Source organism: Ceratotherium simum, chromosome 5, assembly GCF_057802395.1.
Source record: "Ceratotherium simum simum isolate JZ-2026a chromosome 5, ASM5780239v1, whole genome shotgun sequence".
NCBI classification, from domain to species: Eukaryota; Metazoa; Chordata; class Mammalia; order Perissodactyla; family Rhinocerotidae; genus Ceratotherium; species Ceratotherium simum.
The window spans coordinates 14,141,668-14,213,756 of NC_141904.1; the positions used below are offsets into that span (position 1 = coordinate 14,141,668).

General features: G+C 44.9%; 1 long non-coding RNA gene across 1 annotated transcript; it reads right to left on the bottom strand.

Moving 5' to 3' along the window:
- Positions 1–9,137: 9,137 nt before the first annotated feature.
- On the bottom strand, positions 9,138–21,450 carry LOC147916970 (uncharacterized). Its single transcript, XR_015552349.1, has 4 exons — positions 21,300–21,450; positions 20,419–20,591; positions 11,418–11,524; positions 9,138–9,414 (listed from the first exon to the last, which is right to left on the bottom strand). It is a non-coding gene; the product is annotated as an uncharacterized LOC147916970 (long non-coding RNA).
- Between the last annotated feature and the right edge of the window lie 50,639 nt (positions 21,451–72,089).

A 72,089-nucleotide genomic window follows, 5' to 3' on the forward strand; every position in this document is an offset into this window, starting at 1 on the left:
AAATTCCTAGAAATACACAACCTACCAAGACTGAATCATGAAAAAATAGAAAATCTAAACACACTGATTACTAGCAAGGAGATTGAATGAGTAATAAAAAACCTCCCAACAAACAGAGTTCAGGACCAGATGGCTTCCCTGGTGAATGCTACCAAACATTTAAAGAACAATTAATAGCAATCCTTCTCAAACTCTTCCCAAAAAACGGAAGAGGAGGGACTATTTCCATTTCATTTTACGAAGCCAGCATTACCTTAATACCAAAACCAGACAAGGACGCTACAAGAAAAGAAAATTACAGGCCAATATCCCCGAAGAACATAAATGCAAAAATCCTCAACAAAATATTAGCAGCAACAGACTTCAACAATACATTAAAAAGATCATATACTGTGATCAAGTGGGATTTATCCCAGGGATACAAAGATAGTTCAACACCCACAGCCAATCAATGTGATACACTACACCGACAAAATGAAAGATGAAAATCACAGGATCATCTCAATAGATGCAGAAAAGCATTTGACAAAATTCAACATCCATTCGTGATAAAAAAACTCTCAGCAAACTGGGTATAGACGGAAATACCTCAACATAATAAGAGCCACATATGACAAGCCCACAGCTAATATCACACTCAATGGTGAAAAGCTGAAAGCTTTTCCTTTAAGATCAGGAACAAGGCAAAGATTCCCCCTCTAACCACTTTTATTCAACATTTTCTGGAAGTCCTAACCAGAGTAATTAGGCAAAAAAAGAAATAAAGGCATCCAAATTGGAAAGGAAGAAGTAAAACTGTCTCTATTTGCAGATGACATGATATTATATATAGACAATCCTAAAGACTCCACAAAAAAACTGTTAGAACTAATAAACGAGTTCATTAAAGCTGCAGGATACAAAATCAATATAAAAAAATCAGTTGTATTTTTATGTACTAACAATGAACTATTAGAAAGAGAAATTAAGAAAACAATCCCATTTACAACTGCATCAAAAAGAATAAAATACCTAGGAATAAATTTAACCAAGGAAGTGAAAGATCTGTATACTGAAAATTATAGAACGGTGGTGAAAGAAACTGAAGAAGACACAAATAAATGGAAAGAGATTCCACGTTGAAGGATTAGAAGAATTAATATTGTTAAAATGTCCTTACTACCCAGAGCAATCTACAGATTCAATGCAATCCCCATCAAAATTCCAATGGCATTTTTCATAGAAACAGAACAAACAATGCTATGATTTGTATGGAATCACCAAAGACCCCAAATAGTTAAAGCAATTTTGAGAAAGAAAAAGGAAGCTGGAGGCATCACATTTCCTGATTTCAAACCATATTACAAAGCTGTAGTAAACAAACCAGTATGGTATTGGCATAAAAACAGACACATAGATCAATGGAACAGAATAGAGAGTCCAGAAATAAACCCATGCATATATGGTCAATTACTTTATGATAAAGGTGCCAAGAATATACAATGGGGAAAGGATAGTCTCTTCAATAAATGGTGTTGGGAAAACTGGACAGCAACATGCAAAAAAATGAAACTGGACCAGTATCTTACATCATACACAAAAATCAACTCAAAATGGATTAAAGACTTGAACATAAGACCTGAAACAATAAAACTTCTAAAAGAAAACAGGAAGTAAGCTCCTTGACATTGATCTTGTTGATGATTTTTTTGGATTTAACACCAAAAGCAAAGGAAATAAATGCAAAAATAAACAAGTGAGACTACATCAAACTAAAAAGCTTCTGCATAGCAAAGAATACAATCAATAAGATGAAAAGGCAACCTACCAAATGGGAGAAAATATTTGCAAATCATATATCTGACAAGGGATTAATATCCAAAATATATAAAGAACTCACACAACTCAATAACAAAAAAACAAACAATCTGATTTAAAAATGGGCAGAGGGACTAAATAGACATTTTTCCAAAAAACACATACAAATGGCCAACAGGTACATGAAAAGGTGCTCAACATCACTATCATCAGAGAAATACAAATCAAAACCACAATGAGATATCACCTCATACCTGTTAGAATGGCTATTATCAAAAAGACAAGAGATAAGTGTTGGTGAGAATGTGGAGAAAAGGGAACACTTGGGCACTGTTGGTGGGAAGGTAAATTGGTGCAGCCACTATGGAAAACAGTACGGAGGTTCCCCCCAAAATTACCAATAGAACTACCATATGATCTAGCAATCCCACTTCTGGGTGTATATTTGAAGGAAACAAAACCACTATCTCAAAGAGATGTCTGCACCCCATGTTCATTCAGCATTATTTACAATAGCCAAGACATGGAAACAACTTAAGTGTCCATCGACAGATGAATGGATAAAGAAAATATGGTACATACTTACAAATATACAATGGAATATTATTCATCCATAAAAAGAAGGAAATTCTGCCATTTGCAACAACGTGGATGGACCTTGAGGGCACTATGCTAAGTGAAGTAAGTCAGATAGAAAAATACAAATACTTATGATCTCATTTATATGTGGAATCTAAAAAAACACCCAAACTCATAGAAAAAGAGAACAGAGGCAGTTAGTTGCCAGAGGCAGGGGGTGGAGGTGCGGAAAATGGGTGAAGGGGGTCAAAGGGTACAAACTTCCACTTATAAGATTAATAAGTCCTGGGTATGTAAGGTATAGCATGGTGATCATAGTTAACAACACTGTATTGTATATTTGAAAGTTGTTAAGAGAGCAAATTTTACAAGTTCTCATCACAAGAAAAAAAATTTTATAACTATTTCAAGTGATGGATGTTAACTAAACTATTGTGGTGATCATTTTGCAATATATACATATATCAAATCATTATGTTGTACTCTAAACTAGTACAGTGTTACATGTCAGTTATACCTTAATAAAACTGAGGAAAAAACAGGTTACACAATAATCCCACTGTTATGAAAGGAAAAAATGTATACATTAATTACATTGAATATAAGATATCATCAGTGATCAAATGCACCATTTCATTTACCAGAAACAAACAAAAATAAATGTTCCTAACTACGCCATAATGAGCCAGATTGTAGGATATATCATGATTTCAGAGATGTTAATATAAAATATGTATCCTAGAATTGATATAATACTATATTGTGTCATAATCCTTTCATTGTAAAATAAACTCTCCTCCCATAACCCCCCATAAAATTATGGGCTTTTAGTTCACATCCTGACTCGGCCCCTTACCTTGGCCTGAGGGGGTCATTACCCCTCTATAGCATCCTCAACTCTAAATGGGAATGATGACCACACCTCCCCCAGGACTGTCGGGAGGGATAACTGCCCTCACTCAGCACCCTGCACAGACAAGTGCTCAGGAGAGGACGGGCATCGCTGTCACTATTACCATTGTCCTCTTCATCCCACTGACAGAGCCAAGCTGGATGGACTCATCCCCAGGAAAATGTAGCCTCTCACACCACCCCCAGCTGGGCCCCTGGGTACTCTCCATCAGCAGGGCCACCCCATGACAGGGTAAGTACCATGGTGGGCAGAGGTAGCCCCAAACTTCAGTAAATGGAAGACTCTAGGGGCTCCTGGGAGAAGTGAGATCCCTCCATGTCACCAGGGCTCACCACTGCCCAGCTGCCATGGAGGAGAACTTGCTCTGGTAGCTCCCTGCCACCTCACACTCCCTTCCGTCTCCAAAATTCCTTTCCATCCCCCAATCTCCTTCCATGCCCCAAACCTCCTTCTACCCCCCCAAATTCCTCTCTACACCCATTCCTTCTTCTAACCCCCGCTCCCAGTTCCATCCACTCCAACTCCCTTTCATTCCCCAAACTCCATTCTATCTCCTGCAAAGACAAACCCACTGGCCTAAAGTAGCCAATTTCACGTCCACACAGAAATACAGCTTTCTAGTCCAGCCTAGAAAACAGCTACAAACAAGAGCAAGGGCCATGAGACAAACCATCACTTACCAAGGGGTGTTCTGGCTCAGGCTCTCTACATGGAGGACAGGGCCCAGAAACAGCAGCCAGGGCTCCTGACATCAAGCCAGCCCGGCTGCAGGCTGTGAGCCCAGGAGCGCCTGCTTCCCAGGCCGACGCGGCAGGAGCTGTCCTGGGGACACATTTCCAGGTTGGTCAGAAGCAGCTTCCTGGGGCCTCAGGACCAGAGGCCGTGGGCCTCCAAGGTGGCAGGAGGGGGTGCTAGGCAGGCAGCAGGGGGATGTCCCACCAGGCTGCTACCCACAGTGGGTGCACAGCTGAGCCACCTCTGGGGGCGCAGGATCACCCAAGCCAGGGCCTGGCCCAGACAAGAGGAAAGAAGGAGCTGGATTCTCACCCAAACCAACTGGAGCTGTCACACTTGGGAAAGAGAAACCCAGAAGCGGGCAGCACAGAGCAGAAGGTTCAGACACGTCAGCAGCAGGAATTTCCACAGCAGCTGACACTTGCCACTCACACTTGATCGCACATCCGCTCTGGGGGTGGGTAGCGCCTTGGAGCCCTGTAATCGGATGCAGAATCGGAGGCTCCGAGACACTCAGTGATCTGTCCATCACACACAGGTGGGGGGATGGGACACTGGAGCCCATGGTCACGCTGGCCTTCGGGTCTGGAATTTTCCCACTGAAAAGCCAGTTGGTGCACCCCAGCAAGGAGGTGGGCATTTACTAAGTTGAATCATGAGATTGACATTTTTGCCAGTCAAAAATTATAAAATATCCAGCAATTTCTTATGTCTCAGCCAATATTTAAGGTGAGGCACACACTCTGGGGAGAGCCTCTGCTTCCCCCCAAATCTCTCCGTGCCCTGGTACCTATCTTCTACCAGTAGCAGTTCACGGCTTTGGTATCTCCTCTTTTACAAAGTACAGGCCCCTACAAGGAGTAAAGGAAAGGCAAGAAGGGTCATTCACACCCTAGTGTAAATTGGTTCATCAGGCCAGTCAGGGGAACAGCTCTGAGAACAGACTACTGAGGGAATGGAAGTTGTTAAGGGGAGAGCGGAAGTGGTGATTTGGAAGGGAAGGAGAAGGCAGGAGTGACCGTGAAGAGAGGGTCCAAGAAGGCCGTTAAGTCTGGCTGTTTCACCATGATCCTCACATGCCCTAGCGATAAAGATCTGCTGAGTGCCTCTGACAAGCCACCTAGCCTTTCTGAGCCTCTCTGAGTTCCCCCTCCGCTGTGGGGACAATCACCTGCCCACTTAGCTCCTGCAGGACAGGGTTCAGTGTGGCCTCGGGAAGCCTGAACCCCAACGGTCCTCCCTGCTGGAACCCGGTCCGTGGGACAGTTGGGACCTTCTGCCCCAAGGAGAGGCAGTGGGCAGCCCAGGCCTCTGAAGCTTCCTGAGTGTCTCTCTGCTCACCTCCAGGGGCCTTCCTAACCTTCAATAATCACAGCTCCCCTAACTGTGCACTTACTGTGTGCAGGCTCTGGCACGGAGGTCATTCTCCCCAGTTTGCAGGTGAGGAGCCAGGGCACAGAGAGAGGAAGTAGCCTGCCCGGGGTCGTGCAGCCTGGGAAGAGTCAAGCTGTATTCTAACCCTCACGTGGCTGTTCCAAAGCTCCTGCTTCTACTCTTTGGTCCCTGCCAAGGCAAGGGGTGGTGGCTTGTGTCTCTGCAGGTGAGAAGAAGGAGACTGGGGATGCCGTCAGGCCTCTGGGTGTGCCAGGCTCGGACCACCTGGGGGAGGCTCCCTGGGCACTCACAGAATGGAGAGTAGGCTTGAATTCTCACAGACCATACTCTCAGAGAGTGCTGGAGACGTGAACAAGGCGGGCCACGTGATGGAGGGGCAAGGGCCCTGGCACACACCTTCAGGCCCATAGTCCTGGGACAGGGCTTCCAAGAAATGAGAGGACGAGTCCAGATCTTGAATTATCACAGACCTGGGTTCGAATTCTGACTCTGCAGCTGCAGGAATTGGGGGAAGTGGCTTAGCCTCTCTGGCCTCCAGCTTCTCCATCAAAAGCCCTCCTTTGCCAGGCTCCTGTGAGGAAAAGTAATGACATGCGCAGACAACGGGTAGCATAGTGTCTGGCTCCTAGCAGACGCTAAGTGACAGTAATCATGTTTATCAGAGTTTCAGGGCAGGTACGATTTGGCTGGGCCAAGAAGAGAAGCAAGGGCATGGGGGCCTCCTGATGGGGCAGGGGAGGCAGGGCAGGGGAGTCCCCTCTGTGAGAAAGAACTTTGGCTGGGCATCATGCTAAGGTCTCCCCTGCCCAAGAATTCTCTGAAATCTATGCCATCTCCCAAACACACCAAAAAGTCAATAATTATCCTCATTTTATAGATGGAGAAATATATTGAGAGGTAAAGTAACTTGCTAAGGATTACACAGCTGGGAAGCAATAGAACTGGGTTTTAAAATTAGGTCCTCCAATGTCAAATTTAAGTCCTTCTGCACACACCACACTGCCCTGGGTGCTCCAAAGTTGAATTCAGAGACACCTTCCAGCCACCTCAATTTAGCCACATCTCTTCTTTTCAGAAGTTTATAGCCATTGAAAATTTTTTAATTGTGAAATATACATACAAAAGAGTGTATTAACATAAGTATATAACAAAAGTAATAATAATAAAATGTATATATACTTAAAAGTAATCAAAAGTGCCTTTGATGTTCTGCAGTTTCACCAAAATTTATGTGGTTGTCAATTTCTATTTATCTTGTTTGAAATTTGCTGTGCTTCTTAGATCTGAGTTTTGCTGTCTTTTAACAATTCTTAGAAAACGTCAGCCCTTATTTCTTTGAAGACTGCCTCTTCCCCATCATTTCGACAATCATCTTCTGGAACTCCAAGTAAATAATATGTTAGACCTTCACACCCTATCCTTCATGTCTCTTAACCTTGCTTTCTTGTTGTCCATATCTTTGTCTGGACTGTGTACTAGATAGTTTCTTAAGAATTCATATCAGTTCGTTAATCTTCTCTTCAGCTGTGTCTAATCTATTGTAAATTCATCCACTGAATTTTTCATTTCAATTATTGTATATTTTTTCCTAGAAGTTCTCTCTGGTTCTTTTACAAATCTGCATTTTTTACAAAGTGTCCTATGCTGTGCTCATATTTTCAAACCTTCCTTTTATTTCTTAAAACACATTAGGCATAGGTACTTTCCATGTCTGATCATTTTAATATCTGAAGTCTCTGCAGGTTTGATTCTGCAGTCTGTTGTTTCTGCTGATTCGCATTCACAGTGCCTTGTTTCCTGGCGTAATTTTATGATTTTTGACTTGAAATGAAATTTTGCTTGGAACTTTATATCTATGAAAAATCTTTGAGCCTGGGCTGAACTTGGCTTCCTGCAGAGATAATCTGTCTTTGTTTCTGCCTGTCACCTGCAGGAAGCAACAACTCTGGACTATTTTTAATTAGATTCTCTGCTTAAGGATTTCAGACTAACTTGAATTTGGACCACATACCCACGTGAGAGTCAGCTTTTGGTTAAGTATTCTCAGAAGAGGTATTGTTTTCCCATCCACACGGGACTAAGTTGTCCTGGCTCTCTCTTCTATGCATCGGGGTTCATTTCTTGGTTACTTCTATATTGAAGGTGTAGCCCTTGGCACCCCTGCCTTATGCAGGGGTCTTTTATTAAACTGCCCACTTGGGCAGGCCTCGAGATTTACCTGCTTTCTCCCATTCCCAGCCCAACATCGACATGGAGGCTTAAGGTCACCAGGATTTGGCAGATCCTGGAAGAAAAGCCAGCACTGTACTCTGTCCCACGGTGTCCACACTCTCCATTCAGTTTTGGTCTCTGTGATTCCCTATTTTCTTGTCAACTCAGTAGTACATTATGATTTTTTAAATATTTTATGTGATATATCACTGTTTTCATTTGGAAAGTTGCTCACAGTATTTAAGGCACCATTGCTCCAGAAATGGTAGTCTTCCCACAGATATTTTGGGCAAAAATATAAAGCACTTTCTTTCTCAAAGCTGGACGTAAGCAAATTTAGGCTGCTGGCAATTATTTTCCTAAAATACCACTCTCACTTTTCTTCCCACTTTTGAGTAATTCTCCCCCATCCTTAAATGTACTTAATTCTCATTGTTGCTCTCTCCCTCCCCTTGCTAGAAAGAAATGAAAAAACTAATTCATGTTCAAGTATTAATGACTAAAAACAGCTTACTCCCATCCCTGCTGTATTACACATCATACTTAGTATGTTACATATAAGGAAGATCCTTAAATTTTCTCTTCCTTAAAGATTTACATTTTTAAAGGATTCTGGAGAGGACAGAGTTTGACTGAAGAAGTGACTCTGATTTTAAATTCCAGGATACTCTGTCAGTCAGGGACTCCCCTCCCATTGCCCACAGGCCTGACTGCATAGGCACCACTCCCTTGTGAGAGCCCTCTCTATACTCTAGAGCCCAGGATGTATAAGGCGGGCCAAGGAGTTAATAAGTTCAGCTGTTAGCTGACCAGCCACACCCACAGGTTCCTGGGGGCATCCAAACCCCTCACCAGCAGACCTGCCATGGATCTGTGCACATTAGCACACTAGACCTGGCCAAACCTGCCAGCATGGTGGATGCTGAGCTCACATCAAATGGGTCTTTACAAGCTCACACAGTTTATTCTCCTCCCCCTGCTCTCACCAGCATTTTCCATCCTCTTGCTCCAAAGGTAGGTGACCCTACCTTTGGAGAGGTAGGGTCACTGATGGATGCAGGAATAAAAATGGATTCTAGTGTTCTGAGCACAGAGAGCCTCTAACCCTGGCCTCGGAGTAATGCTTAAAGCACAAGTACATGTGAGATCCTGGGACAGTGAGTGCACAAGGCCTTCCACAGACTCTGGCCTAGACAGTGATGAGAGCCCCAGACACCCTCTGCCCATCCTTGTGGGGTGCTGCTTCTCTTCTATCCTGGTGACCTATTCCAGGCAAACTCAGGGTCCTGGACATCTGCTCCTGCCCCTGTAGGATGGGGTCCAGCATTGTAATCTGCCAGCAGCCCCTTAAGGGACCTCAGGTAGCACTTCCTCTCACACAGACGAGATGGGATGGTGTTCTGGTTATACATGGCTGCATAATGAACCCGAAACTTAGTGGCTTACAACAGCAATCATCATTAATTTTGCTTATGAGTATGTAATTTGGATACAGCTTGGTGGGGGCAGCTCATCTTTGCTCATCAGCTGGGGCAACTCAACTTGGGCTGGAGGGTTCACTTCCAAGACAACCTACACAGCTGGAAAATCGGTGTCACCTGTTGGCCGAGGCGTCCTCATAGTGTGGCAGTTGGGTTCCAAGAGTGAATGTTCCAAGATGTCCTGAAAGAGGCCGCAAGGTTTCTTATGACAGGCTCAGAAGCCCAGGACATCATTTCTGCTGCATTCTAAGTCATTAATGCCAGCTCAGACTCAAGGAAAAGGTGATTAGATGTCACTCTCAACTGGAACAATAAGAAAGAAGATGTGGCCATCATTTTTTTTTTTTTATAATTTTATTTATTTTTCCCCCAAAGCCCCAGTAGATAGTTGTATGTCACAGCTGCACATCCTTCTAGTTGCTGTATGTGGGACGTGGCCTCAGCATGGCCGGAGAAGCGGTGTGTCGGTGCGCGCCTGGGATCCGAACCGGGCCGCCAGTAGCAGAGGGTGCACACTTAACTGCTAAGCCATGGGGCCGGCCCAGAAGACGTGGCCATCTTTAATTTGCCACACAAGTCTGGGTGACTAGGAATGTTTCAGAATTTCAGAGAGAGTGTGTGAGTGAGTATGTGTGTATGTGTGCGTGTGTGTGTGTGTGTTGGGAATGGGTTATCCATTCATTCAACAAGCACTTTCGAGCCCCTCCTCAGGGTCATTCGAGACAGGAGTTCCTAGACATGTCAGAGAAGCAGACGCAGATGGATGAATGTGAATATTTACTCATCCATTCAACATACATTGTTTGACCATCTATTAAGTGCCAGGCCTTGTGCTGGGTGGCCAAGCCAGACAGGCCCTGTCCCTGTTGAGGTCACAGTTTGTCAGAGAAGACAGACATCAAAGCTGTTATTATGAAAGAGTGTGGTGAGGGCTAAGAGCAGGGCTGCATGGGCTGGGAGGGTGTCTCGCAGGTGTGACACAGTCTCCCTGGAAGAGAGGCGTTTACGCAGACACCTGCAGGAGTTTGTGCAGATGAAGGGGAGGAAGCGAGTGCACTCCTGGTAGGGGAACAGCCCATGTGAAGGCTCAGAGGCAAGAAAGAGTGAGAAGCTCTTGAAGGCTTCAAAGATGTCAATGTGGTGTGTGCTTGTATGTGCCCATGGGTCTATGTGCCTAGGTGTGTACATCCATGTGTGTGTGTGTTGGAAGCATGTGTGAGGCTGCGTGTGCACATGTACATGTATGTATGCGTGTGTGTGTGTGTGTTTACAGCAACACCAGGAGCTCCTCCTCTGCACCTTGCCTAAGCTGACGGAGTGTCCCTACTCTGCAATCCAGAGGTCTGGGGAACAGCATCCCCACCCCTGCTGCCACACATTTCAAGGGCACCCACGACCCGCCCCTTTTCGCACCCTGGCCTGGCAGAGACACACCACTAGCTCCCCAGATAGGCACATGTTGACACGGCCTGTGACTGGTGCGCAGCACTGAGAAGAGGAGGCAAGCTCCAGGCCCAGACTCAAGGCAGCCAGTCCACCTCCTCCCCAGGCCTGCGGGGGCATCCTTGGGACCTCCCACCTCCCCTCTGGAGCTGCCTATGACCCACGCTCAGGGTGACACAGGGGGAAGGGTGCTGGGAGGGGCCCTGCCACTGATTGGACTGGATTGCCAACTGCAACTGAACCAGCCCTTGCCCATCTCTGGGCCTCAGAATTCTCTGCTGTGAGAAGGGGACCCACCCTGCAAGGAAGAGACTCCCTCCCCGTGAGAGTCAGGCAACCCCACCCTAAGGACATGTGCGTAAAGGCTCTTCAAGACCCTCTGTCTCGTTTCGGGTCCATTTCTCGCTGTTGGTGGGGTTAGGAGCTAGAAGGAGCAGGCAGAGCAGGGGAGGAACAAGGCTGGGCCTTTCCTGGGCTCAGTGTGTCAGACGGCCCCAGGGGAAAGCTGTTCCAGAACCACGTCTCCACCTCACCTGCCGTCAGCACCTCAGCAGCACACCAGAGAGAGAAAGAAGAGGGGATTATAATAACCGCAGTGGTAATAACAGTCTCAGCACTGTTCTAATCGTGCTCTTTGAGCCCTCCTGTTGCTCTATGGGCATTTTCCTGCTGTCAGGAACTGCACACAATCAACAGAAACAGCAAAAGATAACAGTGGCTTTAACAGGATAAATGTTTCTCTCTCACATAAAAGAAATCTAGAGGCAAGCAGTCTAGGCCTGGTATGGCAACTCCACGAAGTCTATAGGGACCCAGGCCCCCTCCAGTTCACTGCTCTGCAATTGTTGGGGCCTAGTCCTTACCTCATGTCCAAGAGGGCTGCTAGAGCTCCAGCCATCACATCTGTGAACAAGGCAGCTCTTTTATATTTCTCTTTTAGTTAAAAAAGCGTTCTTGAGGTATAATTTACCTAAAATAAAACACACACATTTTAAGTACAGAGTTTGAAGAGTTTTGACAACTGTAAACACCCATGTAACCACCACTTCAGTTGAGATACAGAATATTTCTGTCTCCCTAGAAAGTTCTCTCATGCTCCTTTGCAGTCAATGCCCCCTGTGACATTATTATAGATTAGTTTTCCTGTTCTAGAACTTCATATAAATGCAATAACTTAGTAAGTACTCCTCGGTGTCTGGATTTTTTGACTCAGCATAATGCTTTTGAGATATATCCATGTTCTTGTGACTATCAGCAGCTTGTTCCCTTTTATTGCTGAGTAATATTCCATAGTGTGGGTGGGCCATTGTTTATCTACTCACATATTGATAGACATTCACTTATTTCCTCTCCCTCCCTTTTAGGAGACTTTCTAGAAGTTCCACATAACATTTCCTCTTGGCCTTCAATGGCCAAACATAGTCACATGGCCACACCCAGCTACAAGGAAGCTGAGAAATGCAGCTCTGTAGTTGGGTGGCAATTGGGATTTTTTTCTAGGAGGAAGGGGAGAGCAGATGTTGGGGACAACTAGCAGTCTCATTTGGCAGACTGAGAATCCAAGATCCAAAGAAGCCGTGATTTCTCTAAAGTCACCAAGGTCCGCATACCAGAGGGGGGTCAAGGCTCCACATTTAGTGTCTTTTCAATCTGTCCCCAGCAGAACACCTCACATCCAGTGGGACCGCCCATTGGCCGAGGTTCACAGAGTCCGGGGTACTAGGGGAGAGCAGGAAGGAGCAGGCTGGCACCAGGAAGGAGGGATAATGCTGAGGCCGTGGAGCATTTGACTGAGCATTCGCTAAGGACCAGGCCCTTTACCCAACACGCCAGCTAATCCAGAAAGCCATTCAGGGGGCTCACTACTCCTGTTGACCCCATTTCTCAGATGAGAAAACTGACATTTAGAGAGGTTAAGTAACTTATCTGATGTCACGCAGCTAGTAAATGGCGTCTACGGGGTTCCAGACCTTCAGTTCTGCTGAAAGCAAGTTCTGACCACAGAGAGAAATATACTTTGGAGTTTCTCAACATCCTTTCCAACAGGTAAAGGAGGTTCTATCCTGAGACTCATAAATAAACAGTCCTTTCAGAGGCCCCGCCTGTCGGCCTCGGGGGCCTACCATAGACCTCTACTCTCCTAATTCACTCAGGACTTCTTCTCATAATTCTACTTTCCTCCATTTCATGCCTATAACGTATTAACATAAACAACAGTGCTGACAGCAGCTCAGCTCTAACTGGCTCATGCTGGAATCTGACTGATGATTTTCATCAGGGAAAAAGACTAAACAGGTTAAGATGATTAAATTTTCTTAAACCTACAGCTAAGCCTAATCAAAGCCATTTGTGCAGAGGTGTGTGCGTGTTTTCCTTTGCTGGAAGGTTGATTGGCAGTTTCAAACAGATGAGTATGACTTCTGGGGGAAGAGAGTTAACACAAAGCATTTTCTACAGCTTCCAGACATTGGCATAGGCCACTTCCACTTCCCTGTCTAGGCTGGAACTATCATTTTTCCTGAGAACCATCTGATGACAAAAATGAAATTCAGAGCGTGTCCATTTTACCCTCTCCCGTGTTTCCCCCCAAGTTGGGTCCTTTTATAATTAGAGCTGCCTGTGTTGAACGAACAGGGAAGTGCCATAGCTTCCTAATTCTCAGGAGTTTGCAGGGTCAGGAGCCTCTCACACAGCCTGCCCACAGTATCTTGGGCAAAGCTTTCCCCTCTCTGGGCCCCATTGCCCCATTGCCCTGGGGAGCTGGCCCTGAGGATCTCCTGTTCATCACTCCCATCAGTGGAGTAGGGGCACAGCAAATGGGGTGCGGCGGGAATCAACCTCTGCGTGTGGGTTGTTCTTTGTCACACAGGGCTCCTGAGAGGACTTGCTGATTGCATCATATAACCTACCTGGTATCCCACCTGGATACCTGAAGGGGCTGAATGTGATAGGGGCACAAATAGGTGACTAGAAAAAGGAGGAGGAAGCTCCTGTTTGTAGTTCTCTCTAAGACATTACTGGCTGGCTGTTTTGCCCTCTGTAACATCGGACAGCAAAATGCTGACCACCCCACCCACCCCCTGGGAATGCATCTGTAGGCTCTTACAGATACCTGCTCACTGCACAGTACAGCTCCCTAATGATGGATATGTACCCCCGGCTGACCTTGTTGACCCCTTTCTCAGCATCCCCCTGAGTGTCCTCCTCATAGCCTCTTACTGCTCAGGTTCCCTCTTCCCAGTAGGCAGGTCCTGTCAAGACAGGCTGAGCTCTAGTACTTCCCATGGTGTCCATGTGACGTACAGGAAAGTCATGTGAGGAAACCCTTGCCCCTCCTCCTGCCACCATGGACCACCCCAGCCAGCCCTTCAAGTCCCTGGAAAGAAGCAGGCAGAAGTCTCCATGTTCACAATCACCCCCAAACTCCAGGTGATGTATACCATAATCACTCTCACTGCCCTTCCCTCTACTTCAGGCAGCAAGCTAGCCCATGGGTTTCGAAAGCTCAGCCAACATCCTGCCAGAGGCTAGTGCCAGACTTCCCTTCTGAAAGCCCACTGCCAGTTTCTGCAAGTACTTCTGAAGTCCTATTAACCTGTTTGGGGGGGAACACCTCCTTCTGTCCCATGGAGTACTGGATATGGGAGGACACAAAGACTCCTGAATTCCTTTCAAATTTTTATTTTCTTTTACATAGTCTGGAGATAGATGATGGAGATGAGTAGCCATTCACTGGACCATTTCTGCTACCTTTTAGTAATCTGTGTAAATGTGGCTGGCATCTTACTTTATAAGGTATTTTTTCAGGTTTGGCGCTTCAGCCAATCTCCTAAAACATCAATATTGTGTTACATAGTTTTTAAGGTTTTTCCCAGTACTTTCTCCTAGAAAAAGAGAGTGAACTAAACCCAAAGCAAGCAGAAGAAAGGAAATAAAGACCAGAGTGGAAATAAGTGAAATAGAGAATAGTAAAACAATAGAGAAAATCAACAAAATCAAAAGTCATTCTTTGAAAACATCAACAAAATTGACAAACTTTTAGTTAGACTGGCTAAGAAAAAAAAGAGAAAGCTCAAAAAACTAAAATCAGAAATGAGAGAGGAGGCATCACTACCAACCTTAGAGAAACAAAAAGGATTATAAGGGAATACTACAAATGACCATATGCCAACAAATTAGATAACTCAGCTGAAATGGACTAATTCCTAGAGAGACACAAACTATCCAAATTAACTCAAGAAGACATAGAAAATCTGAACAGACCTACAACAATAAAGAGAATTAGTAATTTAGAAACTTCCCACAAAGAAAAGCCCAGCCTCAGATGGCCTCACTGATGAATTCTACCAAACATTTAAAGAATAATTAATACCAATCCTTCCAAAACTCTCCCAAAAAATAAAAGAGGAGTGAGCACTTCCCAATTCATTATGTGAGACCAAAAGTACCTTGATACCAAAACCAGATAAAGGCATCCCAAGAAAAGAAAACTACAGATCAATATCTCTTATGAATATAAATGCAAAAGTCCTCAACCAAATACTAGCCAACTGAATCCAGTAACATACAAAAAGGATTATACAATATGATCAGGTGGGATTTATCTCAGGAATGCAAGGTTGGTTTAACATCTGAAAATCAATTAATGTAACACACCATATTAATATAATAAAGGACCAAAAAAAAAAAAAAACCCAGATGATCATCTCAATAGACACAGAAAAAGCATTTGGCAAAATCCAAAAGGGGGAAGATGGAAAAGGTGCTCCAGGCAGAGGAAATAACCTAAACAAAGTCACAAAGGAAAAAGTTTTATTTGGGGAATGTACAGGGAGTAAAGATGTTTTAAGAAAGGAGATGGGGGAGTCAATCTATGGAGAGCCTGGAATGCCAGTTTAAGGGATCAAGGGGGAGCCATAAGGGTTTTGAGCAGACCTCTGACAGAATGAAAGTGGCATTCTAGGAAGCTAATCTTGGCCAAATTATCCAGTGATGAATTTACATACACCAATGGGACTCCAAGGTTCAGAGTAACAGTCACAAAATTTTCTGGAGGATGAGTTACAATCTAATTTACTCCCCTGGTGGAGCCATGCTTTGCAGCTGGAAGTATATATAGGTTCTGAAGCTCTCTTTAAGAAAAGGAAAATAAAATTACAAATCAAAATTAGGTACCAAGGGCCGGCCCCGTGGCTTAGCGGTTAAGTGCGTGCGCTCCGCTGCTGGTGGCCCGGGTTCGGATCCCGGGCGCGCACCGACGCGCCGCTTCTCCGGCCATGCTGAGGCCGCGTCCCACGTGCAGCAACTGGAAGGATGTGCAGCTATGACATACAGCTATCTACTGGGGCTTTGGGGGGAAAATAAATAAATAAAATCTTTAAAAAAAAAAATTAGGTACCAAAATGAATATATATTTAGAAAGAGGAAAGAAATCATGACAAATTACAACATGCCCATGGCTACTCTAAGCCATTCACTACAAGTTGGAGTGGAGAGAGGCAAGAATCTTAACTAGTTCAATTATTATATCTGATTTTTGCAAACTGTACAAAAACATATGACCATGTGAACACACTGCATGGGCCTTGGGAGGATTCCTGCAAATGAGGAGCCCTGCAGCTTGAGCCTCCTCTGCCTGTGGTGGATCTGCCACGAGCGTTGGAACCAGTGCGCATGGGCTCATGAGAACCAACAGTGAACACGTCTTCCCAACTTCATGTGCAGTGATGTCATGATGGTAACTTGAGATCCGCCATGGTGGCAGTATTTACACCACAGAAATTGGCAAAGGCTACAAATTAGGGCTTCTTCCCACCCCCAGAAAGCCAGCTGTTAAACATTTAACAACACACCACTGAATCCACTTCTATTTACGGCTAAAGTGTAAATCTAGTTCTGGTCCTTGGCACAAAGTCCCCATCATTGGCTGTCACAGCTGGACTATTCAGAGGCCAAAGTCATTAGAGTCAGCATCAGACCAGAAGAGATCTCTCTAGGGCAGTGATCTCAGAGGCTTCCATCTGTACACTGACCACTCTCTCCACTGTGTCCCCTCTGCTCTCTCATCTTCTCTGGCCCTTACCCACCAAAAAAAACCAAAGCGGCCCTGTCAGCACCTCATCTGAAGGGAAGACATTTCAGATCAGGACTGAATGCGAGCCTTTCTCTAAGCCTAGTAGGGGCAAGGAGACAGGACCACAGGGGAAGGAGACTCTTTAAGCTCCTGGCCCTGGAGGCCTCCAGGATAGTAACCATAAAGATGAAGCCATGCCCTAACCCATCCCAATGACCCGTTGGCCCTATGCCTGAGGTGACCTGTGTCTCCCAGATTAGATGACATTTCCAGCCTTCGGCACTCTCAGAGCAGTAAGGCCCGAAGTCTCCTCCCCAGTGACCACATCTCCTCTCATTTTCCCTACGTATGCTCACCCTCAGTTCTAAGAAGCCCCTCATGCCAATATGATGGGCTAGGGGAAGGAGTCCATGTGCTCTGCAGAGTTCACAGGCTTTGACCCTCTCCCTAGTCTCCCTTCCCTCTTCAGAGGGAGGGTGCCTCAGGTTTTAGTGGGTCTCCATACAGCCAGCCTTCTCCACCCTTTCTCTGGATCTGCAGATAGGGAAACTGAGGCTCAGAAATCAGGAGTCACACTGAGGCCTGTCTCACTCCAATGTCCATGCCCTTTTCATTCCACTATGTCGTCACTCGAATAGGTGTGGATTCTGTCTCCCGCCAGCAGGGAGCCAGGTCCCTATACAGAATGCATCCCAATCCTCCACACAGGGTCCCGAATGCACAGAATTCCCAGGGTAGCTGCCCTCAGCTTCAGGGCTGTGGGATGAACAGGCGGGAGAGCAGGTGGAATAGAGGTAATGAAGAGGAGGAGCGGGGTGGGGAGGAGGCAGCGTCTGGGTTACGGCCTGAGGACATAAGTGACTGGTACTCAGTAGGCCATATCTGGTTCCCACCCATCCCTGAGGATGCTCATGTCCAGGTGTGTACAGCACCCATCAGCCAGCATGGTAACTGCCTGTGAGTACACCAGCCCAGGCTCTACACGAGGCCCCTTTGACAATAAGCACTGGATACCAGCAGTGGTTTAGGGACTGCGCTTTGAGCCAAAAGATGTAGATTTGAATCCCGGCCCTGCTGCTAACTAGCCACAAGACCTAGGGGAAGTGACCCGGCCTCTCTGAGGCTCAGTTTCCTTCCCTATAAAATGGAGACAGTAAAAGAACCCACCTCACAGGTTGTCGGGGAGATTAAGGGAGATAACCCATGTAAAGTGTTTAGTGCCTAGCAGGTACGAGCCACACACAGCGCTTATTACTATTATTGCTAAGATTGCACTATACCTGACAAATGTTTGCTGACCGAATGAACGGCAGTCCTTGCCCAAAGCTATCCAGCAAGCCAGTGATGAGAGGCCAGCTCACCGAAAGGAGGTAGTGTAATCTAATGTTTAGGAACATATACTCTGAGGTCATAGCACAGAGATTCAAAATCCCAGCTCAGCCTGGGCAAATTACTTAACCCTTCTGTGCTTCATGTTCCTCATCTATAAAATGGGAACAATAACAGTACCTAACTAATAAGGTAGATAAATAGGTAGATGGATAGATAGACGGATAGGTACAAATAGGTATAAAGGATATATGTACACATACATTTTTGTTTTAAGGATTAAATTAATATTTGTAAAGAACAGAGAATGGTGCCTGGCACATTTCAAGTGCTATTCAGTGTGAGCTACTGCCACTATCCAGGTGTCAGCCTATGGCTGTCAGCTGAGAGGAGGACACCGAGCCCCAGGACTGAATTACTCCCTCAAGGAGCTTTGGTCCCAGCCACATAGCCCATACAGAAGGTCTCCCACAGCTGCCAGACTTCTGTCATCTGCACCACTGGCTCCACCACTCACCCTGCTCAGATTTCCAATTATTTGTCCTGTTTTGAATTCAAGTGGGATATTAGCAGTGAGTCTGGCTTTATTAATGGCGGTGTCTTTAGTGTTATCAACTTTCTCACTCACTCCTCGCTTTCACTCCAAGAAGCTCTGTTTCCTTTAATTAAGCCCCATGCTAAGTGCCGAGCAGGTGACGAGTCTGGAAAGGCCTTTGTTCTGGGGCTTAGACGCTTTCTCATGGGCTGGAGATCGGAGAGACAGTGCGCTGCCGCCTTTGAAGTCTGACATCCATCCCCACAATCAGAGAAGAGGGACAGTGTGGAGAGCCAGGCCCAAGAGGCAGGAGCCTGGCTCTCGCCCAGTCTGCCTCCCTCGTACCTGTACAGTGGGGGCGGGGTGCATGAGACAACTCTGCCACCACTCCCAGCAGCACTGTGACACTCCGCATCTAATGAGGAGTGGAAGGTGTCAGCCCAGGAGACAGGAGGCTCCATTCTGCAGACTCAAAGATGGGGTGACAAAAGCCACAGATACCCAAAAGGAAGCGAAGCATAGACAAAGCAAGCCCAAACTTTGCATTACCCAGCCTGGGTTTGAATCCTGGCCCCGCTGTGCTGTGGCAAGTTTCTTAAGCATATTGAGCCTCAACTGCCTCCTCTGTAAAATGGGGTGATGGAATCTACATCCCGTCATATGGGAGATGACGTATGGGAGCCATCTTCAATGCCAGTCCTCCTACTGTTAGCATCTTACTGCGCAATAAGCTTGCTGTTTGAAGAACAACTCTTTTTGTGTGTGTGTGTGAGAAGGACCAGCCCTAAGCTAACATCCAATGCCAATCCTCCTCTTTTTTGCTGAGGAAGACTGGCCCTGGGCTAACATCCATGCCCATCTTTCTCTACTATATATGGGACGCCGCCACAGCATGGCTTAACAAGCGGTGCGTCGGTGCACGCCCAAGATCTGAACCAGCGAACCCCGGGCCGCTGCAGCAGAGAATGTGCACTTAACCGCTTACGCCACCGGGCCAGCCCCTGAAGGACAATTCTTATGCCCAGCCTCCAAGCCCTGCTTGGCCATCAGCACCTCTGTGTGCTTCTCCTGATCACCAAGACAGAGTGAATCCTCCTCTTCTCCGCACGTGTTTCTGTGCCCTGTCATGGATGGTGCATGCAGACAGCACTACGCACATCCCACACTATGAAACGATGGTGGATGTGTCTGTATTTCCAGCTACAGCCTGCTTTGTATCCTATCTTTGGCAGCTGAGTGGAGAGGGAGGCAGGCTCGGTAAATAGTAGGCACTTGGTGACTGAAGCAGTTGAGCTCAGCTCGATTTACTTTACAGGAAGCCATCACCACAGCTGCCAGGCAGGTTCTGTCACCTGAAAGAGACAGACCCACTCTTGGGTCTGGGCTTTAAGCCTTTCTCAGAAAAATGAGAGCCACGAGATGTGAGTCACTGTTAAGTGAGGACATGAAAGGCTGAGTGTAAGCCCCCAGCACAGTGCCTGCCACACGGAAATACCCTGCAAAGGTCATAATATTGTTGTCGACGCCACAAAAGCCTTGGATGATGAACGCCCTGGTGAACGTGACTGGCTCATGCAGACAATTACTGGCACCTGTGTTCCTGCCTCACTGTCTGCTTAGAAAGCCCCATCCGCTTCAGCTGGCCCCAAATGCCCGCGAGTGTCCCCAGACCACCACTGCTCTGTTCGGCTTCATCCTCCAGCTGAGGGGGCTGCTATGGAGTGGGTACGAAGAGAGACAGCCAGGAGACCTCTGTCAGGTGCTGAACAGCAGCCGTGGGGCCTCCTTCCCAGAGGTCTGGGGCAAGGGGCCTCAATGCTCCTCACCCTGACAGTCCTGGCACCGCCACCAACCTCACCCTTCAGCCTGCCATCCTCCCTTGGGGCCTTTCTCACCTCCCCCATGAAGCCCCGCCCACCCTCCTAACCTCGGGCCTGCTCCTCCATCGAGGGTTCCCGGAGCGATTCTCCACAGGACAGGGCAGCACGTCTTGCTCCCAGCCCCTGGCTTCCGGTAGCCGCTGCTGCTCTTGCCTCCCCTCAGAGACTGTGGGCTCCTCCGGGCTGGGTCTGCTCCGCTGCTTCCCCATGTCCCCAGCACCTAGAGGAAGAGCCAACACAGGGCAGGCAGTCAGGAAAAGTCTGGCACCCCGGCTTCAGTCACAGAATTATGGCCAGAAATATTTTTTTGATTTTGATACTCTCTAAATTTCATTCAGTTCTAGAAATGCCTACTCATCACTCCTGGACAGCAGTCCTGCCTCTACTGGGAAGTCAGAACCAGTGCTCTCGGTGTAAAAGACTGAAACCCAACAAGGAAAGGGGGATTAAAGTGTGTGGGAATCACCCACGGCTGGATTCAGGTGCTTGACCACGGACCTAGGAATCTCTCTACACTTCTCAGCTCCAACTCCCACGCACTGGATCATTTTCAGGAGACCTTCCCCCACGAAGTGACCACACGGCCACCAGCAGCTCCAGCCTTTGATTCTCCTAGTTCAACAATTCAGCGGCGCAGAACGCCCCTGTGTGCGGGCAGCTCCGGCAGGGTTCCAAGAAGGACTCTCATTGGCTTGGCATACGTCACGTGCCCTTCCCTGAACAAATCGCTGCGGCCGAGGGCAGTGGTGCTGATTGGCCAGGTCTGGGTCACGTGCCCAACTGGCGCCAACGGCTGGGAGGAGTCTGGTCAGCCCTGCGCACACCACGTGGACTGAGAGTAGGGGCTGAGTAGTTTCCCCGAGGGAAATCAGGGTGCTCTTTCCAGAAGGAGAATGGACACTGGGCAGGCAAAGCAATTAATACTCACCAGAGCGCCTCCATTAAATAAGGCAAGAAAAGTAGCAAGTCCGGATTGCAAAGGAACATCTAATAGCCTTCAGGAGACAACCACCAACCAAAACCAGTCCAAACTAGCGAATGTCTAAATAAGAGCCGCTCTGTCGCATCGAAGTCCAACTGTGTGTCACGGCCTCTCAGAGCTGTTGGAGATGAAAAGAGAGCAGGCTGGACAGTCAGGAAGCCTTCCTGGAGGGGGAGGTGGGGCTTAAAGGACTGACAGACCCGAGAAAAGAGGAGATGGGTTTCCAGGCTGCTATGGTCGGGCATCAGAGGGATAGCGCCGGCCTCAGATGTCATACCAGGGCACAGAGCTGTCACAGGACCATGCCGGGGCGGGGGGGGGGGGGGGGGGGGGGGGGGAGACAGCAGAGCCTCGCCCCTCCAAAGGGTTAGGCTCCGCCCCCAGGACCCGAGCCAGCAAGATCAAAATCTAATTTACTCATTAGGCGTGTTTCTTCTGTACAAATCAAATCATGGGCTATTTTTCCACATCGTAAATATTGTTTTAAACTCTTGCTCATAGGCAATTAGATTACAAGCATCGCCTGGTGAGCTATACGCCAGCGCGTTTGGCGGGCCTCTGGCTGCTTTTCGAGCGGTTTCCTTTTGAAATGTTTCCCAATGATTTTTAAGGGTCTTTGAAATCCTCTCCCTAGTGATGCGTGAGGGTCCATGTCTGTGGCCATTAATCTCCATAACAGCCCAAAAGAGACTCAGTCTCGTCAGCGTTCATTTCCAAAGGGCCTAGCTGAGCTTGGCACCCCCTCCTTATTTCTCCCTGTTGTTGGTCGCTCTTCACCAGTCAGCTACGTCCCCCAAACCACTGCCTCTGTCCTTGCGTTAATTAAAGAGCCAGGGAAGTACTCGCTCTGAGCACCAGCCATCAGGCGACCTGCATTCCAGTGCCAAGGTCATCACTCGTTTTGAGCAACTGTTCTATCTGCCCTCCCTGGGCCTCAGTTTTGACATCTGTAGAATGGGGTTAATTCTTGCCTTACCCCAGTGGTCCCCTATTCTCCTCTGCTGGCCTTTCTGGGCCCTTCTGAGCTTCCACAGCTGACTAGAAAGACTATTGTTCTTGCTGCTCTCCCACAATGCTCCTTTCCTTTTCAGGGCAGGTCTGTGGAGTCAGCAGATCTGACTTGTAATCTCCCTCCATGTGTCAGCTGAGAAGCTGTGGATGGGAGACACCACTTCTCTGCACCTTTGTTTTCTCTTCTATAACATGCGGATAGCACTGCCTCCCTCATGGGGGGCTGTTGTGGGATTAAATGAGGTTCAGCCCCTGCCTGACACAGCAGAGGGTTAATAATAGATCATTCTTCTTAGGGGGAAAATTCTAGCTCAACCACTACAAGTTGTGTGACTTTGAGATGTCACTTTACCTCTCTAAGCCTCAGTTTCCTCATCTGTAAAACAGGAATAATAACACAGTTCAAGACTGTTGGGAGGACTGAAAGAGCATATACAGTCTCTACCATAGTGCCTGGCACACAGTAGGTGCTCAGTAAAAGGTGCTTATAGCTCTTGTTGTTGTTATCAGGGACTAAACAGGGGCTCACAGGGTGGACATCTAGAGAAGAGACAGGTAACCGAGGGCCAAGGCAGTCATGAAACGCTTCCTGGAGGAGGTGGGTCTGGTGCTTAGCCAGATCAGGTTGGGGTTCTGCGGGTCTCAAGGAGAGAGCTATCACGCCATGACAGGGCCTCAATAGCCAAAGGTCGAAACGACCCAACTGTCCACCGTCAGATGAATGGACAAAGAAAACGTGGTGTATGCGCACAGTGCAGTACAGGGAGCTCGAGGTGAATGGGCACAGGTTCAGCCTGAGATGATGAGAAAGTCCGGGAGCTGGATGGTAGTGATGTTGCACAACAGTGTGAGTGTACTGAATGCCACTAACTGTGCACTTAAAATGGTCAAAATGGTAAATTTTGTTAGGTATATTTTACTTCAATAAAAACAAATAAAAAAATTACCTTCTCACCGAGGCCCTCCCCGGCCACTCTCTAAAATTCCTGCTCTCCCCGCACGAGATATTTCGTATCTTCTTTCCTTGCTTTGTTTTTTCTTCTTAGTGCTTATGACTATCTAATACATTATTATATTTTACTTTTTTGTTGTTTATTACTGCCTCCCCCCCCATAAAAAATAATCCTAGACTAGAAGCTCAGACTGGGTAGAGGTGTTTACCACGGCATCCCGGGGCCCCTAGCCTGGTGTCTGGCAAGTACATAAACATTTGTTGAATGAATGTAAGGCACCAGGGGTTGTTAGGGACCACGAAGAAGATGCCTCAGGCCATCTCTAGCAGATTCACAGTTCCGCCGAGGGGCTCTGACCCCAGAAAGGGGCTGGACCTTGGAGGCACGTCCAGGCTTCCGCTCCCCTCGGCTACTCCCCCCGCCTAGGGAGCTGCTTCAGTAGGTTATTAGTGGGGCTGCCGGAAGGGCAGGGAGTTCATGGGAAAGAAGCACATCAGAGCCCAAGAGAAACCAGGAAGGATCCGCCTCCTGCTGCAAACACATCCCAGTCCCCTGGGGGAGGTGGCTGATGGGGGTGCCCCCAGCAGGGGCAACTGACAGGCCGAGCTCTGGGCCAACAAGCCAGCTACAAGCATTTATTGGGCACCCACTGTGTGTCCGGCTCCTTGCTGAGGTTACGGGACCAACAAGAGAATTGTTCAGCTTCTAAGAGTTGTCCTAGAGGATACACACACACACACACACACACACACACACACCCACCCACCCACCCACCCACCCACCCAGAAGGTGAGGTGATGCAGGTGAGAATTGAGGGCGTCGCTGTCTGGTCTCGGCCAGGCAGCCTGCCAGGGTCCCCGCCAGAGAATTCCTGCTCCTGGCCCTGCCCCACCTCTCCACACCTGCTCCCAGGTAAGTATCCTATGCTGGCCATTTACACCTGAGTGTGAAGTTAACCTAAATGTTCTTTCTCTCCAAGGGATTTCACACCTAATATTTATCTTTGACTTTCCAGTGAAATTTCACATGTCCTAAGAAATGAATTTGAGGCCTCAAGTGTAGTTGAGGGAAGACTTGTGTGTGGGGAGTTCTCCCAGGGCCTTGAAATGGGACCCTGGGGGACCTCTGAGCGCTTGTGTAGTCCTGGAGGGCCTCAGGGAAGAGGTGATCACTGTGAACTGGAAGGAATGTGTCAAAGAAGGAGATTTCCTGTCCCAGAACAAGCCAATGAGACAACAGGGTACCAGGGTGGGGAGATCATGAACCCAGCTGGTTAAAGCCAAGATGTAAAGGAAGAGGCCGTGTTTTCCTTTCAATGACCCAGGACTCATACCTAATTGATGGACATTCATGGAGCCTCTCTGGCCAGGCCCTGGGCTAAATGCTGGGGCCACCACCAATGCATCAGACATTGTCCCCACCCTGGCAGAGCCCACAGCCCAAGATTGGAGGCCGTTACAAAAGAGGGAGCCCTAGGGGAGCGCAGAGAAGCCCTGCTCAGCCTTCAGGATCACAAAAGACTTCTAGGAGGGGACAACGTCCAAGCTGGGTCCTGAAGGCCTAATGACAATTCAGCAGCTGCAGAGGTAAAGGAAGGGAATCCCAGCCGGGTGATGTCATGTCCAGAAGTCTCAGGACCACCTCAGGAGTGGTCAGTGCTTGGTAGCCGGGCGTCCAGCAGGTTGGGGGTAGGGAGAATGTTGAGATTAAAGAGGTCGGCAGGGGTGAGATCTTGGGGGACCTCAGGTGTCATGTTGAAGATTTGGGCTGTCTCCTTGAGGCCAGAGTTTTAGGCTGTGGGTGCTGTGGGCACATATGTGACTTAGAAGATTTTTCCTCCTGTTCTGAGGAGACTAGATGGAGTGGAGGTGGGGGAGGAGGCTGGAGCTCATGGAATCAGCTGGGGAGTTACGGAGTCGAGTCACCCAGAGGACAGGCGAGGGTGGCTCACGCCTGGAGATAGCCAAGGAGAACTTGGATGTGGGAAAGTGAGGGGGCGGGACTGTCAAGGATGAGCCTGAGTGTGAGGCTTGGGTAGCAGGACGAGTGATGGCCCCGGTCCCTGTGTCTGAGGCGGGAAGAAATGATGCAAATACCTTTGACGTGCTGAGATGTCTGTGGGACACTCGGGTAGAAACCTGTGAAGTTCTGGAGCCCAGAAGGGAGGTCTAAGCTGGAAATATGGGTTTGGGAGCCACCTGCACATAGAGGGTAACTGAAACCAGGACTAGGAATGCAATCACCCAGAGAAGGTGTAGCAATGAGGAGAGAGTTCAAACAGCACCCCAAGGAACCCCAACATTTGAGGTTGGGCCGAGAAGGACAGGCCCCAATGTTGATGAAGAAAGAGCAGCTAGAGAGACCAGTTCTGGGAGTGAAGAGGCTGCACAGCCATCTGCAGGGCTGGTCATTCAGTCATTCGACAAACGTGTTTTTGTGAGTTTGTCATTGGAAGGAGTGCAGAGAGGGGCTGAGAATTGTTTCCCCGCTCAGAAAGCTCGGTCACCCACTGCAGCCTCCCTTGGTCAGAGATCACTCCAAACCCAGCAGGAAGGGAGGCTCCACAGTCTTTCTGCCCACGGTCCTTCCTCTCCAGATCGCTTGTCCCATTTGTGTGGGGAGGCAGCATGGTCCTAGAGTTAGACTACATGGGTCTCATCTCAGCCACTCACAAGTTCTGCAACTTCTGGCAAGTTATTTAACTTCTCTGAGCCCTAATGTTCCCATCTATGAAATGGGGACAACGGCTACCTCTCAGGTCATTTAGAAGATGGAGGATGAAGTGTGTAAAAAGCACTCAGTAGAGCGCCTGGCACATAGTAGGGGCTTCATATCCACTATTGATTCTTTGAACAAACATCCACCGAGCATCTTCCATGTCTCCAGACACTGGGCCAAGCCTGGGAATACAAAGATGACTACTGCAGGATTCCCTCAGGGAACTACAGTCCAGTGAAGGAAACAGAACGTAACAGACAGTGGCCGTGCAGGAGATTAGCGCCTGGGGCTGGAGCTTGGCTTGGAGGTAGGAGGGCCCTGGGCTCTACTCCAGCTCTGCTCTCACTTGCTGTGTGACCATGAGAAATAACTTAACCTCTCTGAGCACCAGGTTCATCTGTAAAATGGAGATAACCACACCTCCCTGGTTCTGTTCACTGTGAGGAGATTCACAGGAAGGAGAGGTGGCTGAAGTCTCCAAAATTCAGGATATTTATTTCCATGGTTTCTGGGAACTTTGAGGAGAAGTTGAAATGGAGGCCGGAGGTAACAGAAAAAATTGGAAAGAGAGAAATTAAGCCAGCAAGAGCACAAGCCAGGGATCATTGCCCTCTGGCTCCCACGGTCTCAGTCCCAGCTCTATCGACATGAAGGGGAGCTGCTGAGGGCCTCCCAAACCAAAAGGGACAACAAGCACATTCTCGAGATTAGCTGAGGCAAACAAGAGCCAGGAGAGCCTCACGTTCCCATGGACCCTGCCCGGGCCATCCCCAGGAGTGGGGCTGGGGCAGCAGCAGGTGGAAGGAGGCCAGGGGTGCGGAGGAGGCCACACCTGTGAGAAGGTCCCCTCTGGCACCCGTTCTGGCCCCAGGGCCCATGCTCTGGGCTTCTCTGCTCTGTTTCCCACGGCCCAGGACTCTGTGCTCAGCTGGGCTCAGCAAACACTTGCTGGTAGCTGGGCTTCCTCGGCCCCCAAACACCTGTCAAGGTCTGCCAGGGACCAGAGCCCACGTCAGGCTTGGGGGACACAAAAACAGTAACCAGAAGCCACAGCCTCTGCGTTCCCTGGGAGTCCCTGTGCACCTGTGAAGTAGGGTGGGAAGGCCCAGTAGAATGGCCTCTGCTGAGACGGGTTCAAGGACCCGGGGTCAGAGGAGCCCTGAGGCTTGCTTCCCAGCATGGAGGGGAAGCACAGAGTAAACTCCTAGAGCCCAGATAATCAGATGATTGTTCACGGAGATGGGCAGCCAAGGGCCCACGGCTGACCCAGAGGTCCAGCCACCTCAGGTCTCTGAAGACTCAGCCAGTGCAGTCCCAGCAGTCGTCATCCCTGGCCTTTTCTGGGCAGAGCACCCTGCCCGGGGTGGTGAGAAGAGCTGGGAATGGGGAGGTGACCCTGGCTCCTCTCACCTCTCCAGACCCCATCAGTGCCCCTGACTCGGTGGGAATGTCAGAACTGTCATATCTGTTCCCCCATGGAAAGGGTTCAAGACTTCCTCAGTTCCCCTCTCAGGATGCCATGTCTGAGAGGAGGGAGGCCCTTCTCCAAGGGCTGTCCTGGAAGGAAAGGCCAGAAGGTCTCAAGGCCCAGGGTTGTCCTCAAAGCTAGCCCTATTCCCTCAGGCTGGTCCCTCTTTTCTCTCCTTCTCTTCCCTTTCCCCCACACCACGCCACTCCCTGCTTATTCTCTTGAGCCAGGATGGGCCCCTCAGAATCCCAGGAGAGATGAAGGGGCAGACCCTGTCCTTGAGTGACTAGACAGGGGACAGACAAGAACAGACCAAGGGGCAGGCTGGGGCCCCACCTTGTGCCTGTGGGGGTGGGGTTGGGCAGCCTGAAGCGGATACCCGAGGCAACAACAACAGTAAGTCGTGTGGCGGGGGAGCAATGGAGAAACAGAGGGCATGTGTCTCCACCTCGGCTGCAGCGAGACTCCAGCAAGTGACTGAGGGAATTCTACCTGCGCCCCTCACGGGCGGGTCTCCAGGCCTCGTGCGTGCTGCACGTCCTCTCCCGTGGGGGTTTTAGAGTTGTGCGGTAGGAAAAAAGAGAGACAGAAGTTGCCCAGAGTCAACCTCAAATGAGCTTTGTTTTTGAAGGTCTACATTTATGGAGACAGTCAGGGGATAAGGAGGAGGAAGAGGGGGCAGGAGGAGGAGGAAGGGAAGAGAGAAGAGCGGGAGCAGGGGAGAAGAAGGAGGAGGAGGCAGAGAAAGGGGAGGAGAGATCCTGAGACTGGGAGGTCAGGGTTCTAGGACTCATATCCGCTGGTGCACAGAGCCCTGAAGGTGACAGGCCATGGGGTGGCCACGGGGCTGTCCAGACTCTGAGTGCTAAGTCCTGTGTCCTTGCCAGCCACAGAGAAGGTCCCTGTGGCCATGCCTGCTGTGGAGGGATGGGAGGCAGTGATACAGTCCTCAGAGCTGCTGCCTTTGAACAGACCTGCCCGTTCTTCCCAGAGGTGTCTGGGCAGCTGCCATGGGGACTGCAGACAAGGGGCCTTGCTCCCGAGAGCTTTGGGGCAACCAGAGCCCTGGGTCCTGCTCCTCTCAGAGGAGGGAGAAGGAGCTTCAACCCATGAAAAGTGATCTTTCTTGGTCCTCAAGTTTTGTAGTTCAATTTCACAGCTGTTTAGTACTTAATGGTTACCGGGCTGCTGTTCTGTGCAATTTCTATCTACTTGATATTTAATAAAAATATTTTAAACAATAAATTAATTTTTAAAATAATAAAATAAATAGTCTATGGTGATTGTATCAAGATGGCACACTGAGCACATGTGTTTGCCTGTTCCTCCACAAATCCTTAAAAATGACCAACACACGCGCACGCACACACACACACACACACATTAGAGCAGTGGAGAACAAGAAGTGGTTCTAGCGATGACCAGAAATCAAGAAGAATTCTTGAAAGGCAGAAAACAGATGGGTTAGGACCAATGGAAGTAACACCAGGCAAAGACACTCAGCTGGGACCACTGTGAAATACAGCACAACTCTGGGGGTGATCCAAGCTCAAAGGCAGCTGGGACAGGGAGCAGAAAGAAGTGGCCATCAGAACGGTTGTTTGGGGTGTGACATTTGGAGCACCCAGGCGAGTGGATCCCCTTCCCCCAGCCCTTGGGTCAAGCATCAGGCAGCAGAAGCATCAGCCTCCCAGCTGAAGCCAGGAGCTCAGATGATATAAGAAGATGAGTCTTGACATGCCTGTCTATAGCACATACCTTTTTTACACACCTCTCTCCCCCATACTCACCCTCATCCCTCCTTCTAAAAAGAAATTACTAGAAGTTGGCTGATGGGCATATGGTAAGTACAAACAGCATCTCCAGATCAGTACATAGGAAATCTCAAAAAAAAGAAAAGTACACACTGAAGAATCACCAGCGTGTGAAAGAAAGGCACCAGACTCAACAATAATACAACATCTAGGAAAGAGAGTTAACAGACAATCTGATGGCAGGTTTAAAAGTATATTAATGTCCTCAGAGGGAAAAGAGAGGATACCACATCCATGAAACAAATAAACAAAAAAGCTTCCACTAAAAAAAAAGACAAAGGTTTTGGAAATGAAAAATATGATTGTCAAAATGTAAAAACTCAGTTAAATACACTAAATCCAGAAAGGGCAAAGCTGAGGAGTAAACTAGTGTGCTAAAAGATTGCTCTAATTTCACAATTTAGGACAGAAGTATAAATGACCAAAAAGAGTCATTAATAGTTAATTATTAAAGTTAATATACCATTTGCATATTTGAAAGTTGCTAAGAAAGTAGAACTTAAAAGTTCTCATCACAAGAAAAAAATTTTTTGTAACTATGTAAGGTGATAGATGTTAACTAGACTTATTGTGGTGATCATTTCACAATGTATACTAATATAGAATCATGTTGTACCCCTAAACTAATATAATGTTATATGTGAATTATACCTCAATAAAAAAAGAATAATTAAGAGTTATGTATAAATTTCAGTATCTAATAGGAGTTCTAGGAGAAGTGAACAGAGGAGAAAAAAGGCGAGGGAGGGAGGACAGAATTCAAGAGGAAGTAGAAGGCACAGCATCCTTCTGAGGTGGCACACCAACAGGGGTGCAGGCTCATCCCCTGGAACCCATCCCAGGAAGCATCCAGAAGTCAAAGGGAGGGAGGTAAGGCTTCCAGCCCGATATATGAACCCTAAGATGACCGCACCACTCCAGGGCAACATAAGGCAGTGCTAGCATGACGTGTGTGTTGGGAGAAGGAGGACGGGAAATGGCAGCTCAGAGCATAAAAGGACCAAGCACCATGGATGAAAGACAGGGTAGGGAAGAGGTCTGAGGCTGCCCTTTTCTCTCCCCTACATTTCTCTGGGAATAACATGGCTTTCCCTTGACTTCCATGAGGTGGAAAGACAACAAACAGGTAATATCAAGATGGCTGTCAAGTCCCACTGAGATGTGGAGTAGTTAACAGGGGGTGAAGAAATACTGGCTGACTTCTGCAATCTCTCCCCGCTCACTGCCCTCCACAGCCCAGGGCCAGCTGGCCACAGGTGAGGGGGTCAGGTCTTGACAACTCAGCAGTGCTGTGGTACAGATGGAGATCGTAACTCCAGATGTCCCTCACTCTGACAGATACCCACCCCATCTCCCCCTTGTCCAAACACATTAGGAAGAGGGATACAAGCCTCTCTCCTCAGTTACTATCTCGCCACCTCTTCAGTGTAGGTAACTAATACCCTCAGGGATTCACAAGGACAAAAATATAGAGGCATCTTAGGAGTGTGATAGCTGTAAGGAAAAGACAGATTGAACAATCTCTACCAGGTGAAGCAAAACTAATGAGCAAATAAAACAACTTAAAATCAGCATATTAAATGTCTTCAAAGACATGGGGAGGATATTGGGGGGAAAAAGCAGGAACCAGATGTCGCAAAGGAGAACCATTTGGAAATCTTGGGTATGAAACATGTACTAATTGGAATAAAGGATTCAATGGGCAGGTGGGATAGCAGAATGGTTACAGCTGAAGAAAGACTCTGCACTTCCGACGATCAGGTCGAGGGGCTCTCCCAGACGGCATCATGAAGGGACTGGTAAATATGAGTGGAAAGTTCAGAAATAAAAAGGGAAGAAGAACAAATGTAGACTTGCAAAACAAGTGAACCCCCAGAAATAGAGACAAAAATAAACAGAGGAAGAAATACTTGAAGAAATAATGGGAGAATTTCACAGAATTAGAGAAAGATTAGAACTCAGATGGAAAGGACCTGTAAAGCGAAAACAGTGTAAATAAGAAAAAAAATTCTCTTCACATTGGAGTGAGAATAAAAAACAGCAAAGACAAAAAGAAAATTTTAAAAGCAGCCACAGGGAAAAGACAAATCACCTACAAAGAAACAAGAATCAAATTGCCATCAGTCTTCTCAACAACAGTGTATGCAAGAAGAGAAAGATGGTTATTTTCAAAGTGCTGAAATAAAAGAGCTTGAACCCAGAATATTATATCCAGCAAAACTATCATTTGAATGTGAGGGTGAAATAACGACCCTTTCAGTCACACGAGACCATGTCTGCTTTACCACACACAAACCCTCACTGAAAAAACTCCTGGACAACATACTCAGAAAGAGAAATAGATACTGGAGGATTTTACGAAATGTGGATATGCTTGTCAGATATAGGAAAAAAACAGCAACAACAACACATCTGGTTAAATGTAAGTTTCAGATAAACAATGAATTTTTTTTAGTATAAGTATGTCCCATGCAATACTCAAATTTAACTGGGCATCCTGTATCTTATCTGGCAATCTAGGTAGGGGATATAAGGATGGGTAAATAAATTAATAAAGTTAATTATAGTCTAAATAAGAAAACTCTAATAAAATAAAAGGGATATCCATGAAACTCCAGAACTAAAATTCGAGATGAAATAGATGATGGGAGGTAGAGGGAGAAAATCAGAAGGCAGTAAGAGAGGGCTAAGGAAGTTGCCATATTCAGGAGACAGATGTAGAAGGTGATAATAAGCATAAGTTGTTAAGTTACAGGCAACCACATAAGAATAAATATAGGATGCACAACTTTCATACCAGGAGAAGAAAATTTCACCTATCCAAGGGAATTTAGAAAAGGAGAAAATAGAAACAATACAAAAGTATATTAAATACAAAACAGGAAATAAAAAAGTTGAAATAAGTCCCAACATAATAGTAATTACGGTAAGCTTGATACTCAGATTAAATTTACCAATCCAAAGACAGACTGTCAGAATGGATCTTTAAAAGATCAAATAGGGCCGGCCCTGTGGCTTGGTGGTGAAGTGCGCGCGCTGCGATGCTGGTGGCCCGGGTTCGGATCCCGGGTGTGCATCGAGGCACCACTTCTCCGTCCATCCTGAGGCCGAGTCCCACATACAGCAACTAGAAGGATGTGCAGCTATGACATGCAACTATCTACTGGGGCTTTGGGGGGAAAAAATAAGGTGAATAGAATCTTTAAAAAAAAAAAAAAATAAAAAATAAAAGATCAAATAATATAGATATAAGTAAAATAAAATAGCCCAGAAGAAAATATTTCAAACAGAAGGATATAGAATGTTTGAAGATAAAAGGATTTAAGGAGATATTACAGGCAAATATGAACCAAGGCAATTTCATTATGAGATTAAATACATTTTAAGGCAAAAAATTCATAGAGAAAAAAGAATACTATGCCCTGGTAAAAGGACGACTACATCTATAAGGCATAAAGATTATATACATACATGAAGCTAAAGATACAGCCTCAAAATATATAAAGTAACAACCAGCAAACTATAGGGAAAAATAGATGTCAACAATTTTAGTTGGAGATTTTGATACACCCTTCTCAGAAACTGATAAAGCAAGCAGAAAAAATATTAGCATAACTAAAGGTTAAAATTTACGGTTAAAAATGATGAAATACTTACATCTGAATTGTACTACATGTAAAACCTATATTGCACAGCTAAAATAGTACTTAGAGAAAAATATATAGCTTTAAATATATTTATCAGACTACAAATGAAGTAGGCATTCCAATTAAGAAGCTTGGGGAATACCAAATATATATATATCTCCAAAAGAAAAATAAGAAAGATGAAAATAATATTAAAAAAAATAAGGGCAGAAATCAATCGTAGAAAACACTTAAATAAAACAATAGAAAACATTTAAGCTGGTTTTTTAAAACCATTAATAAAACTGACAAACCCATCAAGACTAATAAAGGAAAAAATAAAAAATTAGAAGCAAAATGCAGTATGAAAAAGAATAATTACAGTTAAAATGGAGATTAAAATAATTTTTTAAATTATGAAAAATCTATATGACAGTAATAGATAAAGTTTTGGGAAGAATTTACAGTGCCAAATGTGGTAAAAGACAAACTGGAAATAAAGCAACCATTAAAGAAATGGAAATTATATAATGAAAGACTACTCTTGCAGCTACTGCCCTCTTCTACTACCAAGAAAAATCTGAGGCTTAGATGGCTTTAAGGAGAGGCGAACACAATTAGGAAATTGTTAAAAGTCTCTGTATTATACAAGTTGTTCTAGAAAATAGAGGGAAGGCTGTCCAACTCATTTTATGAAGCTGGAATCATTTATCCATGATTCCAAAGCCAGATAAGGTCCTTATAAGGAAAGAAAATAAGACCCTTAATAATAGCTAGCTATCTGAATCCAAAAGCATATTAAAAAGAATACATTATATTGAAATGAAATTTTAAAAATTAATGTATCCACATATTAACGGACTAAAGAAGAAAATTACACAATTGTGTCATTAGATACAAAAACCCACAGCCTAATTATTTATGATAAACGTCTAACTATTTAAGATAAAAGTTCTCAGAAAACTAAGAAGAGCTGGCACTTCCTTATTTTGACAATGATTACAGATTAAAACATGAAGTAAATGTCACACTCCATGGAAAACCTTTAGACACAGCCTCTCTAATTTCAGCAACCAATTAAAGATGCCCACTACCACTGCTCCAACTAGATTCAACCTAGTACTAGCAGCCCCAACCTGCAGAGTAAAACAAGAAAAAGAAATAAAAGGTAAAAGATAGAAAGAGAAAAAAACAAAATTCTCATTATTTGAATACGATTTAATTATCTACATAGAAAATTCAAGAAAATTAGATAAACAATAGAAATAATAAGAGAGTCTAGCAAGGTTGCCAGATACAAGATCGATTTCCAAAAATCAACACTCGTCTCTACAGCAGCAACAATCAACTAAGCTATAATAGAAGACAAGACGCCACTCATAGCAGCAGCAGAAAGAACAAAGTATCCAGGAGTTATCCTGGCAAACAATGCACAACAGAAGATGCCCTGGACAAAGTGAATAAGCCAGTTGGGGGTTGGGAGGATATATTTGCAAAAATTGATATCAGAATTTTAAAGGATCTCTTGCAAATCAAGGAGGGCAGTTCAAACCTGATGACTAACAATTTTATGAAAAGATACTCGACTTCATTAGTAATTAGAAAAAGATCAATCAAACAAGATACAAGAGAGCCATTAGAGTAGTAAAAATTATAAAATCAAATAATAACAAATGACAGTGATGGTGTATACAAGGGAAGAAGCCCTGTTTCAACACCTGTGGGTATGTAGCGTGGTACAGTAAGGCTGGAGAACAATCTGGAAGCAATTGGTGAAATTCAATATGCATATTCTCCATGCCCTATCAACTCCATTCCCGATACTGCTCTGGAGAAATCAGTGCACAGCTTCATAAAGAAACATATATAGAGATGCTTATCACAGCATTGTTTCTCATAGCAGGGAGTGGAGGCAACCTAGGATTTAACCCTAAGCAAATGGATCAATAAAATGTAGTGGTATACTATAAATAGCAAAAGGAATCGTGTTGAGATACATATAGTAACGTGGATATTGTTTGGAAACATTGCATTGAGTGACAAAAAAGAAAGGAACAGAAAGAAGTCTGCTTTATGTAAATATAAATATCATTTATGTAAATATAAAACATGCATACACAAACACACAACAACTGCTAAACATTTCAAAGACCTATCCTGCCAAAAGCCCCAGGCAAGAAGAACCAACAGAATCAAGAGACAAATATTAAAACTAAAAGAGAGTTTAACAAGTTGTCAGATATAGTATCAAGTTACAAGACTCAATAGCATTCTCTAAACCAGAAATAACCAGAAAACATAACAAAAAAATAAGATGTCACTCAGGATTGCAGCAAAAACTATCATCTAAGAATTATCTTAACAAAGAATGTCCAATAGTGCTACTGAAGGGCATAAAAGATTTGATCCCACCCACACTCTCGGATGGGAACATCTAGTGTGATAAAGATGTCAACGCTGCTCCAAATAATCTAAAATGCCATGTAATCACAATTAAAATTCCAAGAGGTTTTTTTTAAAAATCTTAATAAATTTATTTGGATATATAGAGAGAATAATAAAAGACCATAAATAGTTAAACTATTTTGAAATTGCCTGACTAGCCATTAAGACATACTACAAAGCCGTAACAATAACAACAGTCTATGGCTGATACAAGGACAGACAAATGGACAATGGTACAGATGAAAGAGCTCAGAGACCTGCCCCTGTCTATACGAGAATTTGATACAGATAAAGATGGCATCACAAAATAATGTGGAAAAGATGGCCTCTTTAGAAGACGGTTTCGGGAAAATGGCTCACTTCAGAGAAAATTTTAAATTGGACCCTTACCTAATACAATACACGGCAATGGAATTCAGATGGATTCAAAGGCTTAAGAGTAAAATATAAAACTATAAAGTTCACAGTAGATAATAAACCTCTGTGCTCTAGAGAGGGGAAAGGACTTCTTAAAATAAAATCCCCAAATCACAAATCATAAGCAAAAGATGAATAAGTAAATAAATGAAAATTGACTTGATTAAATAAAATCTAAGGATTTTTCTTCACTAACAGACATCACAGATAAAACTATAGGCAGAAGATTGGAAGAATACATTTGCAATGTATTAAACTGACAAGGGTCCAATTTCTAGACTATACAAGGAACTGCTAAAAAATCAACAATAGTAAAAACAAATACCAGGAAACCTAATAGAAAAATATACGAGAAAATGATATTAACAGGCGATCAAAAAGAGAAAACTAAAATCACTAAAATGTTTAATTATTACAGAAATGCAAATTAAAACAACAAGAAAGATTCTTGTATTCTTATGAGATTGACAAAAATTATCCAGAAAACTGGATAATGCCAATGTTGACAAATGTTAGGATACAATGACTTCTGTTCACTGGTGATGGGAGTGTAAGGGCTACACACATTTTGGGGGATAAACCTGGAAGTAGTTAGTTAAACTAAGAAAGTATATCCCCATGATTCAGAAATTGGACTCCTAGACATATATTCCAAGAAAATCCTATATAGGTCCACAAGGGGACGTGTGTGAGGATGTCCACCATCATCTTGTTGGAGGTAGCAGGGGATGGAGGCAACCTATCCTTCACTGGGGGATGGGATGCTATGCAGCAAGTTAAGCAGTGGTACTAGGACCACGTCCAAGGACCGTGTCTTCACACAGCAACGTGAACAGGTCTTTAAAGCCAGTGCTCAGTGCAAAACGTAAGACATAAGCTCCATGGTGAAGAGCCATGGGTGTAAACTGAAAACATCTTCCCAGATAAACAAACATACACATCTTATAAGAGCACATAGAAATGTCCGAGGACGAGGAGAAAGGGGGTTGGAGTAGTTCAGGAAACAAAATGGGATAAATAAAACAAGAGAGGGGCCCTGAAGAGACAAATAATGACAGAGTTCATGAACTGAGGGGTTTGACCAACTCAACCCTCTGCACCTGAGGTCTAGAAAAATAAAAAATATGTACATAAACAAAAACGCCATACAGGGCAAGGATATATACCAAAAGCATTAGGAAGGATATCATTGGAGAGAGAGGGAATGGAAGTGTAGATTAGTGATAAGAGAGAAAAAACAGTAAAATTAAACAAGAGAAGTTATGCACAGACCAATGGGTGAGCGGGCTATGAACTGAGGAGAATGATAAACTCAACTCTCTGCACCAGACAGTCAGAAAAGGAAAAAATAAAGAAATAGTAGAAGGGAGCCAGCCCTGATGGCCTAGCAGTTAAACTCCAGCACACGCTGCTTCGGTGACCTGGGTTTGGTTCCCAGGCACGGACCTACACCACTTGTTTGTCAGTAGCCATGCTGTGGCAGTGGCTCACATAGAAGAACCAGAAGAACTTACAACTATACACAACTATGTACTGGGGCTTTGAGGGGGAAAAAGGAAGAAAAAAGGAGGAAAACAGGCAACATAAGTTAGCTTAGGGTGAATCTTCTCCTGCACAAAAAAAGAAAGAAAGAAATAGTAGAAAGTAATTTCCCAAAATTGAGGGTCTCCAAATTAAAAAGATAAACCAAGTATTAAGTTGGCTGAAAATGAATATCAATGAACTCAATGGTAAATAATAAATAAATGGTAAATAATTCATACCCCATTGTCTTCATAAGAATTCTTTTTATTCCTAGATATTCCCAGAGAAGAGAAAAATAGATAAGATATAGAGAAATAAAAATCATATTAACAAGAGACTTCTTCCAAGCAACATTAAGTGCAAGAAAATAGTGGGGAAATAACTAATGTTTTGAGGGTTAAAAATAAACCAAATAAAAGATTTTGAACCTCAAGTTCTATACCCAGCCAAACAATCATTCTGATGTGAAAGCAGACTAAAGGCATTTTCAGACATTCAAAAATTCAGAAAGCTTTCCATCTACAAACCTCTCTAAATAATGGCACTCTGGATCAAAAGAAAGATGTTACTAATTCTAGACATGAATGAAATAATAGCTTTAAATATCATCAATAAAAATTTACAGGCAACCACAGATAAAAAATGGAATTAAGTAAATTTTATCAATACAACAAAGAATCAGCAAGAGAAACACAAAAAAGACAATAAAAAATAATGTAAATGAAAACATAAAATAAGATGTCAGGAATGAGTTTAAATATTTCAGAAATTAAAATCATTTAATAAATTAAAATCTCCTCTTAAAAGTCAACCAGTCTCAGATTAGGTTGAAAAAATAGAAAAATATCTAAGGAATGGAAATATGATACTCCTACCACATACCCCAAAGGAGGAAAGTTTCAAGGCCAGTAAACTTGCTCGACTCCATGAAATGCAAGTCAAAACAACAAACAATATTTTGTTTTTCCCCTGTCAGACGGGCAAATATTTTAAAGTATGACAATATCAAGTACTGATGAGGAAGTGGAAAGAGGGGTCCTCCCATATGTTGTTGGGGGCAGAGTATCATGGCACAGCCACACTAGACAGCCATTGGCAGAATCCAGTAAGAGTGCAAATGCACATATTCCACAGTTCAGAGATTCCACTTACTGTTGTACACCTGAGAGAAGCTCTCCCATGTGTCGTCAGAGATGTGGAATGGAGCCACATCTGGCCACATACAGCCAGTCTGGAGAGAGATCTAGCAATATTTAGTCATATACAGGACTTGTACAAGGATGTACTTTGCATTGTTTGTAATAGTGAAAAATGGGATGCTACATAAATGTCCACCAATAAGTAAATATATACATAAAATGTGATGTATTATTACATAATCAAATTCTATCCAGCAGTTAAAAGAGAAGAATAAGATCTACATACACCAACAAGGTGGATTTTTAAAAAACACAGGGTCAGTTTAAAATGAAATGTGCAAAATGCTACATAAAATAAGACATCATTTATGTAAATTTAAGACCACAAAAATCCTATTGTATACTGTTTAGGAATGACATGCATGTATGTAAAAGCAAAGCAATACAGTGAGGAGCACTCAGCCAACTCACGGTGGTGGGTGCTTCAGGGAAGGCTGGGGGAAAAGGGGGTGCTGCTTAAGAGACCTTTAGTTCTAACTGTGACGTTTTATTAGCAAAAGAGAAAGAGGAAGAAAATGCATAGGTATTAATTCTTGGTTGTATGAATATGTGTCCTCTTTATATCTGTGTACTCTTCCATTTAAAAAAATTAAAAAATCTTCTCTAAAGAAAAAATATATATAAGGCAAAGGATAAAGAAAACGGATGTAACAGTAAAGATTAGAAAACAGAATGCTTGACCAAGAAGAAAATAAAACACATTCTAAGAGACAAAGAGGGATGTTTTGTACTGATAAATAAACACCTAGAAGATAGATATCACGAGTCTTGACTCACCTAACACAAAGCTTAAAAATATATAAAGCAGACGGATGTTAACTAGACTTATTGTGGTGACCATCTCACAATATATACAGATATCAAATCATGTTGTACACATGAAACTAATATAATGTTATATGTCAATTACATCTCAATAAAAAAAGTACATGAAGTAAAAACCGAAACCAAAAGGAGAAACAGACAAATCTATGATCAAAATGGGAGATTTTAACACTTCTTGCTCCGAAATCAACAAACCAAGTAGGAAAAAAGTAGGAGTGTAGATGAATAACAACCTTGCTCTAATTGCTATAAACAGAACTTAATGCTCAACAAACTAATAATACCCATTTTCCCAAACATACATGAGACATTTAAGAAAATTAATCATGCTACAGAAAAAGTTTTTCAAAATTCCAAAAAGTAAAAATCATATGGATCTCGTTCACTAGTTTACTAGTTACTAGTAAAGCCAAGTGAAGAAAAGCAGACGATGGAGGAGGAAAGACGAGAAGGCGGAAACTGAAGTTGTGCCATAATCGAATACGGGTGCCTAAGAGTCCCAGGGGGCAGGGCTGATGCTGTGCACACATTCGTTCTTCCTCCTGCTGAGGTGAGGGTTCTGTTCCTAGAGCACTACAGGGGAAAAAAAGAAAGAAAGAAGGAAAGGAGGGAGTGAGGAAGAGAGGCTGGCAGGGGAGGGGAGGAGAGGAGAGGAAAGTGGGGGAGAGGAGGAAATAAACATAAACATTTGGATTGGGCTCCATCCCACCCACCTTCCACTATGTCTCTTCCTGTTAAGGAGAATTTTCTGAAAAAAAGTACCTGTAATTAGCTAACAGTTTTGGTTCTGCTTTAAACGTCCTTAGTGTCTGAAATATTCTCTCATTACTTCTCGACTGGCTCAAGAATCCCAAACACTTCCCTGTGTTCTAAGATCCTGAGGCAGACGTGATGGGAAGAGCATTGCTTCATGAAAAGGACATTGGGCAGTTTCTGGACTTAAAGAAGGTAGCCCACTCCCTCAATTTTGTAACATCTATTCTATATTTGAGTTTGTAATATATCATGACGGCCCATGGCTTGGTGCCCGGTTCCTGGCGTGGATCAGACCCAGAGTAGTACTAGTACATGTATGTTGCTAGAACAGTGAAGGAAAGAATGAAGCACAGATTCCAGAAGCAACAGTCTCTGACATGGCCCAATGACTTGGTTGTAACCTAGACTCTTTGGTTCCCAGGAAGTCTATGACACTAAGACCTGTGCCCCATCCGACTTGAGCCCCCCATCAGAGACACTCACATCACTGGGGGGACCAAGGGGCCAGGCTGATCTTGGGAGATGGTATTAGGCTAGTAGGGTCAGAGTGTCTCTGTGAGGACTTGTCTTGGGGACAGACTCAGGCTCTAAGTCTTCCAGTAGAGAATTATCTTGGTCATTGAGATCCCAGAAGAAAGCAATGGGTGAAACTGGAGGAGATTCTAATGGAGTCATGGGTCTTTAAGTGTTTCTCCATGGTCACGTTTTTTTGATATGGAATCACATGCTTTGATAAGGAACAGCCCCAGGAGGCACTGGGGCAATGAACTCATCTTGCTCTCCAGCTGCCTTTTCAGAAGAACTTTTATTTTCTTCTGCCAAAGCAATGTTATATACGTTCAGCTAAAATATTTCTCTGCTGATGGAGCTAAATGCCCTATCATAGACAAGATCCACCCGTCTGACTTGAGGGAAGGTCAGTAAGTAGAGAATAGCTTAAATGGCAATAAAGCTATGGGAGAAACTGATTCAAGTCATACATATGTGCAGCTACAGACCCAAGTTTAAAAGAAAAAAAACTCTCCTTGGAACGAAACCAAATGATCGCCTGGATCCTAAAGTGAAGTGATATTGTTCCAATTTTTCCTTTATCAGACAAAAGAAAAGGTCTTTCCACATAGCCTTTTGACATAGAGCTAATTTAAAGAAGATTTGGGAGTACGATGCAGGATCAGATGCCTTTGCAGAATTCCTTGCTGTTTTCATTTGAAATCTCTCATTTATGCTCAAATTTCCAATTGGAAATTTAATGACTTTTTCTTTAAGGGAAGTTGGCAAGCTGAGTTGGCTTAAATACAAATTTCCCAAAGGTAAAAGATCAGACATCGTTATAAAAATAGAAAATATTCCCATTGTCCTTTTGAGATGTTTCTCCTAAAAGACGTGAGGATGTTTCTGAACAGCAGATGCGTTTTGGTAAAACAAAGTTGAAAAATATGTGAAAGTCTTGACATTGGAATTACTTCCTGAGCTGTGTCAAGTTATGCGGCTGCCCTGGGTAACTGAGACCATTCTATTTGTGGCAATAAGCTCATTGGAAAATGCCCCAGTAATAGAAACACTCATAATCTGCTGCCTGATGATTCACACTGCCACTCCGGGCAAATCCTTTACCCTCCAGGCCTCAGTGTCCCCATCTGTCAAATGGGGAGGCTGGTCCATAATCTTTAGGGGCTCTTCAAGCATAGACATTCCCTGAGTTTATAGCATATTAACATATCAAATGAGTTTTGCATTCGACTGTTATGGAACTTTTTTTTTAACTAGCAAAATATCACATTGCCGAGTAATTTCTCAAATTAGACATGGATCATCCAGTGCAATCAAGTAACAACCAGTTTTCCACAAGCAGCCCAAACAGCCCTGAAATGAACTGTTTCTCTGCCTCTGTCCCCTCCAGCCTGAGATGAGCCCAATTCAAAGAACTGATTATGTTGAAGAATAAATAGAGATGCCCGTCTGTAATGAAAATGGCCTAAGAATTGCTTTCTCATGGCAGCTCAGCACACGGCATGTCTTTGCTGCAAATACAAGTATAGGGAGCGCCTTAACCCCCCCTTCAACCCGAGGGCAGGCCTGAGCGTTAACCTCCCTTGAAAGTCTGTCTTGTTCACCTCTGTGTGCTCAGCTCCTAAAGCAGGGCCTGACAAAACACAGAGTAACTGTATTGAATAAATAGGATATGTTGAAATGGCCAATCTAGCCCCTTGTTAGCAGAGGCCACCCTGACATTTATACAGAAGAGGACTGGGGGCAGACATTCATTAAGAAGACGGGGGGGGGTGGCTAGATTTGTCTTAGAGCTCAAGTTGCTCAGCAAGCACACCAAATTGACTTAGATTATAATTTATTTCTTTATTTATTATTTACCTAATTTATCTACTTAGACTGCACTTCCGGTGGTTGGGAGGGAGGTGCTGATGGGAATTTGGAAAGCCCTCTTCCCAAGCCACCCTCTGACACCACCCAGGACGACTGATGCTATGATGCCTCAGGACTTTCGCCCAGGGTGTCCCCTCCAGAGGTATCCAGGACAGAGAAGAAATGTCCTTTCTCCTCCGTCTGCACAGCCTCAGGCCATGCAGACACTGAAGTCATATGGAGCACCGTGTCCCAGCTGTGACTGTGTGTGCATGCGTGTTCCTTGCAGGGTGCCAGTGCAGTGTTTCCTTAGGGGTGGGTGGAGTAGTGGAAGGAACAAGGGCTTTGGAGGTGGGCAGGGCTGGGTTTTATCCTGGGAGGGGGTGTGAGGGGCATTGCTAAAGAACCTTATGACATTGACAAGCCACTTAATCTCTCATCTATAAAGAAGGGCGACCCCTCCCTCCCTCACAGGCTTGTACCTAGACCTCTGCAAACGGCTGACATTTGTACCATTCCTTCATCTCTTTGTTATGTGGGCCTGTTTCACACTGGCCTCTCTAGGCCCTCGTGGCAGGCTCTGTTCTCCTCCACAAACACAAGGAACACATTTTCTTTGTCCTCCCGAAGCAGTCGAGCAAGTCCATGCAGGTGACCCCTGACCTGTCGGTCCACAGCGGAGTCAGGGGTAATCACACTCACCCTGCGCCCCAGTCAAGAGAAACTGGGGCACTGTGCACAGAAGCAAGGGGCAGTCGGTGCCGGGGGGAGGAGTCTGGGGCAAATGTTAGGACAGAACAGACAGGACCTCAAATCGGTTTTGCCACCCAGACACCAAGGATCCCTGAGTCCTGACAACTCTGGCCTGTCAGACCCTGCTGATGATGACCGGGGGTGGGAGAGTCAGGTTAAATTTCCTGCCCTGCCTGTCCCAGCCTGACTGGGGCCTCTTCTCCTCCAGACCACAAGTGCCAGTGAGGTGTTATTGCTGTGTCTGTGCAGGTATGCGTGTGTGCAAGCACAAGTGTGCACACAGACACACTCACATGTTTGCACAAGGATATGACAAACATGACAGCTTCTCAGGCCAAAGCTAGTTTCAACCTGTTAACAAAAGAGGGAAAAACACAGCAAAGATAACCTGAAACACATTTGCCCTTAGTGATTATTTGAAATGGAATCAGAAAATCTGCTTCAAATATGAGAAACACCTTTGTGAAATAAGAGCTAAAAAATCTCAATTTTCACGAAAGTAATTCCCTGATAACCTGACCAAACAAAAATATTAAAAGCCGTAAAACACGGCAATATACTGAAACGTTAGTCATATGACATGTTTAGAATATATCCACAAAATATACCAATATCAATCACATAAATTAAAAAAAAGTATTACCTTTATTAAATACAATAACTAACATTAAAATCAATAGTCACATAATCCCTTTCTTGTGCCGTACTTTCACTTTGAGGGACTTTCTCATTGGGCATCTAGCAAACCTCTTTTGCAGGCGCTCCAAAATGTTAGCTGATCAAATTAATAGGAATGCAAAATGGATGCAAATATCCTCATAAACATTCACATGGAAGGTCTGAACTTGGAGGCCAAAATAATGTTACATCAACTCTGACAAACCATTAGGCCTGGATCTTCACAGCCTAGCCCAGTCTTCCACCATCGTGTGGCAGAAACACATTTTCTCAGAAAAGCCAACTAATTTTAGAGAAAACTCATCTTTTTTACCTGGCCCGTGAGAGATATCAGTACACCTAGGTTTCAACATCTGCTGTGAGGAAGATTAAGAACAAGATCCTAATTTCTGGTGCGGTCTTGATGTTGGAAACATATCAGCGAGCGAGCATTATTAGCTATCTTCGAGTTGACAAGAATGCAGGATTAAGTTTCTTTAAGGCAATTACACTTTTGATGACCCCTCCGCATATAAAACATGTTAGCTAATGGGGGTGCAGAGGGGCAGGCTTAAGTGTTTGATCAGGAAATCCTGCGTGAGCATATTGGATGGAAATTTGATTAGTAGCCTTAGTGACAGGCGATCAGATCCTCCGGGTCTGCACAATCAGATCTGGCAGCACTCGCCTGCTCGCCTCTTTGAAGGAGGCGAACATTTGTACAGAATCAAGACAGTGCTGGGTCCTTGATTTTTTTGGGGGGGCTCCTTTTTGGTAAGTTATTGCAGACTAAAGCCTTGAAAAGTACCTTTTATTTTCTCTCAACAGTATGTTTGCAGTTACCTTAATGTTGAAGAATAAAATAAAAATCGGCCTTTCGCTGAAAATTCGAGGGCAGAGGGAGCAGAAATCAAAAATCGACAGTCAGAAGGGGCCTAAGAGAACATCATTTAAGAAGAACGGCAAAGCTGACACACACGCATCACTCACGGCTCGTGAAGCATCGCTGCAAGGATGTTCACGCCTTACTCTCACAGCGACTTTGTTTTGCAGAGGAAGAAATTCACGGTACAGTGAAGAGAGCCAAGGTCACATGGCCTGGATTTGAACCTGAGCAGCCAGGCTCCTGACCACTCCACACGCTCCACACTTCTGCCTCCCCAGTGTTATAAGCGGGAAAACTGAGTTCCAGAGGCAAGACATGGCTCTCTCAAAGGGAATCAGCTGTGACTAAAGCATCGATCTTTTTTACTCATCATCTAAAGTTCTTCTCTTTCACCACAAAGTCTCTCCCTCTCACTTCACCTTCCTCCAACGACCTGACAAAACAAGCCGTGCAGATGCTTTACACCCACCATGTCATGCAGGTTTTAAAGGACTCTCAAATGGACGTTCTCTCCATTTTACAGATGAGAGAAGCTGTGGTCTTGGAGCGGTTAGGCGACCTGCCCGTGGTCATACAGCAAGAAACACAAAATGGATTTGATCTCATGTCTGTCTCATTCAAGTCCATTCTCCTTTCCACTTTCCCTCTGAGAAAAAATAAGGCTGGGAGGAAAGAAGGAGAGAATAACCCCAGCAATATTTCTGGGTCAAACAGGAGTTAAAGCAGTGAGTTTACATTGTGCAAATTTAATGCATTTGTTTAGCACAAGGAACAGGGTCCAATTTTCCTGTTAGGTGTATTTAGTTAAACCAACAGGTATTTTCCATGTGCCTGACCCCCAATCAGCGAGGTGAGGCTCGGCATTAGCAAGCAATCATGGCCAGATCGAGCCTTTAAAAGATGATTAAAAAAAAAAAATGCAGTCACACGTGCATAGGCACGCAGGCATGCACACACACACATCATATAGTCTATGTTTCACTCTTCTCTTTTATTTTTTACATGAACTATAAGGTCCCCAGATCCCCCTTCCAGTGTGAACCATAAAACTATGGATACATTTACAAAGGAAATGAAACAAAACAATCCTGAAATCTCTCACTAGAAAAAGTGATCAAGGTAGGTTCTGGCATCAGCTTGACCCTGAGTCACAGAAAAGTCAATTAACTGTGATGGCCATAATGGATCGATTATTCTGGGAAATCTACAACATGAATTCAGCCCGGCAGGCTGACAGGGAGACGCACATCAAATGCGCCAGCCCTCTCTGAGGGAGTCACAACCGGGGGTGGGGGGACCCATCAGCACACCAACTCACCTCGGACAGCGTGGTCCCGACCCTCGGGGAGAGCGGCATGCGTCACTTCTTCAGCTGGGAAGCTGGATTCTGCCATTTAAAATATTTTGCTTCTCATACGTTCGTAACCACACGTGTGAAATGATTTTTAAAATATAACACTAAAACTAAAACCGAAACTTGGATTTTTTTTTTTTTGCAGAGGGTGGGGGGACACATATATATGTTAATCCATGCCCAAATGAATCAAATTAGTTTTCTTCGGGCTTTGGTGTTTCACTTTCCTTTGAAATTTTTTATCTACTATAAAAATAATTCACAGAAGAGTAGAAGACAAAAGGCTCTCCTAGTCCTACCACCCAGAGAGAACCCCCGTTAACATTAATAGGGCATTTTATTCCAGACCTCTTCAGTCTAATATGTAATTATAATCATTGGACATAATCAAAATTGCTACACTAATTTTTGAAAAAGCATAGTTGATTTTTTTTTCTGATTATAAAACTAATATAAGCCCTTAGAGAAAGTTCAGGGCAAGTAAACAAAACAGTATAGAGGAGAAAAAGAAAATTTCCCTATAGCCTACTCCTCAGCAAGAAGCTCTCCTAGTGAGAATCGCTGGGTTCTGACCTGCTCCCCTCTCCATCCCTTGGATCCTCGGCTCCAGGACCTGGCTGTCCTGTCTCTAGGTCCTGGGACAGGGGGCAAGGGGGCTGTCCTTACATTAACGCTCCAAGCGCCTCCACCACGTCCAGGCTGCAAGCCCCTCAGCCCTGGGGCCACACGCCCGCCCTACGGTCGTTCATCTTCTTGGCTACTTTATGTCAAAATATTCATACTTGTTTTTGACTTTTTAGCTAATGTCCTTTGCTGGCCACCCCTGCCGCACCCCATTTTAAATATTATGGTCCTAATTACAGTGGATGATTGTTGAATGACCAAACAGAGAGGACAGACCCTGATCACACTCCATAGGCCCAGCCTCTCTTACAAGATGGGACTCTTTTTTTTTTTTTTTTAACACCATCCAATGATGTCACCCGTTTGCGGTTTCTCTGGGACTTTATTAAAATGTTTGTGACGGAGCCAATGTAAACCATCCTAAATCCAACACAGAGCTGAAAGGACTGATTTTAGGGAATGCAAAGATATGGATCATTGGGCCTGTCGAAGCCCCATCTTGAGCCAATTATTGGTGTCATCTTGAGCCAATTTAATCAATCCAAGAGGGATTGGGGGGTAGAAAGGGGCGCGGGCAGGGGTTGCGAGCGTTGGTCAAACGAGCTGCGTATGTCGTGAAAGCAACTGAGACCCAGCTTTGTGGATTTCAGTTGCTGCCCTAACCTGCGCTTTCATGGCAGGAAACCCTCTTGTGCCCGGTTTCAGCCTCATTATTGGGTTTGTTTGAAATCTCTGAGTAGTGCTGGCCCAGGTTTGAGAGAGGAAGCCCCAGAAAGTCCTCAAGGCCACTTCTCATGAAGGAGACAATGTCAGAGACGCAGAACCCCCCAACACTACTGACATGGAGTCATTTAGGGGACCCAGAGAACCCTTCCAGCTCTCTTACCGCAGACAGGCTGGACCACAAAAGAGCCAGGAGCAGTCAGAGTGGGATGCTTAGACACAGAACCCGGCCACTACGCAGGCTTGAGCGCTTATCTACTGTTGAGTTATTCTTTCTTTCTTTTTTTGGTGGGGTATTCAGCATTCCAAATCATAAACCGGATGTTTTTCTCATTTAAAAAACATTGACTAGAAAGAAAAGACCCAGAGTCACCAACACCGGAAATATTTGGCCAAGTCAAGAGCTGAAGTAACACCAGCTTCAAATTTTACCCTCTGTGCCTTGAACGGGTAATGTAAATTATAGGGAAGACACACACAGAAAATTATATTTTTTCTTTACAAACCCACAGAAAATGGTCTATGTGTGTGGCACAAAACTATTACTATTATTTTTATATTATTATTTATCCACATCTTTATTGATATTTCTCCATGCCCCAAAAAGGATGTAAGGGGTGGTACCCAGACCTGATATATTTAATCAGCTGCCCCATCCTCTCACTGGGTTCTCCTCCCCACCTAGGTTTCAAAGGGCTGCTTCTCCTCCCTCCCCCAGCGGCCCTTCAGATTTTTTATGATATAAAGAGTCTAGGCTGTCTAGTGTGTGCAGTTTGTGTGTTTTGATGAATAACATCCATAAGTATGCTCAGTCACTTCTCCAGAACGGCTATTTGTCTTGGATATAGCGCTCTGCAAGCCCGGCACGGTTTGGAATGGTTACCGCGGCAGTGAGCCTTGTCACAGTGCACCTCTGCGCGTGCTTGAGGCCACAGCGGAATGTGGGCCGATAACACGATTGTTTTCAACCCCACAAAATTGACCAGAAAGGCCCTCTTGAGTTCTGGAACGCATGCTTGCTGTCGGTTCACAAAGGAGGTATCCAAAATCTTATGCCAGGAACGAAAGACTACGAGTCAGACAACCGCCTTGATGTTCCCAAATTTAATCACTTTAAAGAACCCTGCCTCCCCGTCATTGAATTATTTTCAGAAAACAATGGATGTTTAATTCACCTCTTCCCATAATATGCAATCTGAAAGCTGTTTTGATTAAAACTGACTTTCTTTCTATTTTTACTTATTTCCAAAGACTATGATTGCTAAACTTGTAATTTCTGTAAACCTAACGGCTTCTGGGACAATACAGGAGCCTCCATACTCTCAACGTGTTCAAAACAAATCCAGAATGAACTTTAATCAGTGCAACCTCCGAGGAAAGAGCAGGAAATGCAGCTCTGGGCTGGGCTGGCTTGGTCTCCAAGTCAATATCTCCACTTGAGAATGCGTTAGTCTGTTTAGAAGCCAGGCTAATCCTACCTTTCGATTTCGGAAGGAAATGGATTTTAGATTCAAGACTCAAGGTGGGTCCTCCAAGTGCGAGGATCAAACATTCTAGTGCTTTCAACAAGCAAATGCTACTTACTGCCTGTCTCAAGGCGGAGGCCAGCAGGGACTGCAGGGTTTATAAACAACACTCTGCTATTTATTGGAGCTGCCCACCCGAATCCAAATCTTCCTCTCTTCAACAGCAGCCTATTTACCGCAGTTTAAACGGGGTTCTGCAGCCCTGCCTGCGTCTGCAATTTATTACTTGCTGCGAGAGCTCAGCCCCAGAGTTTAAATGTCCCTAGTTGAAAGTTTATACCAGTCAGGACAGAAAATTATTCTCTCTGCCTAGGTTGAAGCACATTACTTCTTTATTGAATTAATTATGATAAGGATCATAACTTTAAACGAGGGGTGAGGTGCTGGCTTTCCGCTGGGATTGCTTGGAGCAATTTTCATCCAAGCATTTTTGTGGAGTTATTGAGTCTGGCAGGTCTGAACTTTGGAGAGGAGTAACTTTCTCCAGAACTTGAAAGGGGTTGGACATTGATCCAGGCAAAGCTGTACCAGATTCCATGTTTTGAGACAGGGAAATTTGCAATGCATGCTGAACAAATAACGGCGGGCCTGGATGAAAGACAGCTCGGGAACTCCTCACGTGGCCCCGAGTGTGGCCTTTCCCAGCAGAGCTGGCCCGGGGAGGGCAAGGGACAGACAGAGATAGAAAGGTCCCCAGCAAGCCTGTCTTCCCCTGCCTCCTAAGCTTCCAAGCCCACCCTGGGCTGCAGGGTTGTGCAAGCGGCTCGCCAGCCCCTGAGGCACAGAGGATGGTGGGCAGAACGGCAGAGGCCGCTGGCTCCCAGGTCAGGTGGACCTGGGTCTGAATCCTGCCTCCACCCCTTCCAGTCGTGTAACGTGAGGAGTGTCCCTTCCCTTCTTCGTCTCACCCGCATCACTGGATTATTTAAAGAAGTGTGCTCATGTATGTATAATATATATTATATAGAGTATGTATAATATATAAATATTTTACACACATGTGCGTGTGCGTGCACACACATACTCACACACACACACATATATATAAACCTAGCACTTAGTGGGGGCTTATTTAAAGGTAGTGATGATTACTATTGTCATTACTATGAGGAAAATGGAAAAGTTAAGCCAGACCAATATCTCATATCTCTTTCAGTTCAAATCTCCCCAACTCCTACCCAGGTGACAAAGCAGTGTGGGTCTCCGGCTGCCAGCCCAGGCCTCCCTGCTGCCTGCTGGGCTGAACTCAAGGCTGTCCTCTGTCCCTCCCCCCAACGCCCACTCTCCAGGTTCAGGGAGTGTGCTGCCTGGGCTCCCAAGTGCTGTGACCATGCATGGAAGTCTCCCAGCCCAGCCCAGACCAGCCTGGTAGCCTAGGTCCTGGACGGCCCTCAGGAGCAGGCCTTGCCAGGGAAGAAGGGAGCCTTCCCTAGCTCACCGCCACACTCAGGGGATCCAGCTCTGGTGGATAAAATCTGGCCTGTGGCTAAGAATAGGGTGACTGTATATTTTATTATCCAAATCAGGGCACTTTCAGCAGCGAAAGGGGACACTGGTTATAATTACTCTGGGACAACACACATAACCAGGACTATGCTGGCCCCCAGGATATATGCTCGCTCCTTCTCAGACCACTCTAGGTCTGGGGCCCTGCTCCCCCACCACAGAAACAGAAGAGAACATTCCTTTAATATAAACTACATTAAGGCCACCTCTTCAAAACTACCTTCCCTGATGACTCTTGACCTCTCAAGGCCAGGTGGTCTGTCAGGCCCCTACACAGCCACGCACAGCTTCCAGCCACACACGGATTACTCAGCATTTTCAATCTCCCTTCACTGATCCTGATATGTGAGTGACTCTAAAGAAGTGGCCGATGGAGCCCAGGGTCTAAGTCGTCTCTTGGGACTTAAAGAGGTGTGGGGACCCTTCGCAAGTCCAAGAACCCAGGCTCATCGCACCCCTCAGTCCAAGGTCTTGGGTACCCAGACCACACCTGCCCCCAACGTGCTTTTCCACCATCCAGGCTGACCTCAGCAATTCTACTGACAGCCTCGGCAGCCACTGTGTGGTGAGCAGCTACAATCACCTGGTCCTTGCTGAGGGTCTCACATGTGTCACCTCATTGGAGCCTCACTGGGATCCTATAGATAAGTGCTATAACTAACACTGACAGAAGAGGAAACTGAGGCACAGAGAAGTTTAGTAATTTGCCCCAACTTCACTCTGCATATAAGTGGTCCCGCCAGGCTTTGAACCCCAGCAGCCTGCAGATGACCCTTAGAAGACTCACGTGTATGGGGTGGGAATGGGCTCAGGCCAAGATTCAAAACCTGCCTTCCCCAGGTCCTGGCTGTGGCCCTGGGCAAGTTCTCTTTTAGAATGACTTAATTCGACTGAGGCTTGTTCTAGGATCAAAAGGGACAATATATGCACTGGTGTCCTAGAAGGTATGGGGCCCAAAGTCGCTTCTTAATGGATCTGTTGCAACAGTCCCACCTGATAGTGAATCCTCCACCGTGTCCCCAGCAAGCGGCCACCCTACCTGGCCTGGAACATCTGTCCACAGTCCTTACCCTCGGGGCCCTGCCCTCAGTGGTCAGGAGGTTGGCTCTGCTCTGGAGAGAGGAGCTCACCATCCCAGGAGCTCAAACCATCAGGTCCTGACAGAGGGAGCCCCATTTTGGAGAGCTTTTATTTCTGCTACTTCCAGAAGTACACCTGTACACCTCTGAGTCCCCACCCTGGAGACATGCCTACAGCAGGCCCACCAGTGCTGTCCAGAGCTATGTCTACCAGGCAGTTAGCCAGTTAGCCAATCAAGTGGCCAGTGGGTGGAGAGGCCTGGGGCTCCATGCTCAGCTGGCAAGTCCATCGAACATCCACCCTGAGGCCCTCTGCAGGCAGGACACATGCTACTGAGACAATGGCTCTTCCTTGTGCCTTCCTCTCTCCCCCAAAAAGTGTGCTTTCCATCCCCCTCACACATACACCCCACTGTGGAGCCCACATGGTTTGGGTTATTGGAGCCCCCTCTGAATGGGGTGATCTATTGTTTTAATCTGTCAAAGAGCTGGGAGCATGGCAAGACCTGGGCACAGGGACAGCAAGCAGGGGCTGGGCCCAGGTGGTCTGGCCGGCAGCCTGCCCAGCCCTCCCCTCACTCCCTCAGAGCCAGGCCCTGGACCCTGCATAAGGAGGGTCCCTTTCTCCCCACAGGGTTAGCCAGAGGTGAGAGTCAGACAAATATTGCGTTTCTCAAGCTTCCTATAGTGCAGGGCAGACGACAAGATCACTACACCTCAGAGAAGATACAGGCTGAAAATATCAACATGTTCCAGGAGGGTTTTGAGAGTTGCATGGAATGTGACAGAGTAGGGCGCATGACAAATTGTGAACAGGGTGGTCTGCCCCGTCTTTCAGCACTCATTCTCATTCAGGGGTCTAAGCTTCTTCGAGAAAGAAACATATAAACTTGTTCACACTAAAATGTGAATGATTAAATGTTCTTCATACATTACACTTTATAAAAGTTTTTCATGTAAAACATGTAAATAGAAATTTTCAATACAACTCTTCAATCACTACCTTCCCCAATATGCAAATGCACGCACACACACAAACACTGGCACACACAAACCACACATATGCACACACACGCATACATACAACCTCCCATCCAAACCAAACTACTTAATATTTCCTGAACACCTCAGACCCTCTCTCCCTACTAGGTATTTATACTATCTACAATCCATTAACGCATTCCCCCATTTTGTTTCCCTAATTATCTCAAATGCGTCCTTCAAAACCCAGTCCAGTTGTCACCTCCTCCAGGAAGCCTCCCATAGGCTCCCTCTCTGCAGGCTGCATTAGGAGCTGCTCCACCGTGTGCCCTCTGTGCGCCCCTCCAGCAGAGCCCTCCCCATCCTGGGCTGTCATCCTGTTTTCTGGCCTGACTCTCCCACTGAACGGTCAGCTCCTGAGGGCAGGACCTGGGTGTCACTCTCCATTTCATCCCTAATGCCCAGCACAAGGCTTGGCACAGAGTAGGTTCTTGGGAATGGTGGTTGAATGAACAAACAACAATCCACACCAAGGCAGTTTCTTTCTCTCTGAGTACTGAAGTCAGAGCCCTGGCCAGGAGCACATGTAGCAGTGCACACAGAGGAGCTCCCGAGTGTGACAGCAGACAGAGGCACCCACAAGGACACACAGCTCCTCTCCTCTGACTAAAAGGCATTCGCCAGTTTCCTAAGAATCATTCTGACCATAGCTGGGGAAAAAGGAAACAAACAGAATCAAAAGCTTGAAGAACTGGTGAAGACACTGTGCCTCTCGGCATGTCACTGGGGTCCCCAGAGAGGCATTACCTGATAAACGTGAAAATGAGCCAGTAAATAAATACGCGGCGCCAAGCTGTGACGCTCGGGCCCGCAGCAGTCCCCACCCCTCCAGGTCGAGGGCTCGCAGCCCGCCTCACTAGCTCCCCCCAGAGGCAGGCAGACGGCTTCCCAGACCACGCGGGTTATTATTCGTGGTTTTCATGGCAGCACGTGCTTCTAGCCTGCCCTTTTCTGTCACTTGGACCTAAAACAACAGCTCCTTCCTTTCGCCGCCCCAGCAACACGGCCTGCTGGAGCCAGCGCACACGCAGGCTGATGGGAGCTGCCCGGGACATACTTGCCACAGCCACGCACGGCCCACCTGCCACAAGGCCGCACACCACGCACAGGCCTGGGGGATGGCGGGGTGAGGGCGGGGAGCATCGCCCTGGGGCTACTCCACCTGGCTTCAAGTCCCCACTCCACCCACATTTACTAGCTGCGTGACCGTGGGCGAGAGATTTAACCACTCAGGGCCTCCATTTCCTCATCTGCAAAATGGGAAAAATGATATCTCTTATCTCATAGGAGTGGGCTGCAGAGTCAGTCCACTAAAGAGCTCCTAACAGTCCAGCTAGGTAGGCACTCCATACATGTCAGCGATCATTGTCACACACCCGGAAATCTGCACTGCCGGCCTGCGGTTTCCCCACAAGTGATCCTCAGTCGTGGGCTAAGAAGTTCCCTTCCCAGAGGGGCAACCCAAAGTGCCTGAGAGCCAGAGCATATGGTTAGGACTCACAACCATTCTTTCATTCAACAAACATCCAACGAGCATCTACAGTGTGCCAGGTCCTGGGGAACCAGAGAGGGGACAAGGCCCAGCCCTGCCCTGAGGAGCACAGAGCTGGGTTGGGGCACAGCAATGGTCTGTGATAAGTGCCACCATGAAGCACGGGAAGCGGGAAAGTGGTAAGTGGAGGGAGAGGGGAGGGGGATAATTTAGCCTCTGGAAATCAGGGAAGGCTTCTTGTAGGAGGGAACATCTAAGTGAAAGCTGAGCTTGAGTTAGCCACGTGAAGGGGTGAGGAGGATGGGAGATGGACCCAGGCTGCACTGGCTCAAATTAATTACTTAATGATAACAACCTCCACAACCAGTAACTACCATCTATTGAGCATGTCCTCTGTGCCAGGGCCCATGTCAAGCGTTTTAGCCACCTTATCCCATTGAAGCCTCACCCTCGGCTCTGAGTAGAGGGACAGTCTCTGCTCTGTGTTGTGTTTATGGCTGTATCCACAGTGCCTGGCAGCATGCCTGGAACTTAGGTGGTGCCCAGTGAATATTTGTAAAATAGATAAAGATCAAGCACCCCGATGAGGTTGGTTCTAATATGACCCCCATTTTACAGATGAGGAAACCGAGGTGTAGAGAAATCAGGTGCCTTGTTGAAAGATGTCCTACAGCTAGTTGTGAAAGGAGCCAGGGCTGGATGGAGCCCTGTCTGGTGTCGGACCAGGACCCTCCCCACTTAGGCCCACTGATGGCAAAATTGGCCTACAGGGACTCAGCAGCAACAGCAGCCGCTCCCTCATATGCCTGTGAAGGACCAGGTCATGGAAAATCAAGCCCAAGTCCCCTCAGAGTGGGCTCTGTGAGGAGGGCTGGCGAGCAGGGTGCCCACCACCCGCCCCCACCCCCACTCCCATGGCTGCTGGCCCAGCAGCCCGTGTTTACATTTTTCCCTCAATCTGGAGGCTGCAGATTGAAATTATCTCCTCTCAGCCGTGTCAGCCTGTCCTGAGCCTCCCTCCCAGACCCAGCACTTCCCAGCAAGCCCAAGGCAGCCACAGCTGGGGTCTGATAAAGATGGTCTGTCCCATGGGTTTCTGATGGGGCGGGAGAGAAAGGGCCCCCTTGCCCCACGCTGCAGCAGAGCCTTCTTAGCCAGTGGACCGCCCTGCCTGGGGGCTGGGAGCTGCAGAAGTACTCACCACAGGACCCTGGGGGCGCCAAGTCTGTGGCAGCCCCAGGCCTCCACACCGCAGCCCAGGTCACCTGGTGGGCAGGTGACTTCCAGGGAAGTGAAGAGATGTAGGGCCTCCCTCACTTCAGACTCTCTTCCCTCATGGCCGTCCTCACTATCTGTGTGATGAAAGTACTTGCTGTGCCACCCTGAGCCAGTTCGCTCCCCTCTCTGGGCCTCAGTTATTTCGTCTGTACAGTGAGGGACTAGAGTAGATATTCTTGGGTAACGAGCAGGGATCTGCTACATGCCAGGCGCCTCTAAGCTCCCTGAGGCCAGTCCTCATTCTTATCTGTATCTTCAGCACACAGCACAAGGCCTGGTACTCAGTAGGTGCTCAAGGAGGGTTTGTTGACTGAATGAATGATGAATGTCTATCTGTCCCCCTCCCCTGCCAGTGATGACTTTCCTTTACAAGCCCTCAGAGCCCTCATGAGCCCGATCACACCTTGGAACCCATCTCAGTACCCCCGTGGCCAGCCTGGACTCCAGGCAATATCTTGATCTGCAGGGCCATCTTTCCCATTCCTGCTCTCAGTGTGGGGTCACGATAAAAATCACTTAGTGCACTGTAAGAACTGAATAAACGCTGGCTATTACCATTATCATGGTGCCAGATAAGCTCATTCACACTAGGTTATAAGGACATGCCCCTGTGCTGAGGGGCCACACACTTACCATCACTGCAATCATGATAGTAATAGTGCCAACAGTGGAAATGCAGACAGGGAAGCCTGGCGTGGGGTCAGCATGGGCTGAGCCACACAAATGCTCTGCAGCAGGAAGCCATGCTTGGCCTAGAACCAGGCACCAAGTCTGAGGAATTTCCAAAGACCTAAAACAGGCTGAGCAATGTGTCAGAAATATGAAAGAATTACAGACACTTGGGCCGGCCCCGTGGCTTGGTGGTTAAGTGTGCGTGCTCCGATGCTGGTGGCCCGGGTTCGGATCCCGGGCGCGCTCCAAGGCACCACTTCTCCGTCCATCCTGAGGCCGAGTCCCACATACAGCAACTGGAAGGATGTGCAGCTATGACATACAACTATCTACTGGGGCTTTGGGGGGGAAAAATAAATAAATAAAATCTTAAAAAAAAAAGAAAAAAAAGAATTACAGACACGATGGCCAAGTGCTAGACTATGGCACAGTTCATATTGAACTCCTACTTATATTGCAAAATCCTGATAAGAATTTCTGCTCCCGGCAGCATTGTGGATTTGATATTCTAAAAAAACAAAAAAACAAAAAAAAACTTCTTGCTTTTAAAAAAATACTGAATGAAATACATCAAACAATCTTTTTAAATTCAGAGCTGAACTTGTAGTAAAACAAGGATTCTCTAAAGGTCAGAGGTGAAGAGGAGACAGGCCTCCAGCCTAGAGAGCCAGTGCTGCGCTAGGGCAGCTCCTGGGATCTGCTGATACCAGGACACTGGAGTCTCAGGGTTTATTGGCAACAGAGGAGACAAGGCCTTGGGCATATGTGTGACTGGATCCCCTACCCTGCTCCTCTTCCACACACAGAAGTCGGGGCCTTTGAAGGGCTACACTCTCAGTGAAAGGATGGACTAGAAAAAAAATCTGCCCACCATCAAAGGGAAACAAGAAAACTCAACTGTCTTAGATCCAAGATTTAATCTTAGGCTTGAATCCAAGGCAAGAAAAGAAAAATAAAAGAATAAAGAATCTGCTGGAAATTCATAACCATAGCCTTACACGCTGCAGGTCGGGGTTCAAATTTACACTACCTGCTCCGTCCAGGAAACCCCAAGTCAAGAAATTAAAATGGTCCCAGGCCAGCAGTGTTCTGTGACAGCTGGCAGAGGCAAAACGAATTCTCTCTGGAGGAGCACACCATCAGTCCAGGCCCCTTAAGTTCCCACAGGTTTAGAGTAGTCAAATAGAGCTCGCAATCAACAAGGGGAAAGACACGTGAGGAACAGTAAGTGGGAATCATCAGAAACAACCAATAGTAGAGTTATACTCAGAAGGACTTGAGACACTGGAATGAGTAGGTACAATGTATGAAATAAGCAAATTTAAAATGTTTAACAAAGTAAAACAGGGAACTGACAACTCAAGAAAGGAACAGAGACTAATAAAAAACAACCAGGCCTTTTGATAAATAAATAAATAAAGCTTGAAATGGAAACAAATCATTGAACTTTAAAGCCCAATAGAGAATTTGTGAGCTGGAAGACAGATCTAAAGAAATGACTTGTGCAGCACAGACATAAAAAGACAAAAAGTATAAGAGACACTATGGAGGATAGAATGAGAAGGTCTAAATTATGTCTAATTGGAGTTATTGGAGACACAATTTAGGTACAGGAAATCTTTGAAGAAATAAAGGCTAAGAATTTTTCAATATTAATAACAGACATGAACCATCAGATTCAGGAATCACAAGAAATCCAAGTGGGATAAGTAAAAATGAATTCATATGTAGACACATCATGGTGAAATTGCCAAGACATTGAAAAGATCTTTTAATAATGCCACAAGGGAAACACAGATTAGTTATAAAAGAACAACAAGCAGACCAACCACCATGACAATGGAAGCCAGAAGGCAGTGGAATAATGTCTTCCACAAGCTCAGGGAAAATAAGTATCTACCCAGAACTCTAAACTCAGCTTAACTCTCACTCAAGAATAAGAGGGCGATACTGTTGATGGATGAATGGATAAAGAAGATGTGGTATGGGGGCCGGCCCCGTGGCTTAGCGGTTAAGTGCGCGTGCTCCGCTGCTGGCGGCCTGGGTTCGGATCCCGGGCGTGCACCGACGCACCGCTTCTCCGGCCATGCTGGGGCCGCGTCCCACATGCAGCGACTAGAAGGATGTGCAACTATGACGTACAACAATCTACTGGGGCTTTGGAGGGAAAAAAATAAATAAATAAAATCTTTAAAAAAAAAAAAAAAGAAGATGTGGTATGTATAAAATGGGATACTATTCAGCCTTAAAAAAGAACAAAATCCTGCCATCTGCAACAACATGGATGAACCTGGGGGACATTATGCTAAGTGAAATAAGCCATATGCAGAAAGAAAAATACTGCACAACCTCGTTTATATGTGGAATCTAAACTAATCAAACTCATAGAAACAGAGAGTAGAATTGTTACCAGAGGCTGGGAGGGAGGGAGAAATGGGGAGATGTTGGTCAAGGGGTATGAAGTTTCAGTTATGCAAGGTAAGTTCTGGAGATTTAACATACAACAATGTGACTGTAGTTAACGATATTGTGTTGTATACTTGAAATTTGCTAAGAGGGTGGATCTTAAGTGTGGTCATCACGCACACACACACAAACAAATAGTAAGCCCGTGAGGTGATGGATATGTTAACTAGTTTGATTGTGGTAAATATTTTACAATGTATACATATATCAAATCATCAAGTTGTACAACTTATACAGATACAATTTTTCATTGTCAATTATATCTCAATAAAGCTGGGGAAAAAATAAGAATAAGAGGACAATAGCCTTTCAGACAAAGAACAGAGTTTACTACCACATGCCTTCACCAAAGGAGCAAAAGAAAAACGAAATGGTTCCAGAAAGAAGGTCTTGTGCATATGAAGGAATTGAGAACAAAGAAAATAGTGAACAGGTAGGCAAAGCTAAACAAGCATCAGTTCTATTAAATGGTCATAAAGGCTCACGCAGGGATAAAAAATAATTTGGAACTAAATGAGTGGACAAGGGTAACAAGTAAGGCTGGAAGACAGCAGGAGGGTGGCTACCTTTAAGCATGAACGATACCTGTTAAAACTCTGAGTAACCACTAAAATGAGAGTTAAACTTTCTAAATCAATTGAGGAAGAAAACGGAAGTTTTAAAAAATCTTCATCAAAGTTAAGCAAGACGTGAATACTCCTTGACCTTGAGGAGCTGAGTCTCCTCAAGGGGACTCTGAGTGCAGGGGGCAAGCAAATAAGGACATAATTCCACTGATAACATTCTAAATGCACGACGAGGTCGAGTGCTGACGAGAATATGGGAAAATGGGTTGTGCAACTCTCAGCTCATGCAGGTGTAAACTGGTGCAGTTGCTCGGGAGGGCAGCTTGCCGTTGGCTTCCTGGTAGTCCCCTCTCACTGCCCGGCCTTAGAGCCACCACCCAGGTGCAGGTGTGAAAGGGGGCACATACGGACCTGCTACTGCAGCCCTACGCGCATATCGAAGCCCCAGGAACAACCTAAAGACCCATTAATGAAAGAATGGCCAAAAGTGCAGTTTAGCCACAACACAGAATATTTCTCCACAGTAAAAAGGAAGACAAGGTAGATCTATTATGTTCTAATATCGAATACTCACCCTACACACACACACACACACACACACACACACACACACACACACCCCAGGCAGAGTTCTGCCAGGGCCCTGGCACCTCACAGGTGTGCAATAAATCTGAACTGAACTGAACTGAATTGAGCAAAGTACTGCAGAGAGGGGTCAGGAGAGATCATGAGGCAGGAGGAGCTTCCAGCAGAAAGAGAGTGAGGTAGGGAGGGAGAGCCCCTGGCTGACACCATGGGGATGCTTCGCCCGCAAGCGGAGGGGCAGAAGCAGAGGGGAAACCTCAGATGGAGGCACACCTGGTGCATAGGTGCTCACACTCCAAGCTCACACTGGAGGGATCTAGGTGTTCAAGACCAGGCTGCGGGGAGGGTGGAGAGAGAAGGCTAGAAAAGGCCCAGGCAGCAAGCCCCCGCCTCGCCTCCTTCCCACACTATCAGCTCTTGTCTTCCTGTTTGACCAAACTTGTCGGGTGTGTTTTTGAAAGCCCCTATCTTTGGGAAGAGTTATGGGGGCTGGGGCGTCCAGATCTCTCCGGGGGCCACAGTGACCACCCGGGCCACAGCCTGACCCTCTGCCCTGAACTCCCACAGAGGGAAGGTCTGCAGTGCTTGGGCCACAGGGCTCGCTTCCCACCAGGCTTTTCTCCCACGGGAGGCCTACAGGGTTAGGTAAATCTCAGGCGTGTGTATGTGTGTGTGTGCGCACGCACACGCACACACACATGCTCCAGCTTGACCTCTACCTGACCGCATATAAAATTGTCTCCCACTATGTGCTGGGCACTTTTTTGGACACTGGACGTGAATCAGCTCCTTTCCGTGTCCTAGTCCTGACTACCTCTCATGCCTCTTCGCTCGCCATTCTGTACCTTATGTGGACTATTAGTACATCCCTGCATATGACAGGCTGTTTCTCACTGCCAAACCTTCACTCAGTGCTGTTCTTCCTGCCTGGGACGCCTTCCTCTCTTACCAGGTTAACATTTACCTGTTTTTCAGATTTGGCTCAGGTGTCACTGCCTCCAGGAAGTCTTCCCTGTCACCCCTCCATTCCTAGTTGGGCTAGGTATCTCTCTTCAAGATTTCCATCATGCCCTGGGTTTATGTCTATTGTGAAACTTATAGCAATACTAAAACCAACATTTATAGAATGCTTCTTATGTTCCAGGAGTGGTACGAAGCAGTTAACACGTATTAACGTTTTTAATCTCCATAATATCCCTATGAAATGGATTAGCTTCTAGCTGCCTTCCTGAGAGCCATTCTCTCTCTCGTCTTATGAACTTAACTCTAATTCTGTTGAGAATAGCAACGTGCCCAGCTTAATAATTACATTCCATTCATAACCTTGCAATTAAACTCTGACCAGTGGGATGTAGGTGGAAATAGTTAGGGGAGAATTATGAGAAAACCCTTTAAAGGGTGGCTGATGCAGCTGGAAAGCACATGTTGCCCTTCCTCTCATCCTTCTTCCAGCCTGGAATGTTAACATGATGGCTTGAGCTGCAGTAGTCATCTTACCACCACGAGACAATCTTGAAAAAGAAGGCCACACTCTAAAAAGGGTGAAATAGAAAAACAGAAGGAGTTCTACTTTTGATATGGCCAAGTAACTCCTATTGAACCAAACCTCCCAGTGATAATAACTATTAACTCTGGACGAAATTAAAAATACAACTATCTAAAGGCACTGGAGAGTGAACAAAAGCAGGCAGATTCTGGAGGGGAGTTGAGATCTGGAAGAAGGGATTGGGCATAGCCTGTTTCCCATTTTTATGGCTTTCAGCTTGAAGACAGTTCAGAGTCATCCTGAGCAGACACTGAGTAGTGAGCATCATATGGGGTGACTAGAGCTCTTATAGAGCTTTAGTCCATAGTCTTGTTGGCTTAAAGTACCAAAGGATAAAGCTCAGGGAAACCTTAGATGCTGGAAAGGGAAAGGGCTATCCTAGAAAGGAGAGCCCAGGACGAGGAGCCCTGAATTCTATGCATAAACTCTGTCAAACCTCTGGTGACGGCTGACCCATGCATTCACATAGCAGGCTCAAAGTTGCCCAGTTAGGGGGCTGGCCCTGTGGTGTAGTGGTTAAGTGCGCGTGCTCTGCTTCAGCGGCCCAGGGTTCGCAGGTTCAGATCCCGGGCACGGACCCACGCACTGCTCATCAAGCCATGCTGTGGCAGCATCCCACATAAAAACAGAGGAAGATCAGCACAGATGTTAGCTCAAGACCAATCTTCCTTACAAGAAAAATCAATAAATAAAAAATAAAACCTGCCCAGCAAGGATAAAAGAACTCAGTGAGATTTGTGTTGCTGCCCCAGACACAGAGTTTGCAGTTTGAGTCCAACCAAGCTAACTACCAGCTAAAACAAAAAATCAACACTGTCCATAAGAATATAATAAAATCCAGGGCCTCCGCAATGGTACACTCACAATGGCCAGGATACAATAAAAAAATATTATTCAACACATGAAGAACAAGAAAAGGTGACCACTTCTCAAGAGAAAAGACAGCTAATGGAGACCCAGATGTTGGAATTAGCAGACTAGGAATTTAAAGCAGTTATTATAATTATGGTCAAGGAGGTAAAGAAAATCTGCTAGTATTGAATGAAGACGGGAACAGATGTTGGTGCTGCTGTCTCTGGGCTGGGTGCACCTGGAGGAGACGGGGTGCCTGTGCAGAGCTGGGATTGAGGGGAAGAAAGAGAAAGAGAGGGGAAAGGAGGAAAAGAGGGAAAGGTAGGAGGAGGAGCGAGGAGAAGAGAAAGCAAAGTGGGGAGAAAAGTGCAGAACAGCAAATGCATGGGTTCCAAGGGCTGGAGACCAGTGTCCTGGGAAGGGACAGCTGGCCCCTGTCTCCTGACCCCTATGACCTGAGAGTCACCCCTCGTCACGGTGCCTGGGTCCTCACCCTGTCATCCTGTACCACCCTCAGGAGCATTGCCCACCCTGTGACCCTCCAACTCCAGCTTCCTCTACTAGTGCTGCGTCCAGGCAGAGAGACATTCTATTACTCATCCAAGGGGCAGGGAGAGGGACAGAGAAACAAACGCAGGCTCTCCTACTAATCAGGAGACTTACAGATAGGACTCATTCTGTACAACCGCAAAGCCCCTTCTCATCCCCTCTCCCACCTTCCATCCATGTGGTGGGCACCATCAAGCCTCAACCCACGTGGACTTGCACCCAGTTGCTCCCAGGAGGGCTCCATCTGGACCACCAGCCAGCATTGTCCAACCACACCTTCATCCTGAAGTGCAACGGGACTGTGTTAGTGTTGAGAGTGGTCTTGGGGTTCTGGGAGGACTCTGGCTATACTTAGAGAAACAAAGAAATTCAAGGTACCATTTCTGCAAGTGCAACACCAAAGTCGTAGCCCTTTGTTCCCTGGCAGCCCCAAACAGAACAAACATAGACATCAGCACCTCAGTCGCATTTGTACCTCCTCGCCCCAGGCAACTTCACAGCTTATTTCTGCCCCTCATAGTGGTTCTGTGGGATTGCCAGGACAGACTTTACATAGGTGAAAACTGAGGACCTCAGAAAGTAAGAGATTGGTTTCAGTTTGCACAAAGATGTACAAAAAGTAGCAGGTGTAGGTCTACAACCCAAGAGTCCTGTGCCCCAGCCAGAGCTCTGTTCCACCAACCAGAGAGGCAGGCACCTTCCCCCCACCCCATTCCATTATCCACAACCCCTACTATTGCTTGTGATATAGGCATGCTCATCTCCACTCAGCTAGGAGTTCTTGGAGAGTAAGGACTGTGTCACTTCACTGCTGTTTCTAGCAGCCGGCATGGAGCAGACACAGACTTGGGAAGTATGATATAAAACCTTAAATCAGCTTTGCGAAAAGCAGACTAACCTGCAGTGCAAGGCGGACATTCTCCAGTAGTGACCCGTTCTCTCCCAACAAGCATGTGACTGCAGCCACCCCACCATTGGAGACCACCAGCAGAAACAACACGTGACACCTTTAGGTGAAGGAAATTGAAACCAACTTGAACACTTTTTTTTTAACATCCTTCTAAAAAGAGGCAGGCAAGACAATTGGCTCAGAACCTGGGGAGCAGGAATGCATTTAGGGGCTCCAAAGTTGTCCAACCGGAATTTGCACACCTAGAGACCCCACCTCATTTCCCGGGCCCTGATAAGCTGATTGAGCTGGGACAGGAAGAGTAACCGGAGGGTGATTGCAGACTATCCAGTGTCAGCTCATTGTTCCGGGAGGAAGCTGTCAGGACCAGACCTCCCGGGAGTGCCTGGGGGCTCTGGTTCTTATTTTTCTCTTTGAAGGTGGGAGGACGGTGGGGGTGGTGGGAGGATGGTGGGGGTGGTGGGAGGGAGCCATCACCCTTTCCCCCACCCAACCAGACACGCCCAATCAGATGTCGTCAGCCCAGGGTCTCCCTATTCCCAATGCCCAGAGACCTCAGATGAGGCGAACAGGGGCCACCTAATGCTGTTTTCCCTGGGGTTCCCTTAAAAACAAAAGTTGTGTGTTTTCTTATTGTGGCAAGAACACTTAACGTGAGATCTACCCTCTTAACAAAATTTTAAGTGTACAATACAGTATAGTTGACTATAGGTAAAATGTTGTACAGAGTAGATCTCTAGAACTTAATCATCTTGCTTAACTGAAACTTTATGCCTGTTTTTCTCCTCATTTCCCCTCCCCCCAGCCCCTCACAACCACCATTCTATTCTTTGATTCTATGAATTTCACTATTTTAGATACCTCATATAAGTGAAATCATGCCTTTCTGTCTTTCTGTCATCATTGTCTTTCTGTGACTGGCTTATTTCAGCTAGCATAATGTCCTCAAGGTTCATCCATATTGTTGCATATTGCAGAATTTCCTTCTTTTTTAAGGCTGAATAATATTCCATTATATGTATAGACCACATTTTCTTTATTCATTTACCTGTTGATTGACATTTAGATTGTTTCCACATCTTGCCTATTATAAATAGTGCTACAGCAAACATGAAGTGCTAATATCTCGTGGAGATCCTGATTTCAATTCTTTTGTACAATACCCAGAAGTGGAATTACTGGTTCTATTTTTTTTTTTTTTTCGCGAGGAAGATCAGCCCTGAGCTAACTTCCGATGCCAATCCTCCTCTTTTTGCTGAGGAAGACTGGCCCTGGGCTAACATCTGTGCCCATCTTCCTCTATTTTATATGGGACACTGCCACAGCTTGGCTTGACAAGTGGTGCATCGGTGCGCGCCCGGGATCCGAACCTGCAAACCCCGGGCCCCTGACGTGGAGCGCGTGCCCTTAACTGCTACGTCACCGGGCTGGCCCTGGTTCTATTTTTTAAATCTTGAGGAACTTCCATACTGTTTTCTGTAGTGGCTGCATCATTTTGCATTTCCACCAACAGTGTGCAAGGGTTCCAATTTCTCCATATCCTTGCCAATGCTTGTTGTCTTTTTTTATTTTTTCAATAATAGCCATCCTAACAGGTGTGAGGTGATATCTCATTGTGATTTTGATTTGCATTTCCCTCATGGTTAGAGATGTTGTGCATCTCTTCATATACCTTTTGGCCATTTGTATGTCTTCTTTGGAGAAATGTCTATTCAAGTCCTTAACTCCTTGTTTAATCAGGTTATTAGTTTTGTTACTTTAGAGTTGTAGGAGTTCCTTATATATTTTGGAGACTAACCCCTTATCAAATACATAGTTTGCACATATTTTCTCCTGTTCTGTAGGGTGCCTTGCACTCTGTTGATTATTTCCTTTGCTATGCAGAAGCTTTTTAGTTTGATGTCGTCATACTTGTTTATTTTTTTCCCTGTGCTTTTGGTGTCATATCATTGTGAAGACCAATTCAGGAAGATTTTCCCCTATGTTTTCTCTTAGGAGTTTTAGTCTGGTCTTACATTTAAGTCTTTTATCTATTTTGAGTTGATTTTCTGAATATGTAAGATAAGGGTCAATTTCATTATTTTACATGTGGATATCCAGGTTTTCCTAGCACCATTTTTGTTGAAGGGACTATCCCTTCCCTATTGTGTATTCTTGGCACCCTTGTTGAAGATCAGTTGACCATAAATGTGTGGATTTATTTCTGGGCTGCGTATTCCGTTCCATTGGTCCACATGTCTGTCTTTACGCCAGTACCATACTGTCTTGATTACTGTAGTTTTGTAATATATTTTGAAAATACTTCAACATAATAAAGGCTATATATGAAAAGACCACAGCTAACACCAAACTCAACAGGAAAAAACTGAAAGCTTTTCCTCTAAGATCAGGAACAAGGCAAGTATGCTCACTCTTGCCACATCTATTCAACATAGTACTGGAAGTCCTAGCCAGAGCAATTAGTCAAGAAAAAGAAATAAAAGGCATCCAAACAGGAAAGAAAGAAGTAAAATTGTCCCTGTTTGCAGATGACACAATCTTATATACAGAAAACCATAAAGACTCCACCAAAAAACTGTTAGAACTAATACAAGAATTCAATCAAGTTGCAGGACACAAAAATCAACAAACACTAACGTTTCTATACACTAACAACAAACTATCTAAAAAGGACATTAGGAAAACAATCTCATTACGACAGCACCAAAAAGAATAAAATGTTTAGGAATAAACTTAGCTAGAAAAGCAAAGACTTATATACTGAAAACTTATTTTGTTACAACAAAACATTGATGAAAGGGGACCGGCCCCATGCCGAGTAGTTAAGGTTCCACACACTCCGCTTTTGTGGCCTGGGTTTGCGGGTTCAGATCCTAGGCACGGACCTACTCCACTCATCAGCCATGCTGTGGAGGCATTCCACATGCAAAATAGAGGAAGACTGGCACAGATGTTAGCTCAGGGCTAATCTTCCTCAAGCAAAAAAAAAGAGAAAGATTGGCAACAGATGTTAGCTCAGGGCGAATCTTCCTCACCAAAAAAAAAAAAAAAAAACCATTGATGAAAGAAATTAAAGAAGACACAAACAAATGGAAAGACATCCCATGTTCACGGATTGGAAGACTTAGTATTGTTGGCATATCCATATTACCCAAAGCAATCTACAGATTCAATGCAATCCCTATCAAAATTCCAATGACATTTCTTACAGAAATAGAAAAAAACAATTCTGTAATTCATATGGAATCACAAAAGACCACAAATAGTCAACCAATCTTGAGAAAGAACAAAGCTAAAGACATCACATTTCCTGACTTAAAATGTTTTTTTACTTTTTATTTCTAAAGCATAATAATGTACACTCTCTGTAAAACATCCAGAGGATGTAGAAACAGATCATGCAGAAAGTGAGTCCGCTGTGAGCCCACCCCTCAAAGACAATCACCATGAACAACTAGATATTTTCACTGTACATGTTTTATGTATGGTGAGTGAGAAAGCAAGTTGCTGAGCAATATTGCAGAATGTTCCTAAATGTGCAAACTATATATAGTAATATATTATACAATATTGTCAAATTACTGAGGGTCTCTTTGAAAACATAGCAAGTAAATCTTTAAACACATAAACAAAACTCTTTATTTGCTAAAGTCTGTGTCAATCCTAAAGATGTCCCCTCATTCGTCATTCTTCTTCCCCTTTTAGAAAATGCTTTTCTTTCCCAAAAAGGCATTTTTCTCAGAGGCCCAGCCTCACTTTCTTGTTAGGGGTTATGTAGCTTTCAGGTGTCTGAAACTGATGTAAGGAATGCATTCTCAGGCCATGGAGTCTGTTTCCTACTCTGCCTTCCTCAATCTGCTCAGGGACTGGTCATGCATGGAGATGACACCATTAGGAATGTTGTGAAGAGTGCTCTGCACAGTTCATCCCAAAGCCAGGCATTATCAGTTCTAACTAGAGCCACCCACTCTCACACAGGAGGTGGAGGCATAAATCTGTACATCTTTTGGGGGGAGTTACTGGACATTATCTATTAAAATTTTAGACGTGCACATCTATTAATCAAGAAAATTAATGTCTGTAATAACCAGAAACAATCTTACTTTTCAGTGCTGTATGGTATCATCTACTTGGAAGAACAATCAGGCATGAAGACCACTCCCACACACACACTCAAAAATATCATCCTGGAGTTTTGTCATTGGAAATTCAAGTCTTGGGATTAGTCCATCATTCTTGAATTTTTACCTTTGTCTACACATTGGAACCACCATCCAAATCAAGGTGTAAAACATTTCCAACATCCCAGAAAGTGCTCTCATGCCCCATCCCAGTTAGTACACCCCATCCCACTGGAGCTACCTACTATTTTTATTTTTATCACTGCAGAGCACTTTTTCTTGTTCTTTGACTTTCACATAAATCATACTGCATGTCCTCCTTTATGGCTGGCTTCTTTGGCTCAAGAAAATGTCTGTGAGATTCATCCATATTGTTGTGTGTATCAATATAGGTCATTCTCCTTTTATGAATTCTTCATTGTATGAATATATTCTGATTTATTTGTCCATCCTCTTTGTATATGGATATTTAGGGTTTTTTTAGTTTTGCACTATTATGAATAAAGCTGTTATGAATGTCGTTATATATGTCTTTATCTTGGGTATATAACTCAGAGTAAAATTATGGCCATACATATGCATGTGTTTAGCTGTTGCAGATAGTGTTACAGATAATAGTTTTCCAAAATGGTTGAAGCCGTTAATACTGCTAATATGGCTAATTAATACTGCTAATACCTCCCTATACCTCTGTATAGGAAGTTTCCAGTAACTCCACAACCTTGCCAACAATTGGAACGATCAAGTGTTGTTATTGTTTGCTTTTTTGTTGGTCGGTCCGTCGGTTGGTCGGTTGGTTGGTTGGTTTGTTAACCACAGTACAGAGTGTATAGAGCTTTCTCATTTTGGTTTTAATTTATATTTCCTTCATGAGTAATTATGTTAAGAACTTTTCATATGTTTATGGCCCAAATGGAGATTTTATTTTGAAAAACATTTGTCCAAGTCTTGCTCATTTTTTAATAGGATTGTTTGTCTTTTTGCTATTGATTTAAAAGAGTTCTTTATATATTCTAGATGCAAGTCCTATGTCATTTAATACATGTATTACGAATATCTTCTCCCAATCTAAGGTTTGTTTACTTAACTTTTTAAATGGTTTTTTTTTTTTTTTTGACAAATAGGCTTTTGTGTGTTTTTTGTGTTCTGTTCAAGAAATCTTTTCCTATCCCAGGGTCATGAAAATCTTCTGCTCTGTTTTATTCTAGAAGCTTTTTTAACCTTTCACATTTAGGTCTATGCTCTATCTTAAATTAATTTTATACGGTGTGAGGTAGGAATCAAGGTTTGCTTTTTTTTTTTTTTTTTTTTTTCCTATACAGATATCCAATTGCTTTAGCATCATTTTTGGCAAACATGATCCTTTCCCCCACCAAGTTGCAGTGGCACCTTTGTTGCCAATCAAGGAACCACATACTGGGTCTTTCTATTCTGTTCCACTAGTTTACTTTTGTATTCTTGTGCCAATACTGCACTGTCCTTATTACTGCAGCTTTATAGTAAGTCTTGAAATCGGCTAGCGAAATCCTCCAACTTTGTTCTTATTCTTCAAGGTGGCTTGGCTACTCTAGGTCTTTTGCTTTTCTATATAAAGTTTAGAATCAATTTGTCAATATTCACTCCAAAAAATTCTGTTGGAAAGTTGATTAGGGTTGAATTTAATCTATAGATCAATTTGGAAAGAATTGACATCTTAACAATATTGAATTTTCCAATCCTTGAACATGAAACATCTCTCCTTTTATTTAGGTCTTCTTTAAGTTTTCTCAACACTGTTCTATAGTTTTTGGTGGGGAGGTTGTATAACATCTTTAATTCAGCTTATTCTAGATATTCAATTTTTTAATGCAATTATAAATAGTATCACTTTTTAAATTTCATTTTCCAACAATGAAGTAGCAGAAAGAGAAATTAAGAATACAATCCCATTCACAATTGCAACAAAAAGAATAAAATACCTAGGAATAAACTTAACCAAAGAGGTGAAAGAGCTGTACACTGAAAACTATAAAACATTGCTGAAAGAAATTGAAGAAGACACAAAGAAATGGAAAGATATTCCGTGCTCTTGGATTGGAAGAATTAACATAGTTAAGATGTCCATACTTCCTAAAGCCATCTATAGATTCAATGTAATCCCTGTCCAAGTTCCAACAACATTTTTCATAGAAATAGAACAAAGAATCCTAAAACTTATACGGAACAACAAAAGACCCCGAATAGCTAAAGGAATCGTGGGATAAAAGAACAAAGCTGGAGGTATCACACTCTCTGATTTCAAAATATACTACAAAGCTATAGTAACCAAAACAGCATGGTACTGGCACAAAAACAGACACACAGATCAATGGAATAGAATCGAAAGCCCAGAAATAAACTCACACATGTGTGGACAGCTAATCTTCGACAAAGGAGCAAAGAGCATACAATGGAGAAAGGAAAGTCTCTTCAACAAACGGTGTTGGGAAAACTGGACAGCCACATGCAAAAAAATGAAAATAGACCATTACCTTACACCATACACAAAAATTAACTCAAAATGGATTAAAGACCTGAATGTAAGACCTGAAACTATGAAACTTCTAGAAGAAAACATAGGCAGTATGCTCTTTGACATCGGTCTTAGCAACATATTTTCAAGCACCATGTCTGACGGGGCAAGAGAAACAATAGAAAAAATAAACAAATGGGACTACATCAAACTAAAAAGCTTCTGCACAGCAAAGGAAACCATCAACAAAACGAAAAGACAACCTAACAATTGGGAGAAGATATATGCAAACCAAACATCTGATAAGGAGTTAATCTCCAAAATATATAAAGAACTCATGCATCTCAACAACAAAAAAAACTAACAACCCAATTAAAAAATGGGCAAAAGACCTGAACAGACATTTCTCCAAAGAAGATATACAGATGGCCCACAGACACATGAAAAGATGTTCAACATCATTAACTATCAGGGAAATGCAAATCAAAACTACAATGAGATATCACCTCACGCCTGTCAGAATGGCTATAATTAACAAGACAGGAAACAACAGGTGTTGGAGAGGATGTGGAGAGAAGGGAACTCTCATACACTGCTGGTGGGAGTGCAAACTGGTGCAGCCACTATGGAAAACAGTATGGAGATTCCTCAAAAAATTAAGAATAGAACTACCATACGATCCAGCTATTCCACTGGTGGGTATCTAACCAAAGAACGTGAAAACACCAATGCGTAAAGATACCTGCACCCCTGTGTTCATTGCAGCGTTATTCACAATAGCCAAGACAATAGCCAAGCAACCTAAGTGCCCATCAAGGGACGAATGGATAAAGAAGCTGTGGTATATATATACAATGGAATACTACTCAGCCATAAGAAATGATGAAATCCAGCCATTTGTGACAACATAGATGGACATTGAGGGTGTTAGCAAAGTGAAATAAGTCAGAGGGAGACGGTCAAATAACTTATGATCCCACTCATTAAGTAGTAAATAATAACAACAACAAACAAACACATAGAGACAGAGATTGGATTGGTGGTTACCAGAGGGGTGGGGGGAGGGAGGAGGGCGAAAGGGATAATTTGGCACATGTGTGTGGTGATGGGTTGTAATTAGCATTTGGGTGGTGAACATGAGAACATGATGTAATCCATGCAGAAATAGAAGTATAATGATGTACACCTGAAATTTATACAGTGTTACAAACCAATGTTACCACAATAAACAAACAAAAAAATAAATAAATAAATTTCATTTTCCAATTGCTAGTTACTAGTTACAGAAATACAGTCATGCACCACATAACGACGTTTTGGTCAACAACAGACCACGTATATAATGGTGGTCCCATAAGATGAGTACCAGATAGCCTGGGTGTGTAGTAGGCTATACCATCCAGGTTTGTGTAAGTACACACTATGATGTTCGCACAACGACAAAATCACCTAATGACATTTTTCTCAGAACACATCCCCATCGTTAAGCAACACATGACTATACAAATGATTTTTATATATTGCCTTTACATCCAGTGGTCTTACTAAATGTATGTATTAATTATATTAATGATTAGTAATAGTTTGTAGATTCTTTTGGGTTTTCCAATATACAATCATTTCACCTGCAAATAAAGACCTGTCTACTTTTTGCTTTCCGATCCTTATGTCTTCTTGCACTGGCTAGGCCCCTCAGTACAATGGTGAAAGAAATGGAGATAGTGGACACCCTTTTCTTATTTCCAACCTCAGGAAGAAAGTGCCCAAAATTTCACCACTAAGTATGATGTTATAGGGTTTTTTTTTTTATGTTAGCTATAGGTTTTTCTGTAAATATTCTTTATCAGATTGAGGAAATTCCTTTCTATTCCTAGTTTGCTGAGGGTTTTTATCATGAATGGATGCTGAATTTTATCAAATACTTTTTCTACATCTATTGAGC